A 72,089-nucleotide genomic window follows, 5' to 3' on the forward strand; every position below is an offset into this window, starting at 1 on the left:
TAAATGGAAACCCCTTGGTTAATAACCACGCCCTTTTTTATGATCATTAACTCCCTCCACTATCTCTTTCCAATCAGCATTTAATGCCTCTCTAACCTCCCTCCACTCACCCCACCCTTCGGCCTTCTCTTCAACCTCCATCTCCATCCATTTTCACTACCATGAAAAAGAAAACTGCTCCCCGAAAAAGCGAATGCATTCTCTTCTCTCAAAAACTGTCCACTCCACAATCTCATACTCACATTCATATCCACTCTACATCATCATCTTCTCTCTCACCTCCCTCAAAGCAAATCGACACCATGAGAAGGAAGGTTATTGCCACGAAAACCTCTTCAAGGAAGAAGAAAGAGAGAGTTCCCGTGGAGGAAGAGGAAGAGTCTCACACATCACCCATTCATCTCCACCACCATCTCCACAGAAGAAAGCCACACCCGGGAAGAGTGGCTAGAAGTATAAAGGATTTGCTCTGCACAACACCAAGGAACCTGCTAACCTGGAATCTTTGGACTTCAAGAACAAATTCAACAAGACACACTCTCACTATGACCCTACCCGGTTCAATTCCTGCGCTTCATATGAATTCCATAAAGAAGTCCTTGAGAAGCGTCATCTCTGTGCAACCTACCTTGTCAACTTGGATTCTCTCACCAGCAAAGGCATCAATATGTCTCCTCTTTTTGAATTGCTTCAATGGACTCCTCTGCTTCACATACAAAAGCCAGTTTACCCAGGTTTAGTTCGAGAGTTCTACGCCAACATGAGACTCATAGACGGTACCATACATTCATATGTGAAGAGAGTTCACATCACTCTTGATACTGTCACTATTGGAACGACCTTGGGATACAAGGAGGAAGGGCCGCGAGCATACATGGCCGAAAGGTGGGACTCACAAGTCGGCGTCACCTATAAGGTTGTTCTTCAACACATCTGTGAGAATCTCTCTGGTTTGGATGGCACTACTCCTACACACAAGGCTCTCGGACCAACCAACTCCTTGCTTCACAGGATCATCACACATATTCTGACTCCTCAAAGCGGCTCTCACAATAGAGTAACACTTTCTGATTCTCTAATCATCTTTGCACTTATTACATCTACTCCAATTTCTTTTGGTTATCTTATGATCCGTCATATGTGGGATTCGGTAAAGAGCACCAAAAAGGCAAATCTGCCCTATGGTATGTTCTTAACTAGCATCTTTGAATTTTTTAAAATTGACCTTCTGAATGAGGCTGTAGAGAACAAAGTGTCAATGATAAAAGGAGGCTACGCTGTTAAAAGGGGAAAGAAATCTGTGGCTTCTGATGATGATTTTGAAAGTCGGCCGGAATCCTCCAAGGCAACCAAATCTATCAGAGACATTCTCACTGAATTTTCAAACATGTCAGAACTCATGGTACAATTTCATAAGTCGGCACGCAAACTAGCCTATGAAAATGAGTCAGCTTGGAAGAAATGCAAAGATAGGGTCGGTTTGATGCTGGAAAGCCTTGAGAATGAAGTGGGTAGTGAGACAGGGGCTAAAGAATCTGATTTTCATCTCTCTGATGATTAAACTTCTGTTTAATGTTTGATATTGGCACACTTAGGCTCAATTTGATACTCTGTTTTGGCTTGTTACTGTTAAGTACTATAAATCTGTGATACTCTGTGGACACTTTTGGAAATATTTTGGATATTTTACTTGCTATGTCATACTCTTTTTACAGGTGCCCCTTGATGCTAAAAGGGGAGGAATAATTCTGAAAATTAAAACTGGAAAACAGGGGATGAAATTCTTTTGAGAATTCATGATCACCCTTGTTGAAATGATACACTTGATGCTTGTTAATAATGCAATTGCTTTGTCCTGTGAATGCTGCTGTTGCTTGATGTCTCTCTTAGTAAAAAGCTTAGTTGATTATAATTGTGATACATTTATCTTGGTATAATGATTACTGTCTTTTAACTTATTTTTGCCAGTTCCTTTAATTTGAGAAATATGAAGCATACTATTGTCTGAGATGATTATGCTTGATGAGAAAAATTTTCTTGCTATGGTTAACTTGCTCTGATTTATACATTGAGAAATTTTTCTTCAAAAAGCAGCTTCAGGAAACTTCAAAATTTGTTTGCATCAATTGTTTTGAGTTTGAGCAGAAAATCAATTTATGATAACAAATGAGTTTTGATTATCAATCCAACTCTGCTCATAAATAAAGCATTCAACATTTCAAAATTAATATGTTGAATAACATTGTTACTTTAAGCTTGATAAAAATTTGTTACAGGAAAGAGCTTCCCTTGGTAAAAATGGCATGTATTAAGGGGGAGCCATGTGACAATTTGAAAGGGGGAGAAATTCAAATATTCAAAGGGAGTACTCTATACTCTAATCTTTAATTTCTTTCCATTTCAATTTTAATAATGTTTGTCATCAAGGGGGAGATTGATGAGTTTGGAAAACTCTAAATTAATATTTGTGATGACTAAACATTATTAATTATATTAATTACAAAATTATTAAATTAATTTTCATTTAACATATGTTAATCAATAATTTTGTGATGCAGGTTTATTATTAGGCCGAAAAATAAAAGAAACGTTACAAGCCCAAAATCAAGATCTACATTCAGCCTGGTTGAAAGATTCCTATATTATATGGCTGAATTGATTATTATGTTGCTTGGGCCAAATTGATCCATTATTGTTACAAGTCTAAGTTAATCATTTTTTGCTATACACCCAATGCATGATCCGAAAACAATTAATCAGGAAAGCAAATGTTGTTATTGCTTTATGCCTTCAACGGATCACACACTTCATTCACCATGTGATTGAATTTAAATTTCATTAGAGTGAAGTTAATAAATGCATTGGAACTATGAGAGAGAAAGTTTCATTGATTTGATTGATGACCTTAATGAAAGGCACGCTACCAAGAAACAAAAGGGAAGTGGACATTTAATTTATCTTGTCTAAATCCTTTAGTTAATGTTCATACCTTCCCTTCTTCTCTCTCTGCTTCTAACCTTCGGTCATAACACAGAGAAACCATGGAAGCTAAGCATAGCCACCGAAGAGAAAAAGAAGCACGCTACAAGACCATCAAAATGATGGCACGAAAAAGAAAACATAAAGTATGCTGTGGCTGAGATTCTTATCACTTGTAGTAAGATTTTGTGATGAGATCTTGGCTTCTCCATACCAAAAATGGTTGAAGAAGATTCGGCCAGCAAGGAAAAGATCCTTGGAGGGATGGCTTGTCACTGCTTTTGGGTTCACACATCACAGAAGGTAGCTAGGGTGGCAACGTGAGGGAGGAAGCAAAAGTGGAGCAGAAGAAACCATCATCATCATGAAGCATCAAGGGCCAGAAATCTATCTTGGAGAGCAAGCCAAGGATGGAGCGCCCGGATTGATGAAAAGTGATGACCAAGGAAGGACTAGAGGTAATTGCATGTTGGGTTTTGCATGGGTTATCTCTTCTCTCTCTCTGGCCGAACCGGTTTTGTTCATGGAGAAGAAGAAGTTGGCTTGGTTTTTTAGCTTCAAAGGTGGAGGCTTCCCTCTTCTATAAAAAGAGAGAATAGCCATGGTTTGGAGTAAGGAGAAAGTGTGAGAGTTCAAGGCACAGAGTTCTCAGAGCTACCTGAGCTAACAAATTTTTTTTCTCCTTCAATGTATTCTGTTTTGTAATTTTCTGTTTAATTTTGTCATGTCTTGAGTCTCATGGAAAAAGGCAAACAGTGAGGTTTGTATGAAAAATCCATAGAGCGGAAAAAGGCAGAGAGTGCAAAATTAAAAGAAAAAAGCCATAGATGTCCTTAGAGTTCCTTTGTTCATCTATGTTGTGTTTCATGATTCTGTGGGAATTCCCTTGTAAGTTGGGTTAGCACTTTACAGTCTGTAATAAAAAAGATTATAGTGAAATTCCATCATGGTTGTGATGGACAGGCTGCACTGCACTTAGCAGCTGAACCAGGATATATCTGGGTGTAATTTTCTCTCTTCTCTACTCCATTTCTGTTTCTACTGCACAGGAGCTAAAACTGGAAAAATATCTCGTGCCAAGTGACGAGACAAAAAATAAAAGTCTCGTGCCAAATGACGAGACAAAAATAAAAGTTTCGTGGCTAGGGACGAGACAAAAATCAAAAAAGTCTCCTGAAGTTATTTCAAAGACCAGCAAGTGTTACTGAGCAAAAAAGGGGGCTAAGATTCAACGCCTCATTCTCTTAGCCACTGGAAACCATCAGTTTTTTATTTATATCTGTACCTGGCTCTGTGCATTTTCTGTCAAAAGAATTTCAGTATATATACATGGTATGCCAATAGAAAAAGTTCCAAGCTGATGTGTTTAGATGCATTTGTTCGTGTCAATTAGATTAATTTTTTGCCTGGTATAGTTTTCAATAGATACTGTTTTGAGATATTTGTGCCTGAAAACAATGAAAAGAAGATGCCTTTTACCGTATGCCCTGACTTAAACCAATATTTACGTTTAATTTATTTAATCACTGTAACTATAAACTTACTAATTTCTTAAAGTTCAAAATTTGTTGGCGGGGTAAGTAGTGTACCAAAAATGTGGTAATTTAGAAGTTGAAACTAGATCATTTGTATGGATTTATTTCCATAGTAATTGAGCCTAAGGTCTCCAAGCGTGGCATATATTTGGTTCTCTAATGCCTAGTTGATGCAATTACTTGGACTTTTATGGACATTTTGTTATTGTAAAAACTATGTAGGAGATATAGGAGATATTAAAGAACTGAAATAACTAATACATAGTTAATGCAAATACTTGAAATTTTGTGGACATTTTATCGTTGTGAAAGCTATGTAGGAGATATTAAGGAATTGAAATAACAAAGTAGCCTTGTTGCCGGCACGGACCCAGTAAGAGCCATGGGGGCCACTGAATTTTCATTTTTTTAAAATAATTATATATAATGAATCTCTATTTTAAATTTTAAATGACCCCTTATAACACCTTAACTTTTAGCACCTCATGATCGTACTAAAAGTTTAGGCATTGCTTACCTCTAACTCTTTTTATTTAATACTATCTTTATTTAATATTGAACCTTCGCAAATATGAATTGAAATTCTAATCAAGAAAACAAAGATCTTTACTTTAAAACTCTTAATTACAAATATATATATATATATATATATATATATATATATATATATATATATATATATATATATATATATATATATATAGACTTATTCCAAGATTCTCAAATACAAGCCCTACCCCTCTGAAATTCAAAGACAATAAATGGCAAGGAGAAAACCCAAGACTACACCAAATACAGGAGATACAAATACGTATGTACATAAAGCTCTGATGTTCAGTCGCGGCTCCGCGTCAAGGATTCCTAAACTTGTTGCTGAAAAGGAAATCTGTAGGGGGTGAGAACGTCGTCTTCGCATGTTCTCAGTAGGGATAGCGAATGCCGTAAAAATATACAAAATAATATACAAATAGTTAATTCATAACCCGAAAACAGTTTTCTTTATTAAACCCTTGAAATCCTTCTGAAGTCTTACCTAAAGCCGTGTAAAACCCTTTTTTAAATCACATTACTTGAACAAAATCTCCGTCACATTAACAATTCCTCATTTCTTAACAACATTCTTCAATTATCGCAATATCTAAATAAGCCAGTATCGCAAATAATATACTTAAACCCAATCCACAAACATCAGCTCCCACCACATTATTAAGTCCACAGCACAAGTAAAATGTCCAATCAAGTATACAAGCAAGTCACCAAGACAACAGCACAATTACAAATAAACAAGATAAACAACCACAATCAAATGAAAATGTGCAAACAATATGATGCATGCCTTTCCTATGCAGGCCATGAGCTCACCCGTCGGTTGTCTACCTGCAACTCGACGTTACTCGGAGTGAACCCCGAATATGGTTTCTTACTGTGTCAGTCAGGCACAATTATCATCATGGGCGAACCCATGTCAGTTAGGATATTTTGATATCACGGTAGAAACGGGCTATCAGTTAGGCGAACATTCCCGCATTAGCAATCTCAGGCTATCAGTTAGGCGGACACTTTCGCATTAGCAACCATAGGCTATCAGTCAGGCGGACATTCCCCCATTAGTAACCTTAGACTATCAGTTAGGCGGACATTTCCGCATTAGCACTTTGGCACAAGACCTATTTAACATACACTTTTCAAGTATCTATCTTATTCATTCTTTCTCATTCTTTTCCTCTTAAGAATCTATTTCCTTCACTAGTTCTCATTTCCTTTCTTTTTATTAAGCCTCCACATCACTAATTACATACCCACACCTCCGCATCACCTACATTATTAAACATACCTCTGCATCACCGCTTAATTACACATACCTCCGCATCACCAAATAATCAATTATACCTCCGCATCACCACCTATTCACTCATCTATTATAATCTTAAATCGATTAGTTTCTAAATAATCAAACTTCGTAACGTTTAATAAAAACTCTTTTTCTTAATAAATCGAACTCAAATTATAACTTAAAACAAAAATATTTTCTCAATAGAACAAACTTAAAACATAGTACTTTTCTTGATAATTCGAAAATAAACTATTATGAACCCTAAATCCAGCTTTCTTTTAAATAATGCTTTAAGCAAAGCCTCGAAATTTTGTAAAAACTTGTGCAGCATTTCCTCTAAAATTCGGGCTCTACCACCCTTCAAGGGTTCCAACCAAACCAATTCTCAACCTTTCTAAATGTCAAATAATTTCTCAGTAATTAAAATATTTTCTTTGAAGTTAAGCCACTTTCCATTTTAATAAAATTCAGCTCCTTTTCAATTCTTTTGCTATTGAATCAAACTAATATTTTCTCAAACTCTTTCCAACGATTTCAAACCTAAGTCACTCCTTAGTATAAATTTATAACTCAAACTTTGAATACAAAACATTTTTCTCAATATGAGAAAATACGTAAACCAAATATTTTTCTAACATAGAGTTATTTCTCAAAATAAGCTTGTAAATCAGGTTTCCAAAATAAAATCACTTTTTTGTATTTTTTTTTTGCAAGTATTCGGACAGAACCTCCTTTTAAAAATAGACTTCATTACCCTCACGACTCCCTCACTTCCATCATTCCTTAACTTATCTCAATCCAAACCAGTAGTTAATTCAGAATCAATCAAATTAATTACCAAAATCAATCAAAATCACAGCCAATCATTCACAGTAAAGAAATCTAATCTCAATAATATTATAATTACTAACATATTTGCAATTATTTACTATACTTTTGGGCATTCTTAAATTAAAAACTGTTAATTTTAAAATAAAATCTCCTACCTCTGTATGAAATCAAAATCAACGAAAGCTCCAAAGAAGCTTTCTGACCGAACTGCTTAAGAAGAAAGCGTCAGAAATTGTCTGTATCTCTTAGAACTCCAATTAATCGAACTTAAGAGAAAGAGGAGCTACATCACCGTCAACTTTTACCGAATGAAAGTAATACCAACATGTAGAGGAGGAAGATACAAACACTTTTACTGAATTAGATTTTTTATTAGAGTTACAAATTATAAAAAATCCAAGCCAAAATCTCGGAGGTTCCATGGAAATCTGTCTCTCACCCATGGTCATTTCTCTTTCTTTTCTCCAAAGAAAATAGTTCGGTCTTGCTTGGAAGAAGAAAAGTTAATGAAGGAAGAATGATTAATTGGTATTAATAAGGTGACACATGAGGGTTTATGTGTCATGATTATATATAAATATGTATATATGCTTACAAGTTAAGTTTCTTTTCTTTCTTTGTTCCCAAATGGCTTCGGCCAAATGAAATAATAATAATTTTTTATTTTTTTTAAAATTTTTTATTATAATAAAAATTATTTAAAAATTTTAATAAAATTTAAATTCAAAGTATCATAAAATTTAATTTAATTATTTTAAAAAAAAATTTTAAATAAAATAATAAATTATGAATAATTCATTATTTAATTTTTCAAAAATTCGGAGTGTTATACCCTTATAACTAAACTAAATTCAATTGGCTAAAGTTTTAAATTTATTTTTTTATTTTTTATTATTTTGACTATTATTTAACCTAATTAAATTTAATTTTTGTATCATCACTTTTTTATTCCCTTAAACTCTTTTTTTATTTTTATATTTTTAATATTTTTTTCTATTCCTTGTCTAGTAGTCATCTTCTGTTCATCAAAAAGTAAATTTTAAATTCTCCATTTTTTTGAGTAAATAGCCAAATTGGTCCCCGAAAGATAGCCCATTCTTCAAACGAGTCCCCGTAAGAAAAAGATAATAAAATTTGTCCCCGAAAAATTTAAAATTGGTAAAGTTAGTCCTTCCGTCAGTTGGATGATGACGTGTCACGTTAAGTGCCACGTGGCATATGATGACGTGGAGGGCTAATGCCACGTGTCACAATATGATTGGTTGACATGTCAGATCGGTGACACATGGCATGCCACGTGTCAGGTCAGTGACACGTGGCATGCCACGTGGCACTTGACATGTAAAAAAGTTATTTATAATCAAAATAGTCCTTGAAAGTTCAGACGTAAGTCATATTCATCCCTAAAATTTTAAAAATTAATCAAATTAGTCCTTATATATATATATATTTTTTTTCTTGATAATATTAAATTTAAAATATTTTTTGATACTACTAATTTTAATAGAAATGTAATTGACAATAAAAAAAATTAGTAATTGTATCTTTTCTTCTTAAAAATTTGTTCAATAAAATTATCTCTCTCCTCTAATTCTTGTCAAAATCTCTCTTATTCTTTTCTATTCTAAAACCTTTTTCTTACATTATTACATTTTGCTATTTTCAATTATAAATTTTAATTATAAATTATAGAACCTGTTTCTCTTTTTGATATTTTCAATTATAAATTTTAATTCAAACAATTATAGTTTAGGTATTAATCTAATATTTCTCTTCATGACTTTATATATTTTATTTTATTCTCAATTTATTCATCTTTATTACTTATTTTTTATCTTTTGTTCTATTATATGTACCTGTGTTGCATATAAAATTTTAAAATAAATAAATTAATTTACTAATTTAGAATATATTTTTTATTTTTAAAAATAATAAAGATAAAATATTTTAATTACAATACATAATTAAATAGATGAACAAAATCTTTTATTTAACATTATATCAAAATTAAATTAAAAAATATAACAAATTTAATTATTTTAAAAAGAAAGAAAGAAAAAAATTGTAAATTAAGGTTATATTATTTTATATAAACATACTTTTATATACATATTTTATTTTTTTATTATTTATATATAATTCTAATTTTAAATTATAAAGACTAGTGTGTCATTAGTTGCTAATGTGCCAATTGAGTTAGTCTTTTATTATTAAATGTGTATAAAAAAATTAGTTAAGATAACAAATTATCGATAATTTAATTAAAATGTTTTAAGTTCAAATTTTAGAAATAAAAAATATTTTTGATAAATTATATATAATGAATAGTATTTTAAGAATAAAACTGTTCATTAAATTTTTTTAATTTTTATATCTTTATATAATTAATAATATTTAATAAAATTTATTTTAATGTATATATTTTTGTCCCACTTCAAAAATTTTCTGAGTCCGTCACAGTTTGTTGGTATAAATAAATTAATAGTAGAGTACAAATTTTACTGTGCAGTATGAGTACTTTAAGTACAATGGAATTTAGGAATTAAAACAATCCAAGAAAAATTATGTATTATAAATTTGGTTATCTACTAGTTTAGTCTAAAGAAAAAAAAAATCAAAACAACCTAAGACCTTTTCTCCCTGGTATTTACCAATTTTTATCCGTATTAGTGTTGTGTTTTTCAAGTTTTTCATGTTTTTGTTGGCCTAGCACACAATCCACACCATAGGTTCAATTTTTGGTGCTCAAGTTTTCATTTTGCCCTCACAATAACATTTCATGAGTTATCATATTTTTATCATTCTCACCACTAATTAAGCAAGCTTTCTTTCATAATTTTTTAGCCAGGTGTCATATATTTATTGGTGGGTCAATAATTGGCCACTTCTAAGCACTATTTTTTGTGCCACCAGAGACCTGACCTTATTATTATTATTATTATTATTATTATTATTATTATTATTATTATTATTGTTATTGTTATTATATTTAGTGAATACATATAAAATTCACTTTAAAAGAGATTTCTTAAAGGAAAAGTTTCTGAAAAAAAATCTAGCACGATCCTTGCTAAAGAAAAGGAAATTAAAGAAGGATCGCCAACTCCTGGTAGAACCATAGGAATGCTTAGTACATGCAGCAATAAATGATATATTCATTGAGGATACATCTGATATATCAAATTTTTCAATAGATGATTCATCTGAAGAAGATCATATGTTATATCTGTCTGCTATTGTAATGGTTAACTCTGATTTGTTCCAGAAGAAGAAGACAGAAGAGAGGTCTCAGAGGTAGAAGAAGAAGAAGAAAACAATCCACCGTTACAACCTCAACAATCAGACCTGACCCAGATTAAAGCAAGCAACCATTATTTCATTTTTGACAACCTCCCTCCACAAATATAGAGGAAGGCTAAATGATTTTGGTGCGTAGATTGATACTAGAATGACAGTTTCAAACACAAGTATCCAGCAAGTTCTCTCTGAATTTGTCACTAGAATGACAGGCAATCTTAGAGAATGAATCAACACTCTTAGTGAGTATAAATGCATGCAGCTCATTAATGAAAATGCTGCTCAGTTCTTGGAAACATTACACAAAGAATTTTTAGGAGATATTACTATCATACAAAAAAAAATTCTCAAAAATACTTTGAGATGAGATGCTGCTCTCTCAACAGAAAAGATCCGGAGGCTCACTACAAGAAGATGGCGGCCAAGTACTACCCTCTTGGAGGACAAAGTAATCCATTTCTCAAGCAAGTATTTCTTGCCTTACTTCCAGAAGATCTCCAACCGAAAATTCAGAGAATGATGGTTACTCTAAGAAAGGAGATCTCCACAACAATTCTCAAAAAAATTTACCAACTGGCTTTAGCAACAAATGATCAAACAACTGACAAAAAATTCTCAAAAGCTGAAAGGAACCTGTAACAAATCCTATCTGAAGATCAAGTGCAAGGATGTTGATTCTTGTGATTGCCAAACAAAAAGAAGACACCACTTCAGGAGGACTTAACGGCAAACTTATGGCCAAAATCACTTTGGAAACAGAAGAAATTTAAGAAGAAAAAGACCATGTTATTTCAGAAGAAAGAACTTTAAAGATAAAAAATTCAATAAATATTTCCTTTTTGGTCAGACTGGGCATTTCTCAAAAACTTGTCCAAAAAAAAAACGAAAGAGAGATAAAAATGCTTTAATCTCTACAAGATGCTATCTCTTTATAAGATGATGAAGATCTTGAAACTATATATCCTTGAAGAGCAGTTAGAAAAGGATGAAGACACTCAATATGTCTTGCAAGTCTCTGACTCTGAAGGCAAATGGACTGAAGAAGATGATAATACCTACAGGCCAATCCAAAGCATAACAGCCCTGATGCCTCAACAATGGATAAAAAATGAGAAAGAGCTAGGATAGCTAGGAAGCCTAGGATTCAAGCAAATTGATAATACTCATCGGCCTCGCTTCAGTCTTAAAGTAAAGGCATCAAAATATGATGTACCCATAAGGACTATTACCTTACTGGACACAGGATCCTGCACCACGGTTATCAAACCTGACTTGCTTCCTCCAGAAGCATGAATCCCCTTCAACGACAAATTTACTGCAGCAAACCAACAGATCTTCACAATTGATCTCATTTCTAGAAAAAATGTCGAATTACAGATATTCCCAAGAACAACATAGCTAAGAGTCTTAGGAAGTTATCTTCCTAAACAAGACGTACTTTTCGAGTTTGATGCTTACTATCGGACACAGAGAATTTTTATATGGCCAAATGGATTAAAGTACAAGAAAATTTTTTTGCCATTTGTTACAACTACTAGTGTCTTTGAAATCAGTAAAGCCCCTTCAGAATATGAGGATGTTCAAAAAAGATTGCTGAAGACCTGTTGTGACAGCCATGACAAATTCATTCATCCTCTTTCTCTATGGAAGAATCAGGAATTCTACATTCGACTATCTTTCAAGAAGAATGAAGATATCAATTCCACAAAGGCAACTCATTCAAGAATGAATCCTGAAGATTTAAAGCTAGCCAAAGAAGAATGTGCCGCATTGCTGAACCAAAGATTAATTGAACCCACAACATTCAATTCGGCATGTCAAGCCTTTTACGTTGAGAAAAGATCAGAACAAATTTGAGGCAAAAAGAGATTAGTCATTGATTATAAACCTTTAAATACATTCCTGCAAGATGACAAATTTTCACTACCGAAGATCAATGCCATCACCTCCCGCCTCAGTGATGCTAAGGTTTTTAGCAAGTTTGATCTTAAAGCTAGATTTTGGCAGCTTGGTATTCATCCTGAAGATAGATACAAAATAGATTTTTGTATAGCTTATTAACAATATCAATGGACTGTCATGCCATTTGGATTGAAGGTGGCTCCATCATTATTCCAAAAGACCATGATTAAGATCTTTGACCCCATACTCCATTCAACTCTCATATACATAGATGACATTCTCCTGTCCTCAAAAGATGGTTCGACTCATCAATCTCTCTTGGACCAATTTGCTACCATCATTGAGAAATATGGAATTATGCTATCTGCAAAAAAAGTCACATTGGACAGGCCCAAGTTGAATTTTTGGGAATGACCTTTCGAGATAGATTTTTTCAACAAGGAGATCACATTTCCAAAGAACTGTTGAATTTTCCTGATGACAACCTGTCCACAAAACAAGTCCAACAGTTCTTCGGTATTGTGAACTATATCCGTGACTTTCTTCCAGATGTGACTAGGCACACAAGTCAGTTATCAAGAATGCTAAAAAAGCAACCCCCACCTTGGGGTCCTAAACAAACAATAGCTGTCAAGTACTTAAAAAGAGGTAGCTCAAAACCCTCCCCCATTAAAGATCCCTAGCAAAGGACAACGCATTCTGCAAACTGATGCTAGCAATAATTACTGGGGAGCTGCTCTACTTGAAGAGATTGACAGAACAAGACACTACTGTGCACATGCCAGTGGACAATTCAAAGAGTCAGAAAAGCATTACCATGCCACATACAAAGAGACTCTTGCAATCAAAAGAGGGATAGAGAAGTTCAGTTTTCATTTGAGTCCTTACCACTTTATCGTAGAAATGGACAATACATCATTTCCATCAATGCTGGATGTCAAAGGAAAGATACTTCCAGATTCACAACTCTTGAGATGGAAAGATTGATTTTTTACTATAAATTCACAGTTAAGCACATCAAGAGAAACCACAACATAATAGCTGATTATCTCTCTCGTCCTAATAAAGAACCTCACCAAAAATCCTCTACCTCTTAACAATGAACACCATCCATCCACCAACATTTCCTCTTCCAGACTATCCTCAAGACCATCATTTTTATAAAAGACCAGCAGAGCCATTTCCTTTCTCAGCCAAGTCAACAAATCCCACTAAAGTTAAAAACCTGGCCCGACAATGTCTGTTTTATTGGTTACACAAACTCTTCCTTGTTACACAGATAACAGCCAACCTTCGATATTTTGATATAGACTTTTTCTACTGCATCATTCCCATCATCAAGGGACCAATTCCAGAAAAAATGTTATGGTTCATATGGGCACTTTCTGCTCAATATGATTATGCCATAGTTGTTCTCGCTTTTGCCATGTATCACCTGCTTTATGACAGGCAATTGTCAAGATCACTCCTTGAGCAACTTCTGACTATGTTTGTCTCTATCTCATCTTGCCGAGGGAAACTTTACAATGTACTAGGACTCATGGAATATGGAATATCCCTCATAAAAAGAAGCAGAAATTCTATTGCCTTTTTGTCCTAAGGAGACAATTCCATTATAAGCAAGAAACCCTCTATACAAGATGCAACATCAACATAGTAGGGTACTCAAATATGTGGCCCACAGATGAAAAAATTTGTCACAATAATCTTGCCAAACATCTTACTTTTTGCAATAACCCTGATATCTATACGCTATCAGGAATTATTGAAGGGATTTCTCTCTGCCAAGAAGAGGATGGTTCGAGTTCCTCAAGAACGACCAGAACAATACAAGAAGAGTTAAGGCAATTTTAGACTGATTTCTTTACTGGATCCATCTCTTTTCCAATACCATCACTCGCTCAAGACTCAAACCCATGGGATAATCCACCACTTTCTCATAACACTTACAATTATGAAGAAGAACCAGATGCAAGAATTTATCCACTCCTATCTAGCCCAACACACGTGAATGCAGGAATTGATGATGACACTAAAGAACCAGCTGAAAAGCCGTTAACTACTTATGAATGACTTGGTGATTACCATTTTCATCAAGAAGATGCGACCATGTTTGCTCCACATATGGAACACATAGATGATATTACGGAGCATGAGTCCATCACTAAGTTTGGAGTATAAACCCATCACTAAGCTCTGGCCCGTAGTCAACAAATAATTATGAGTGTGCAGTAAATGTGTAATAATCGAGTTGATAGGATCCTTATCCTCATCCTCCACGTGTCTAAATCCTAGTAGTTTGTTTAAAGTTGTTTGTCCTTATGTAATGATGTAGCAGGAGTTAAGATTCCTTCTTATCTGTCGCATGTCTAGTTTTTATTGGTTGTGCAGATTTCAACCTTATCTGTAAGCCTCTATATATAGAGGCGTCCATCCTTGTAATAGACCAACTTAGTTTCCAATAAAAAGTCTATTGTGAAATGTTCATCATGAATACTTATTAAAATTCTCTCCCTCTCTGAAAACTTGATTCTTTAATATGCCTATCTTTGCTTCTTAGTTTCACATATACTCTAGGCTTGCCTCTTATCTGAGGATCCTGCCTATCAGAAATAAAACTGATCAGATTTATGAGATTTCTTAGTGTTGGAAAGGAAAAGAGTACCAGATTCCTAGGTTATTATGTTAAGACTTCCACTGACGACCTCTATGTTAAAATTATTATAGGTCTGTCTGGAAATAGTTACAAAACATCCATAAAATCTGACCTTCTCTTTTATGAGTACGCTTGGATCCATCCCAGTGGTATCAGAGCCTCATGTCTCATGCAAAGAGAAAGCATATTAAATATGATAGGAAGTAAGAGAGACTTTAAATAAATGTCTAGTTCTGAATCTAACCAATTTGTTTTCTATAATACAGCTCTTACCATCGAAAGATTATCCTCGACACTTAAGAAGACCTTGTCTAATAAAATTGAAAACCTTGTAGAAATTACTCATGTTCCAGAAGATTCAAAAATACTTGTAACCCAACAACCACTCATAAACCCATACACCTTTTACCACAGCCAGAAACGTTCAGCCATAATCAATATCTGCCATCTCATCACTAGAAACCCTACACCCCCTATCAAAGAAATTATCCAGACCTCTCATTTACAACAATGTGGCCTTCAAGCCACAACTGCTGAGCAGTATGTCACGATTGAGATTCCACAAGAACTTATTCGTGATTACCTGCAACAAGGGTATATTCATTTACATCTAGGGAAAATAAGTTTAATCTTGACCTTACATGACAGAAAAAGGTTTATCTGTGACAGCAAAGATTGCACTCCTAGATACCACAATCAAGGAATACCAACACACCCTCATCAGGGCACTTGTCACCACCCTGACAAATGGAAGCGTGATCCTCACGATCTCTCCAAATTTTACCATAACACTCACTGATCCAACACTTGCTCAAAGAATCAAGATACAGGTCCAACTGATTGGAGTAACACAAGATGCTAGTGTTGAGCAGGCTACACTCCAACATCAAGTCTTGTATAGAGTCCAAGATCATGCCTTGGATTTAAACCTACCAAAATTCACAAAAGATGCTCTCTTAATGTTCACTGACAAGAATCATGGGCCAGCCATAGTTAATATTCCAAGAATGATTACTACGGAGGAACTTTCCTCTATAGTACCTTTAGAATGGATTACTAACTATGAAAGAGCTTTTCCACAACACGTTCCTTATGTGCATACAACAATGCCTTCAGTTATCAGCCGAGCACCAGATGGAACTATTAGAACGGTCTTCCAAAAACTAGGAATAGAAGGACAATCATCCTTTTCCAGACAGTCATCATTCAGGAGAATTTGTACTATTTCTCCTCTTACCGTCCAACACACAAGTGATCAGGATGATTGACGATTGGATTTTTGATGGTTTAGAATTTCACAAATGAATTCTCGTTGCAAGTATAGTTCCTAAACCAAACAATAATCCTTTCATACAAAAGATTGTTTGTCACAAGTAACAAACCCCTAAAATTAATAACCGAAGTATTCAAACCTCGGGTCGTTCTCCCTAGGAATTACAATAAAGTGTCTTGTTATTGGTTATGAGTTATATTTGGGGTTTTTAAGCTTTTGGACAAGAAATATAAATGGCAAAGAAAATAAACTAACAACTAACAAAGCTCTTGGCAAGATATGAGAACTAGAAGTCCTATCCTAGTTATCCTTCTCAATTGTGATGAGAATTGTTCATTGCTACCACTTAGTTAACCCTTACTAAAGAAAGGAAAGTCAAGTGGATGAATTGACTTGAGCAACAAGTCCTAGCCAACTCCTAAGGAAAGACTAGCTTTAGTGCACTCCAAACCAATTAGCAATCTCTCCAATTATCAATCAACAAAGGAATTAGATAACTCAAGTGTCACTAATTACTCTACCTAGGCCAAGAGGAACAAAATCTAACTAATAGCTATAAGAGACATTTCATCAAAAACATAGAGTGCAATACAAGTGAACACATAAATTTGCAAGAATTAAAGAGAGATCTACTATAAAGGCAAGAGGTCCACAATAGAAGACTAAATCAATCATGAAACAACAAAGAACTTACCAATTGCATTGAAGGAGAAATGTAGATCTACAAAAGAGAATTCACAAACTACAAACAAAGGAATTACATTAGAAGAAGAATCCTACAAGTGCAATAGAGGAGAGGAACGAAAATTAGAAGAGAGAATAAGAAGAAATAGATCTAGATCTAAGAACTAATCTAATCCTAATCCTAGAGAGAAGAGAGAGCTTCTCTCTCTAGAAACTAACTACAGAGCTAAACTAAACTAATTGGTAACTAACACATGTTTCCCTCTTCACTCCTTGGGTTAAATAGCATCAGAAATGAGTTGGATTGGGCCCACAAGGCTTTAGAATTCGTTGGCCACGTTTTGCTTTAAGTGAACTAGGTGGCAGCAACGGCGCGTGCGCGTACTTTGCGCGTACGCGCCACCATACGTGTAGCAACTATGGCAAATCTTATATCGTTTCGAAGCCCCGGATGTTAGCTTTCCAACCCAACTGAAACCGCATCATTTGGACCTCTGTAGCTCAAGTTATGCTCGATTAAGTGCGAAGAGGTCGGCTTGACAGCTTTCCGGTTCTTCCATTTCTTCATGAGTTCTCCAACTTTTCATGCCTTCTTTCTTCATTCCCTTGATCCAATCTTTGCCTCCTAAACCTTAAATCACTTAACAAACATATCAAGGCATCTAATAGAATCAAGGTGAATTAAATTTAGCTATTTTGAGTCCTAAAAAGCATGTTTTCACATTCAAGCACAATTAAAGGAGAATATACAAAACCATGCTATTTCTTGAATAAATATAGGTAAAAGGTGATAAAATCCCCAAAAATCAATACAAAACAAACCGTCAAATTGGGGTTTGTCAATGATCCCCCAATTCATTACTTCCAAGAAGAAAAATCTGTTTATGCCTCACACATTAATGGCCATTTTATATGGGATATTGAACCAAGTATGTGTGATTCTGACTGTGACTGTGACTTATGGGGTGACTCTGAAGAAGAAGACTACTTGAAAAGGAAGTCAAGAAAAAAGAAAAAGAAACAGAGATGTACTGCTTCACCAAGATTCTATCCACCAGATGAACCTGATGAAACACCAAGATTCAATCCAAAAAAGAGATCCCAAAAAATCTTCAAAGATCATCTTTTGAGCAGTCCTATTGCTCTACTGTATGTGGCTACTAACCAACTTTATGACCAAGAGTTTCCTCCTCTTCAGGTTAGCACTAATGATCAGCGATCATTCGAAGACCATACATGACCCCTAAGAGAGTAACTCCACAAGGATACCAGTCAATCACACCACAAGATGAGGTCTTAAACTGGAAAACTGATAATGTTGTCAGTCAAAATAAAGTCCTACTGAGAATTGACCATACCTTAGAAACACTTATTGAAATGACTGACAAGTTGTCTACACAAGTGTATTTTGTACAAGCCCAAGTCAATGAATTGAAAGAACGCTTAACTAGGCAAGCTCAACAACTTGATCAAGACCTCAAGACGTACATCCAGATTCAGTACTTTGGTCCTAAGTTTCACGAAAAAGACCAAGAGTTGACACGCATAAAAGCACAGCTAAAGCAAATTGAGGAAGATAAGGCGAGGCAAACCAAACCACAAGCTTTGGCCATAAATCTACTATCGATGTATCCACCACCATATTCCACGTACTCTCCCATCGTTACCCCTCCACAACAATCTCCTGATATGCCTGATTATAATAGTATCTTTAAGACAAACTATTATCTTGCTCAAAGATTTAAAAAAAATCACATCATTCATACACTAATAATTATAAATATGTTTATAAATAATTTAATTTAAAAATATTTTTTAGACATAAATATAAACAATAAATATTTTTTATAGGTCGTACGAATACATACACTAATAGTTATAAAAGCTGATAATAGTCAATCGTGCGTGTCAAAACATTGAGACATTTGATTATTAGTTCAACAATCGATCAACAGTAACAGAACAATAGTTGATCCAACTATTGAACAGTGGTTGAAATATGTATATATATAATTCAATTGAGGTTCTAATATAATATATAAATGTGTATCTTTATATAAAAAAAATATAAAAATTAATAATTATTAAATAATAATTTAATCAAATATATTAAATTTATTTATTATTTTTATATAAAAATAACTTTATAGGAATGCTCTAAAAAGTTCACTAACACAACATACAAGTGAAACTTAAGGCTCTATGTTTCATAAAGCTTCTGGTTTCTCTAAAAATCTTGCTTACACGGTTTTAATAGTGTATCCAGGGACCAGTGCGAGCCAGTGATGGTGTATGAGCAGCTCAACGTGAATTGGTTAGTTCAGAATTGTTTAACCAATGGCGAATTTACGGGGACCTAAGGTGGCCATGGTCCTCCCAATTTTTTTTTAAAAAAAAAATTATTATTATTATTATTATTATTATTATTATTATTATTATTATTATTATTATATATTAGATTAAATATATTTTAGTATACTAACACACTAAAAAAAATTTACATATTAGTAATTTAATATGTATAAATTATAATGTGTATTATAATATATTAATAGCAATTAGAAAATATTTTTTAAAAAAAATAAAAAACGTATAAAAAAGTTATTAAAAAATATAGGTTTGTATTAATGTAAAAAAGTAACAACTATAAAAAAATTTATTTTGACTCTTTCTATGGTAATAGTAATAATTTAATAAACTTTTTAAACAATAAAATTATTAAAACAAGACTTTAAAACAAGATAAAAGATAAATTTTTAGCAAATTATATAATTGTATATGTTGAAGAAGAGAATGCTTCAAAATTTATTTCAAATGATAAATTGATAATTTTAGTTATATGAAATATCGCAGAACAAATCTAAAAATACCAAAATCCTAAAGTATGTAGTTGAATGTTAATTTATATATAATATAATTATTAATTTTGACCTATATACTATAAATTATATTTTGTTGATTTTTTGTTATATTATATTTTAATTTATTTTGTATTTAATTTGTCCCCTCTTATAAAATTTCTAGATTTGCCAATGGGTTCAACCATGTTGATTTGCTCTGATGCTTGATTTTGACGGCTCACAATATCATATTAGTTTTTCGGTAGATGCGGATGAAGCTTTTGTAATTAACTTTTTTGTTTTTAATTTTCTTCTTTTAATTATTATTTTTATATCAAATTCAGAATTTTATTATTAAATATAACTAAAATGCGTAAATTCACATTTTTATACTATTGCATTTGTATATCTTTTAAACTAGTAAACTAGGAAGAGCTCAAGCTGACATAAAATTTTCCTATAATTTAGATTTTTGGTAAAATTATTTTTAACAACATGCACAAGTTTCATCTCAGTTATATATCTATGTATGTAATTATGTATCTATTTGTATAATTGTAGTGTAGGTCCTAGGTTTCAATCACTACCAATTGTATTTATAAGTTTTAGTAGGGGTGGTAACTTTTTTAGGCTTTTATGTATAGTCAATAGTAATGGTATGACTTTTCATTATACTTGGCCCACACTTTATGTTTTTGTGCTTGTGTATATGGATAGAAAAGGTTAGATGCCCTCATTTCAGAAAAGTATGGTTACAAGTTTTTGAAAAAGAGATCAAATTCGGTTTAAAAAAATCAAAATAAAAACAATCCAATCTCTTATAAAGGTGAAGTAATAAAAATGAATATTTATACCAGAAGATAAAGTTGTATTGAGAAAGAGTGGGTAGGATAAATATTAGGAATGAAAAGGGTTACATAGGTGTATTTTTTTATGTAGAGATCTAAGGATTTAGAAGTTTAGGATAACATTTAGCTTAAATTTATTATGTATATACAAAACATGTTACTTAGGGCAAGCAATTGGCGTGGTTGTTGGATATGGAGACCGATGGCAACATAGTGACAGCCGTCATCTTCTTACTTTCATTACGGTAATCGATTCAAAGTAAGATTATGCTTTTCTTACTATTTAATTGTTTGTATTCATGTTTTTGTAATGAACCATAATACAGGTTTTGTTATGTCTAGAATTCGATTATTTGTTTATTTCTATCTTCTTCTTACTATTAAATTGTCTTTATCCATGTTTGTGTGAACTATGGATAATACATGTTTTGCTAAAATCTAAAATTAGATTATTTATGTATAATTATACTAATCTTGTCCCATTTTAGGGTTTATGGTCATTCATTGAATTGAATTTTGATGAATAGTGATGTTTCTAAATCTAGAACTGATGTCATAGTTTAGGTAGGAGATTGTGACGTGTAGTATGCATTTTTACTTTTTTTTTCCTTCTTGATGTCAGTTGAAATGCTGTTCATGTTATGTTAGTTGGTATATAATATTATAATATATTCTTCTTTTAGATAGATTACGACATTATCTTCATTGGTTCTTTCCATCTTTTTGCTCTTCTTTCTTCCTATAGAGCTAAACTAAAAACTAGAGCTACTAATAAAAGGTAAGGTTGATAACTGGGATGAAGGTGATGGTTGATTTGATGTTTAAGAGAAAGGGTGGAGTGGTTGATGTTATCATCCCTGGATATGAGGAAGATTTCAATCGGTAAACAATGTTGATTTCCCTCCACTATCGCAAAATTTTTGAATTCAAATGTTGAGTTGTTCTTTAGTTTTTGCCTATAAAAGGCTATTGCCTCTTCGATATCGTGCACATCATTCTCTACCCCCATCTCTTCTCTGTCTTTCTACTCTCTTTTCTGTTGTTTGTTCTTTGTTGAGTTTGTTCTGCCTTTCGTAAGTGTGATATTGTGAGATTTGATTGTTTGCAATGAGTCCTCCTTTTGATCCTATCAGTAAGATCATTCCTCCACGTGAGGCCTGGAGGATCAAAGTCAGGGTACTAAGGGCTTGGACTGTACTTAGCTTTGGTAATTCAGATGTTCCAAATTCAATTGAACTTATTCTGGTTGATGAAAATGTGAGCGGTTGATCTTTCCTTTTAATTTGTTGTGTTCATATACTCAGTTTCTTATTAACTTTTTCAATTATTTTTGTTGTGCTTTTGTTTTCGTTCTTGATGAGTTGTATGTTTTTGTTCTTTTGGCTATTCATAGTCTACCAAACTCCAGGCCACTATAAGGAAGCAACTAATACACAAGTTTAAAGATCATCTTCTTGAAGGCAGTTGTTATAAGATGAGTTATTTTGCTGTTGTTTCAAACCAAGGCTCTTATAGAGCTACAAAGCATGAGTTCAAACTCATTTTTCTGTTTCGTACAACAGTGACAATAATTCCTGATGATATAATACCCAAGTCTTGTTTTTCTATATATCCCTTTAAAGACATATTGCAAATGAGTTAGGATCATGACTATTTAGTTGGTGAGTCTTGGCCTTGTGTCTTTCAGTTTCTTCTTCAGTTTCTTTTCTTCTGAAAATTCTTTCTTACATATTTTTTACTCCTATTAACATATCAATGTAGATGTAATTGGTCTTTTGACATTGGTTGGGGAAGAGAAAAACTATGACAGGGATGGTAAAACGGTTAAGATGGTTGTTGTCGAACTTTCTTCACAAAAGTTTGTTGCTCTCATCCTTTGTTTCTGTTTCTATATTTATTTGTATTGGATTCCATTCTGAAAAAAGCTTCTATTGAGTTTTATATTTTTTCATGTGTAGGATGATGCTGCGATGCGCATTATTTGGAGAGTACGTGGACCAGTTAAATGATTTTCTTGCTTCTGGTTATGTTGAGCAATCGGTTGTCATTGTTCAACTTGCTAAGATTAAACCTTTTCGAGGTGTTGTAACTGAATGTTATCTTATTATATGTACGGTTATGTTATCCTGATCTTTAGATCTGTTGACATTCTTTTATTACCCATAGGTCAACCTGGTCTCCAGAATGTTATGAACGCAACGAAAATTTACTTTAATCTTGATTTATCAGAAGTTATTGATTTTCGAAAAAGGTTTGTGTTATCCCTTCCCAAATTATCTCTATGTTGCAGTCCTTTCTTTGTTTTTATTTTATTCTGTTGATGTGAAACTGAATGGTGTTTGTTAAATCTTAGCATGGTAGAACAAGGGATTAATGGCACTCAACCTTTATTCATTGCGAATGAGGGAAAATCTGTTTCATTGGAGGATGACTTTATGCGCTTAACTAGGTGATCCACAATAGATCAATTACATGATAACAAAGAGGTTTATAAATTTGTACTTTTTTCATTCTGCCCTCTGATGTTTATACATAATTCGTATGTTTGAATATACTTGAAGGTGGTTTTAACTAATTTTTTCTTCCTCGATTAGATTATTTTTTTTCCTTCACGTAGTGTTCTGTTGTGCATGGTATGCAAGATGGGAGTTTTGCTATTATGGGTATTATCACTGATATTGTTGAAGAGGGTTGTTGGTGGTATTGCACTTGTGTGTGTGAAAAGGCAGTTTATCCCGAGTCTAGGGTCTATTTCTGTGATGTTTGCATGCATCATGTGACAAATGTGATTCCAAGGTTTCTATCTTCATGATTTATAGCTTTTCAAATAATTACTTCTTGCTCTTTTTGTTTACTTAAATTCTAACAAGGTCTTTTATTAATTTTTCTATTTTATTGTGATGTTATAAGTTCAGACTTAAAGGTCTTTAGTGATGAAGTTGGCTCATTACTCAACTCAGGTGTTGAAGAAACTCAGGTCACACAGTCTGAATTTTCTATTGAATCAAATCTCTTATTCAATTTATTATTGCATTCCATTTTCTCTTTTTATTCATTGGTTTTGTGTTGTTTTCTATTTTTTTTATTTGTCTAGGACTTCCTATCTCATCTTCTGGATAATTCGGACAACATTGGTGTGCGTTCCAAAGTAAAAAAAAATCTTGAATAAGATTTTAGAAAGTCTTGGAGGAAACTGGTGGTCCTTCATCAAAGATGATCAAGGTTGAAGATAATTAGGATGGATAGGTATTTAGCTGAAGTTAGCAGCTTTATTAGGGTTATGTGACTTAAATTCCGAATTAGATTTCATATTTCTTATGCTGACTTATATTTGAAGTGTGTCCTTTTTTTAGATATGTCCAATTATTAGGAGAGTCACAACTTATCCCTTCATGTTTTGGTTGGTCTGTTGTAAGTATTGTTATGCTTTTTTGAATAAGAAAGGGTTTGTGTTAATTTCAAATGTACTCTGTTAAAGATTGGACATATTGTCATGTATTTTAGAAGGACATAGGTTATAGTCAGAGTGTGGAATTATAATGTCACTTTTGTGAATGTAAGCAAGCAAGTGTAATGAATTTTATAATATTAATAGAAGGAAATAGCTTCATTAGTCTTAATTCTTTTGTTTTTTTCGTATGTTGTCTTTTATTCTTTTGTGTTGTTCATGATTAGTTGTTGTTATGCTCCATAATTGCCTTTGAACATGTGTTTTAATTCAACATATCATATGGTTACAGTAAATTCCAATGTAATAGTCTCATTTGATTGTATTGTAATTGATCGAATGTTTGATTTCTATTGCAAGTTTGCTACTATCCTTTTGTATTTGTGCTTATATACTATCTTTTGTTCCTATCAATTTATATCTCAACTTTTTTGTGTTATGTATATAAGTATATAGAACAATATCCATGCGATGGTTAGTCATTACTTCTATTTGTGCTTATCAAAAAATCCAAGCGTGTGTGTGATTCAACAATCTTCTCGATTATGTATAAAGTGATGCGTAATTTTGTCTTTTTGTAGACTGCTGTCGTTTATTTCCTTTAAAATCATGTCTTCCAATCCTGCGACTTTGAGGTTGAAAAGAATTAACACTTTGAAAAGGAAGAAAGCATTAAATCTGGGAATATAAGAGGTGTGTTGCCCTTCTTTTTACTGGGTTAGAGTCGGTCATAGTTATTAATATAAGTTGATTGGTTTTACTTTCATTTCCTATTTATTTCCCATGGCTGGTTCGTTCTTAGTTGCTAAAATGAAATTTGGAGATAAAGCCACTGGAATTAATTATAGTAAATGTTTATACGTTCATTTCACAGAATGTGTTACTTTTAATGGAATATATGTTGTTTGTAATGCTCCTGTTTAATGGTTAACTTTATAGTTAATTCAATATAGATAAATTATTTAAAATATGCATGCAACATCAATCTGATCCGACCTCAATGCGTTAAAATGAAAATATGTTTTCAATTGTATTTTGTTCTTTTTAGATTTTGTCTTGGTTTCATGAATTTAAAGTAAAATTATCCAAGAATGAATTAATATGTATTTTCGTTATCTCTCATGTAGTAAAGACTATTATAATTGTATTAAGATGTTGGTGAACTTTGTATAAAATATTTTATTTTGATTAATATGTGTTTTAGTTGATTATATTTTAAATGAGTTATTATATAAATATCTTTAGAAATTGATTGTGTTAATGCCAAAATTTTAAATTAAACTGTTGAATGTGTTTAGAATTTTAATGTTATTATCTTTGTAATTTAAATATTTCTATTACATTAAAATTAAATATTTTTATATGTTTGATATACATAACCGTTTAAAGTTATACATATATAATTAAATTTAATAGAAAAATTATATTTAAGATCGTGTGAATGCACGGGTATCCTACTAGTACTATATAAAATAAGTAACATTAATGCACCCACGTTTTTCTTAGTTTTTTTGAGTTTATCTTTTTATTTCGGTTTTTTATATATAGTATTTTTTATGGGTAAGTCAATAATTAATCCGTCATATATCGAAATTTTATTTAAAAATTTATTGTTAACAATAAATTGTTACATACACAAAATGAGATTTAAATCTCCAAAACTTACTCAAACAAATTAGTGAACTTTTTTTGACTTATTATTTTTTATAATCATCCACTACAAGAGAACGGGAAATTTATAGCGGTTTATTTATGGATTTGCGGCGGTTTAAAATCGCCGCAAAATGACATATCAGCGTTTCCACAAATGCCGCGTATTAGGGGGTGGAGATTTGATTTTGCGACGGTTCTAATGAACCGTTGGTACAACCACCGCAAATCAGGTTGACAATTTTGCTTTGGTCAATGGATTTTAAAGAAATCTACAATGGTTTTGAAACGTGGGTTTTTTTTTAAAAATGGCGACAGTTCGAAACCGCCGCAATTTCATATACGAGTTTAAAAAAAATTGACTAACTATAATAGTTTATACCATTTTTTTTACTATAACCTATTTTCTTTACATTATATTTATTAAACTTGAGATATTAACATAAAAAAACACTAAATAAATAATATTAAACTCGTAAATAATTCCAAAATGTTAACAAATATCAGACGGTGCTCAATGCTGGCCCACTATTACCAGCACTGCTAACAAATATCATATGGTACTTGTTTACAGCCTAGATGTAAATGATTCAGAATATCCACAGCTTAGAGGATGAAAAATATCAGCAAAAAGATACAAAAGGCACAGTTAAAATCCTCATTAAAAGAACTCTTCAAGGGCATGGATGCCACTGGTGTCTATGTCAGTAACGGCTGCACAAAGAACACAAATTATAAGTTAGTTAATGCTTATAGAAAACTAACAAAAACTAAGGTAGAGAATAGAGACATTCATGTGACATTTCAACAATCAAAAACTGGATTCTTGTTTTGGTAGTCTCCTTTACCTTGTTCTTCTTCATCCATCAATCATCTTAGTATCCTGAAAGAGTGAGATCACATTACTTTCAAATCCTTTTGTAGATTAGAAGAGGGATATTAAACAATGTTTATGTAGAATATGTCAATTTGAAACAAAGAAGGAACACATCTTCTACCTTTCTTTGACATAATTGGAGTTGGAGAAATATATTGCAGAATCAACTCTCACAATAAGTACACCTGGAACCTTACTAGCTTCTGGGTATTGATGGATGTTTCTATACACAGCTGTTCTAGGAATCTTCCCCAAAATACAAGTTCTAGGCCTTGTAACTTCTAGTAGAATCTTTGCAAAGGATATAGAAACCTGCCATAAATATTGACCAGTAGAAACTACTTCACATTTTGAAAGCATAAGATAACTAAGCATACATTAGTTAATATTTAGTACTTACAACAATTAGAAGTCCTATTTCAACAGTGGCAAAAAAACAACACCAAAGAATGCTCCCACGCAGGCAACAAAATCAAATTTATCAATCTTCCAAATCAAAATAGCTGCCTAATAGTCCACAAGGTTGATGACAGCAGAAATGATGATTGAAGAAAGAATGGCATTTGGAGTGTAACGGAAAAGGGGAGTGATGAATTCCAGGGTTAAGACAACTACTTTACTACAGACATCACAATATTAGATACTGCAGTTTGACAACCAGCCATGAAATTCACTGTTGACCTAGAGAAAGAACCTGAAAGCAACAGAAAGATAGATTAGAATCTTGCACTTCAATGATGAACCACAAAACAATACCATAAGATGATTATAATCCTTATTCTCTTTTATATTCCAAAGTCCTTAAAGTCAACCGTGAAGAGTGATAGACTCATTTCTCCCCTATTTTGATTTATTAATAGAAGCAAATAGTGGATAGCTATTGCTTAGTTTTTCTTTCCTTTCGTTCATAATATTTATCACTTTAGTTATTTCATGAAGTTGAATTCAAGCTTACCAGTTGCAACATAATATGAAGTCATTGAACCTACAATATTCATAGCTCCTACTGCTACCATTTCTTTGTTTCCATCCAGTTGATAGTCTTTAACGGATGCAAATGTTCTTCCAATTGCTACAGCTTCCTGATAGCAGAAATGCAATGGTTTGATTGGAATATGGAGGAATATAAACTTTTCAAGAGAGGTATACATTAATGTCAACATTTATTACTTACAGTTAGTGCTATCATGCCTGCCATGACACCAATGCTAAAACCTTTCCCAAGGTAGTCACCAGTGAAATATATTTCTTTAACAAATGAAGGATTGATCCCTTTTTTAATGTTTCTAACCTTCACATATAAATAGACACATATTTAGTTCTGTGGCATTTATAGTCATTCTTGATTCTGACTCCAATCATATGAATAACACAGGGTTCTATCTATTTTACTTACAATTTCTACTCCATGCTTATCTGCACGTGTTATGAATACAAAAAAAAAAAGTAGAGAAGATAACACATATCAATGGGGCAATTGTTGGCACCCAGAAGAACTTTTTATTATTCTTTCCCTGATCCACATAACAGAAAATGATGAAAGGATCATTACAATCCTACTTATAGAATTAAAAGAACAAACAACCAAAATTAATAGGTTTAATTTCTTTACAATGAATTTCACAAATAGAAGAAAACCCAAGAATCTTGCTCCAATGAGTATATATAGTTTCCCAATTCCACTGCAAGATGTTAGATAAATCAATCAATTTCATGCATGCATAAGGAAAACATTAATTAGAAATTGTTGTTTAGGCGGGACTTATTTATATGGAACAGTGATAGATAGAATAACCCATTTTTTTCACTTGTATATCCTTATTACTCCACCACCATATAGGTGACTCAATATTCTTTATTTAGTAGGAGAAACACTCTATTATATGCTAACACAGTGATTAGTCTATGAATATACAATAAGTACGTCTTGACTAACTGTGGCATGATATTGCAAGAAATAAAATTTTCTCTAGCCAGAATAATACTACAACCAAGCCATATCTCATTAGGTTAGGTGCACTAAATGGATCAAACATTATCATCCATAGTATCCTTATCATAGATCATATCTGCATAGAATTTTAAAACATGTTCAAAATACTTGGCATATTGTCAAACACTTGGCATACAAAAGCATAAACAACACAAAATAGCACTAACAAGCATTCTTTGTAACACCAATTCAAAATTCAGCACTAATGACATGAAAAATCAGCAGCATTTCGCAGTGGCTCAGCAAAGTATCAGTCAATTAATCCAAACAAATTGAACTTCAAACTCAAGAAGCTCTTAACAGCATATTTAACTATGTATAAACTAACACTAATTCTAATCAGAAAATCCTAATTTTAACCTAAACTCAATTAACAGGAGCAAATAATCCTAACCAAATCAAATTAACACTAGAATCAACATATGACTAATCCTAAATTAACTAAAATAGAGAAGAAAAGGTGATTTGAGAACCTAAGTCGGAGAACAGAGCAAGAACACAAGAGAGAGGGATGCAGTGGCAGTGACCAGTCGTTGCTGCGTCTGAACTCGCTGGAACTAGAATGGCTCTGTTTTGATTCTGCGACTGAGAATGAGGGAGGCAAGGGCGAGCCAGAGAGCCATAGTGCGAGGTTGTAAGGAGGGGAAGAAGTTGATCGCAGCGGCGCTGGATGGTAGCCGGCGGTGAGACAAAGAAGGCAGGAGACAGGGGAAGAGAAAGAGAGAAAGGGTTTTCGTGGTGGTTGTTCGGCAAAGAAGAAGAAGAAGAAGAAGAAGAAGAAGAAGAAGAAGAAGAAGATGATGGTGGTGGTTTTGGGGTTCTGACGGAGACGCTGGGGGTGATGATCGATGGTGGCGCTGCGTTGGTGGTGGAAGAGAAGCTAGGGTTGGAGTGAGTGAGTGATGGGGGCACATAGGGCCGCTGGCTCTCTTCTTGATATGACTTGCGGGAGTTGGGGTTGGTTCCTTTCGTAGCAGAAGCTCAAACCGCTATCATAACCGCCTCTATCTTGTCAATTTATGGCGGTTTGATAAATAGCCGCCAATTAACCGTCGCTATCCTCCGTATTTGCTGTAGTGATCCTTCATCGATACAAGATGATTAAATATAAAAGTCTATAAATTTTTAAAAAAATAGAAACATTGCCTCTAAAACCGCTACTATAACAATATTCTATAAAGTTAAAATTTTGATTTTAGATTTTTAAATATTATCAGTAGTATATATAAAAGGGTTTTGTATTGATAATTAATTATATTATTATATTAATAAAAATAATTAATTTCTAAATATACTAATTAAAAAATCATCTAATTATATACATCTAGTTCAATAATGAATTTAATTTTGATGCATTAATAATGTAAAACATTTTACATAGCTATACAATTATATCTATTTTTTTAGATAATTATTCACGCAATCAATATAAAAACGGTTGTGCTACGTGTTCATTACTTTTCAGCCATTATTTTCAGCCATCGTATACAAATATGTATTCGAATATAAAATTCAAAAATTAAAAATCAAAACTCCACTCTCACTTAGGTCAACCGCACTGCACGTTCCTCTTTCCAATTTCAATTACACGCCCAAAACCCCTCATTCTCCCTCTCTTGCACGAAAAATCCATCCTCCTTCTTCCTCTCTCGATCGCATGAATCTCCTCTTCCCCCTCTTTACTGAGTTATCAATTTTTGATTTGTTGAATGATCAACCATAAGGCTTGTTCAACCTCGGTGAATCCTTTTTCGATAACGTTACGGAGCGCTTCTTCACTTTTTTTTGGACTTCGATCGTAGCTTCTTGTTACTCTTCTCTGAGATAAGTGGATCTGCTCTAGAAAACTAAAACTCAAAATAATTCTATGATTATGTGCTTTTGATTCTTCATTTTGAGCTTCTTCAACTTGATTACACGATAATGAGCAGGAATGGATGATTAATGTTTGTAGCGTTATTTTGATTTTTTTTTGGTTTTTGAATTCTACTCGACAAATTTCAACTTAGCTGATAGCTTTGTGTGTTCTAGTTCTCTGAAAATTTCAATGCATGTGGAGTTTACTTTTTGCATTATCTTGTTTTTTTCGGTTTTTGAATTCTACTCGAAGAATTTCAACTTAGCTGATAGCTTTGTGTGTTCTAGTTCTCTGAAATTTTTAATGCACATGGAGTTTACTTTCTCAAAGATGGATGTTGAAGTAGAATTAAAAATCTGTTTCTGCGAATATTGCAGCATTTTCATTTTTTTCTTTTTAATTTTCATAAGAGAAAAAAGGAGTTGGAATCTGTTTGCGATATGAGTTGGAGTCTCATTTTTCTAATTTTGTTTTTAATTGATTATAATTGAATTTTTGTGATATAATTTAGAGTCTGTTTGATTATTGTATTGAATGAGTTTGATTATGCCTTGTATTTAAAACATGATATTACAACATGTTTAATTATAACATAGTTGATGTTACTTTTGGCATGTTTGATTATAACTGAATTTTTGTGATATGATTTAGAATCTGTTTGATTATGCTCAGGTTTTAAAACATGATATAATAACATTGTAATCAGTTGAAATGTGTAAAGACATACTTTGTTGCTGGATTGAATCCTTGAAGATCTTTCTTCCAGCCTGCCGAATAAATCCTCTATTGTACATGTATGATTTTGGTAGTTCAACCAATTATAATGTATTCTTCTTAGAGTCATGTTTGTCTTAGAGCATGTAATTTAAGGGAAGAGTATGTAATATTAAACCAAATAGCTTTCATTCTTTTTTTTTTTTTAATTTGAAATTGGAGTTAATTTTATCTAGTTAAGTTGATCTAACTTATCTTGAAAATCCAATTATAATCAAGCATGTTCATAGTGTGATTTATTTAAAAACTCAAGAATAAAAAACAAAGTTCATTTTCGTATTATAATCATATTCAACCTTGCATGTTCTCCTTGTTAAATGTTAACTATTATGTGTGTTAGATTCATGAATATATGATAGTTTGAGTTGGTGATGAAGATGGAAGAAGCAACTGGCTCAAATGTGTAGAACTGATTATCTATAATATGCAGTATAGAACTTTTATATTTATATGTATTTAGGTGAATCTTTTTCTATCGTCTTATCAAAAGGCATTAGGTTTTAGAGATTTTTAAGTGTAATGTTCATATCATATGGATTTCATATATGCTGATATGTAATGATACAATCTTGATTAATATAAATTGTTAATTTATTTGTTTGGATTATATGGCTCTCAATTTTTAGTTGTGAATCCCTTAAATTTTAGTGGTCCACTCTCTTAGTGTTGTAGTCAAAATAGAAATAGGGGCAAAGCAATATAGACAGGAGTTTGAATTTTGGACTTTCTTTGGATTATAGAGTTTGATTATTAATTTAAATTTTATTTGATTATAATTAGATTTTGAATTATGATTTTGAGCGTATTTGATTATAATATAATTTTTTAACTATTTCAGATTTTTGAGTTTGATTACAACTTTGAGGGTGTTATTATAAATTAATTTTAATTTATGATTTGGGACGTATTTGATTATCAATTTTATGATATAATTAGATTAATAATAATCAAATACGCTCCAAACATATTATAAAATTTGGTTATAATCAAACGCGCTTAAGACAATAAAAATTCAAATCCAAATTCAAACTCATTCTTTAATCATATTATAATCAAGTTTGGAATTCATGTAAAACAAACATATCAATAATCAAACTCAAGAATTCAAATTAAAGTTTATTGTGATAACAATATTATAATAAAACACGTTTTAAATTGTAAACTAATCAACACACAAATACATATCAATTTTGTCAGTTCTTTAAATTTTTGTACAACCTCTACTTTAACAGCAATGCACATGATTGAAAATTTTTCTAGTAAATTATATTTCAGATTACATTCTAGATTTAATTATTCTGTTGATTCTTATAGTTTCGCAAAATTTTTAATTAGGTCTCTATACTTTTTTTTTCTTTTTAATTAAGTCTTTGCACCAAATTTTATTTTTAATTAGGCCCTATATTTTTTCTTTTTATTTGGATTCCTACACCAATTTTTTTAATTAGATTCTTATATAATAATTAAACTAATTACTATTAAAAGAGACTTAATTTAAAAAAAATTGATGTAAAAATTTAATTAAAAAATAAAAAATAAAAAAATTTAATTAAAAATTTTACAAAATTATAAAAATCAGCAGAATAATTAAATTTACATTCTATCTGTCAAAATATGTGAACTTGCAATTGACCATAATTTATCTACAAAAACGCTTTCCATTTTTCAAACCTTCTGTCACATCTATATCAATTACTCTTAGCGATGATATAGCTGGTAAAGATCTTGACAAACCAATATATTATGTGATAACAAGATTGAGTCTCATAGTTGTCCCAACTATTATGTATTTCATGTCCATCTTATGTAATTGACAAATCTCAAATTTTACTTTGGCAATCTGACAATTAAAAGGCAGAAAAATATTAATTAATCAAAAATTCAAACACGTATAGTGATGCAAAATTATAATGTTTTCATATTCTCATCATGAAATATTTTCTTTGATTAATCATCTATGCAACCAATTTAATTTTTTTTCCTTTTTTCTTTAAAAAGATAATTAAAAATAAACTTAATTAACAACTTATTATGAATAGACATATTTATCTCATACGATTTTAGTAATGTCATTTAAATATTTATCTACAACTGCAACTATGTACAACCACTACAACAAAATAGTATTTTGGCTACAGTTTTTTTAATGTTTAACTGTCACTAAATAGTCTTGCGACGGTTAAAAAAAATGTTACAGATTTGAGCGTCGCTAGCTGACATAGTGACGATTTTGGACCACCGTTGATACAGAGTGTGGCTAAATTGTTTATGACGGTTTTTAAAATATAAAACCGTCACTAATTTGTAACATTTGTAGAGGTATTATATTTCGCGATGTTTTGAAACTGTCGTTAAATTACTAAATCCTATGACGGTTTTTTCTTATATTTCATGACTATTTTAAACCGTCACAATTTAGCGACGATTTGAAACCGTCACTAAATTACTAGTTCTTATGATAGTTTTTAGACATATTTAATGACTATTTAAACTGTCATAATATTTTTAGTGACAGTTTTTCGATCTAAATATTTTAAATTTTAGATAACGAATGTTAAAATTAATTATTCATAAAAAATTATTTTTCATATAAAATAATAACTAAAAATCTTATTATTTGATTTTTTATCTGCAGATACTTTGGTCTTCTTAGTCAGAGACTTTTGTCAACCTACGACTTTTTTTTGTAAAAGTGATTTGATTTTATAAATCTTCTGTGTCATGCATAATCTATATTATCAGAACAAAGTAGACTGTAATTTTAAAAAATTTATATTCTCATGATGTTATTACCGATAAAAATACTAGTTAGATTCTAAATTCTATTTGAAAGAACAACAAAGCTTTTCCAATTCTGACTACAAACTTCACAATTAAAGAATCAAAATCCTAGAATTAAAAAAAATAAATCAAAAGAAAGGGAATGAAATTGAATTGATAAGTGATTGATGAGAGTAACTCACTTTTGATTAGATGAGAAAAGTGAAGGACACTGTAAAAAGGAGAGCAAAGAGTTTATAGATTCCATTGAATTCTAGATTTTACTCTTATAAACAACAAATTTTTTAATTTTGGCCAATAAAAATAAAATCAAAACACTAAGATAAGAAGAACCAAAACAAATCAACGTAATGCATTGATTGATTTGAGAAATTCACCTTCGATTAGAAGAGAAGAATGAAGCACGCCGAGAAGAAGAGAGTGAAGCGCACTGAGAAGAGAAGAGAAAACGACGTTGAGGTATATTGTGGTTATTTCTATAACACCGTGGAAAAGAGAAAAAACTGAGGAGCAATAGTGCTGCGCATCATGATTCTGTTTTGGTGCGTAGGTGTATTGTGGTTATTTTTATAACACCATATATATATACGACATTTTATCATATTTATATACAATGGTTAAAAGTGGTGACTGAAATTAGTGTACAAATAATATTTTTAATATAAAAAATAGTTATTTTGATAATGTGACATTATATCATTAAATGTTTATATAAAACTACTTTATGCATAAAAATTAAATTTTTAGATAATTACCTAAAATTTTCAAAATCAAATTAAAATTTTTGAACATATACCTTTTTCTTTATTTTTAATTTGTTTTCGAGAGCATTACTCATCAAGTAATAAAGGGACGTGTGGGCTTGTGGCCCATATTCGTATTCCTAATGAAATCAAAACTTTTGATTAAGATGGAGGGTAATTCTCCATTGTTCGGGAAAGATCTTCATCCTTCACCCACGTTCACGTCTATTCGGAAACAGAAAACCATCATTCCCAATTACAGAACCCTCTAAACCCTTCTCCACTCTTCCCCCTCCATAATCCTAATCTTGAACCATCTCGAAACATTTTCACACACACTATATATACACGCTCTCATTTCATTCCAATGCATTCTATCAGAAACGAAGTAAATACGCAGCTAAACCTTCATCTTTCTGTGACTATTTTTCTTCAAAACAAAACCAATAATGTCGCTGATTCCAAGCTTCTTCGGAACAGGGCGGAGGACCAACATCTTTGACCCATTCTCCCTCGACGTCTGGGACCCATTCCAGGACTTCCCCTCCGCCGCACTCTCCGCTCCTCGCTCCGACTTCGCCAACGAAACCACCGCCATCGCCAACACCCGCATCGACTGGAAGGAGACACCTGAGGCGCACGTGTTCAAGGCCGACCTTCCGGGACTCAAGAAGGAGGAAGTGAAGGTCGAGATCGAGGAAGGCAGGGTGCTTCAGATTAGCGGCGAGAGGAGCAAGGAGAAGGAGGATAAGGGTGACACGTGGCACCGCATGGAGCGAAGCAGCGGAAGGTTCCTGAGACGGTTTAGGCTGCCGGAGAATGCTAAGTTGGAGCAGGTGAAGGCTTCCATGGAGAACGGGGTGCTTACTGTTACGGTTCCCAAGGAGGAAGTTAAGAAGCCCGATGTCAAGCCCATTCAGATCACCGGCTGAAGAGCCTTAAAGTTAAAGCCCGATGTGAAAGCCCCTCCAGATGGCGGGCTAAGCAGTTTGCGAAATAAAATTAAATATATAGTATAATAATAAATATGTATCTATGGTTGTTGAGTGCAGATATGGACTCTGCTCCAGTGCTGCTAATTACATCAGTGTGGTTTTGATTTTCTGTGTGTATGTTTTTTATGTTAATGACTTTATGTAATTGCCTTATAATGTAATGCAAGAGCTTCTTTTTCTTTTAACAGTCTTGTGAGTATAATTGTGCTGTTTTGCTGTGTGCTTATTAGTGAATTAGTGTGTAGTTATTTGCTCTAAAGATTGTATGCAGTGTGATAAAAGAAAAATCGGGGCAAGTTTGGTGCAAACTGCAGAGAATACAGCTACGATGGTAAATAACAAAGTCGAAACTAAACTGACAATTCCGTTGTACAACTCTTTAATGCTACAACTCTTTACTCTTCTCCTTTGGTGGATGGAAAGCATTATAAGCTAAATATTAATTGGTGGATTAGGCCCAATCTCTTTCATATTCATACATAATTCTGGCATTTGTTTTGTCATGAATTTATTATGGCTTTTATAATTTGGTCTGGAATTTATTCTGGCATGAATTTATTTTTTTGTGACTGAGAAGAAGCCTACTAACGTCAAGGTTGGCTAGCCCAGGGCATCTAAATTGAGCCTCTATCAAATCAAGCCTCAGCAATTATAGACAATTAAATATATCTTTTCCAGACCAAAAAAATTGACATATCTTTTGAATTACCGAAAACAACAATAGACATCTCTTTTGCATTCTTTGATGTAATGTATATATATATATATATATATATATTGGGACTTTAAGTTTCACAACTAATTTCAATTATACAGATAAATATAGTTAGCTGAATTTGATTTAAGGCTATAAATAATACTCCAAGAAATTATATTTTCTACAAATTAATTTAAATATTATAAAACAAAACCTTGTCTTTTAGTGCTATAAATGGTTGGAAATGGTTTATTTTTACTTTTCAAAATAACTCTTAACGTCAATAACAAGAACTCTTTGATAAAAAAAAAAAGCATAGTAATTGAAGGATATAAAGTATTCTTTACGTTTTTCAAATCAAGCCTCAGCAATTATACGCATCTCGTGAAAATTATTTATTTTTTAAATTGATTTTTAAAAAAAATTTGTGATCAAGTTTATCTTTTAAAGATTTTTAGTTAGTTATATTAGTTCTTCGGTCATTTTTATTGTTGACAATATTAAATTTGTTGATATAGCACGTTAAGTGAATAAGTGACATCACATTGACCATAACATATATCTACTGAACTAGTTATCTTCTAAAAAGGTAATACTAAAAAGATAAAAAAAAAAAGTTAGAATATGTCTTATTTAACATTTATTTATTATTATAATAATTTATTATTATTAAATAAGATAAGTTTTGACTGTTTTTAGCTAATATTTTTTAGTTACTAAGTATTTCTGTTTATGAAATTATATCCTATGAAGCACAGACACTTCGTTGAGTTGTCGTGTCTGCATGTCGGACACATTTCGAACACAACACTCATTAACACTTGTCTGACACGCGTGTCTGCTGTGTCAAACCGTGTCTTAATAAAAAAAAATTTTCTCTGGACACGCCTGGACACACCTAAATGCCATTACATGTCAGCGTGTCCAGTCTTATTCTTAACATATGTTCTTAAAATAAATTTAAATATAGTATATATTATTATTTATTAAAATAAAAATATATTTTGTTATGAAATAACTAAATAAATAAATAAGGAAGAGGTAACAAATATAAAAATATAAAGAGAGAAGAGTGTGTCAATATAAGAGAGAGAGAGAGAATTTTATTGATTGTATTTATTTGCTTCATATCACACTCCTATTTATATGCACACAGGAGGTAACATTTTCAATTCTCATTAAGTTCATCTCTCTTGAAAATGTGAGCCGCCTATATTAAATGATAGTCATCCACCTCATTTGATCTTATCACAACACTCCCCCTTCGATGACCATTTAGGATTATCTCAAAAAAAAAAAAGATGAACTTAATGAGAGTTGAAAATGTTACCTCCTGTGTGCATTCTCTCTCTCTTTCTCTCTCTCTTTCTCTCTCTTTCTCTCTCTTGCTGACACACTCTTCTCTCTCTTTATATTTTTATATTTGTTACATCTTCCTTATTTATTTATCTAGTCATTTTATAACACGTTATCAGCACGAGACTCTAACCAAATTTTAGAAGACTTCAGGTAACAAATTTTTATTATGTCGAAACTCTCTCATCTTGAATTTAATGCTCTTGATATATCTAGAAACAATTATTTATCATGGATAATTGATGCTAAAATCCATCTTGATTCAATGGATCTTAGAGATACCATAAAAGCTGGAAATAATAGATCCCAGAAGGATAAAGCTAAAGCTATGATTTTTCTTCGTCGTCATCTTGACGTATGATTGAAAAATGAATATCTCACATTAAAAGATCCTGCAGATCTGTGAAAAGACCCTGAAGAAAGGTATAATTAGGGATGTTCATGGATCGGATCCGATCCACATATCCGCGGTATTTATCCGAATTTGATCCGAAAATTATGGATATGGATCCGATCCGCAAGGCTTTCGGATCGGATTGCGAATTTTGTGTTGGTATCTGCATATCCGCGTATCTGCAAAAATAAAGAAATAAATAAGTAAATATTCTTTTTATGTTTTATTTTAACCAATAATTATCATATATGTTGTATTATTTTAATTTATTATTTAAAAAAAGTATGTTTAATATTATTTTAAGAGTAAACATATTTAAAAGAATAGAAAAATAAATCTTATTGATATTTTTTAATAAAAATAAGCTTTTAAAAATATTTGTGTATTTTGCGGATATATCTGATATCCGATCCGATCCGATCCACAAATGTGCGAATCGAATCGGATCGGATCCAACCTTAAAAACTGCGGATATTGGATCCGATCCGATCCGATGATTTTAGTGAGGATCGGATCAAAATTTTGGCCATATCTGATCCGATCCGCGTGCACCTCTAGGTATAATCATCAAAAGACGGTGATACTTCCTCAAACCCGATATGTTAGAGAAAACTTTCTCGACCTTCCATGCCTCGAATGTGCTCCTGCAGCAGCAATATCGAGAAAAATGATTTAAAAAAATATTCTGAGCTAATTTCTTGCCTTCTTGTTGTTGAACGCAACAATGAGTTGCTTTTAAGAAATCATGAAGTGCGCCCAGCTGGCGCCGCCCCATTTCTTGAAGCAAATGCGGCAAATCATAACCCTAGAAGAGGTAAATGGCAAGATTTTTGTAATAAGAAAAATTATGGAAGAAATAAGAATTATATTCACAAGAAAGAATCTCACTAGAAGTGGGATAAAGAAAGAAATAATGGGCAAAGTAAATCAATTGAGGATAAATGCTTCCGTTATGGTGGAAAGGGCCATTGGTCACGTACCTGTCGTACCCCAAGGCACCTAGTTGATTTTTATCCAGCATTCTTGAAAAAGGATGACAAAGGAAAGAAAACAAATTTTGTTTCAAATGATGAAAATTTCACCACTCATTATGATGTATCTAATTTCTTTGAGAATCCTAAAGGAAATATTGCCTATTTGATCAATGTTGGAATAGTTTAATATGTGTGTTTGTTAAGTATTCATGTGAATAATTTTACTGTGCATGTACTTTTTCTCATTTTATTATTATTATTTGTCTTTTAAGAGAATGGCAATGACATAGAATGAAGATGTATGCCATGCGGATAGTGCAAGTTCGCACATAATTCTCAAAAGTGATATATATTTTACCCATCTTGTTTCAAATGAAGAATATATTAATACTATTATTGGCTCAGGCAATGTGATAGAAGGCTCTGGAAGAGCTATAATTTTGTTTCATGGAGGAACAAAATTTATAATAAATAATGCACTATTATCTACCAAGTCTCTGAGGAACTGGTTGAGTTTTAAAAATATTCGCCGAAATGGATATCATATTGAAATAATGAATGAGAAAAATCATGAGTATTTATGTATCATAACTCATGATTTAAATAAAAAGTTTATAATAGAAAAATTACCCTCACTTTCATCTGGGTTATATTATACCAAGATTAGTGCAATTGAATCACATGCCATTGGAAACCAGAAGTTTACTAACCCAAATGAATTTATAACTTGGCACGATCGATTGGGTCATCCGAGAACAACTATGATGTGAAGAATTATTGAAAACTCCCATGGACATTCACTAAAGAACCAGAAGATTTTTAAAACTAGTGAATTTTGTTGTGCTGCATGTTCTCAGAAAAATTTAATTTTAAGGCCATCACCAGTAAAGATTGGATTTGAGTCCCCTAAATTTCTAGAAAAGATTCAAGGTGATATATGTGGACCTATTCATCCACCATGTGGATCTTTTAGATATTTTATGGTCCTAATAGACGCATCTTCGAGATGGTCACATGTGTGCTTATTATCTTCTCGCAACTTGGCGTTTGCGAGATTACTTGCTCAAATTATTCGATTAAAAGCACAATTTCCAGAAAATCCAATCAAAGCAATTCGTCTTGATAATACTGGTGAATTTACTTCCCAAGCTTTTGATGCTTATTGTATGGCTAATGGAATAAGTGTTGAACATCCAATAGCTTATGTTCACACATAAAATGGGTTAGCAGAATCACTTATTATACGCCTCCAATTAATTGCTATACCCTTACTTATGAGAACAAATCTCCCAATCTCGGTTTGGGGGCATGCTATTTTACATGTCGCAGTACTTATTCGTTTGAGGCTAACGAGTTATCATAAGTTCTCTCCTATGCAATTAGCTTTTGGCCAGTAGCCAAATGTCTCCCATTTAAGGATATTTGGGTGTGCGATATATGTTCCCATTGCACCACCTTCTCGCACCAAAATGGGACCCCAAAGAAAATTGGGGATATATGTTGGATACGATTCTCCTTCTATAGTAAGGTATCTTGAGATACAAATTGGGGATATATTTAAAGCCTAATTTACGAATTGTTATTTTGATGAATCAAAATTTCCAACATTAGGGGGAGAGAATAAGCTTCCTGAAAAGGAACTTAATTGGAATGTATCATCTTTGATGCATTTGGATCCTCAATTAGGGCAATGTGAACTAGAAATTCAAAAGATTATACATTTGTAAAGAATAGCAAATGAATTGCCTAATGCATTTTTCAATACAAAGAAGATAACTAAATCTTATATACCAGCGAAAAATGCCCTAATTCGAATCGATGTCCCAGTAGAACAAGTAGCCACTGAAGCAAATTCACGCCAGAAGCGTGGCATGCCTGTCGGTTCCAAAGACAAAAATTCTCGGAAAAAAAAAGAGGTAAATACGATTCCTGTTGAAAAAGACATAGTAGAGACACCTGCAGTTGTCCAAAATTTTGATATAGTTTTAACGCCAGAAGACGTTTAGGTACCTGAAAATTGTGAAAATGACGAGATCTCGATAAATTATGTCTTTACACGAGAGAAATGGGACCGAAATAAGACAATTATCAATGAAATATTTGCTTATAATGTGGCATTGAATATCATGCATGAAAATAAGGATCTTGAGCCAAGATCAGTCGATGAATGTCAACAAATGAGTGATTGGCCAAAATGGGAAGAAGTCATGAAGGCTGAGCTTGACTCACTTATAAAACGTGAAGTCTTTGGACGTGTAGTCCGTACACCAGAAGATGTAAAATCTGTTGGATACCGATGGGTATTTGTGAGAAAATGAAATGAGAAAAATAAAGTTGTGCGCTACAAAGCCCGACTTGTGGTATAAGGTTTTCACAAATATCCGGTATAGATTATGAAGAAATGTATTTCCCGTAGTGGATGCGACAACATTGCGTTATTTAGTCAGTTTATCCGCATATCATAAACTACATATGCATTTAATGGATGTGGTAACAACCTACTTAAGAATGTGAGCCGCCCATATTGAATGATGGTCATCCACCTCATTTGATCTTATCACAACATATTTTAAATACTTGATATAATTAAAATAAGACATTAAAAATAATTAAAAATTTTACTTTATATTTTATATGTATGCGTGTTCCCGTGTCATGTAAGATTTTAAAATTCGTGTGTCGGTATGTCCTGTGTCTGTGTCAGTGTCCGTGCATCATAGATTATATCAAATCAATTCTAAATTAAGGAGAACCTTGAGGTATTTAAATTTCTAAATTTAGAATTGATTTGATTTATTTCATAAATTTATTATGTTAAAAGTTAATTAGAACCGTGAGATGTGTATTGTGGTGTCACTAAGTGACAGAAGAATCAATTACCAACTTAAAATCTTTAAATAGTGAATTTTATTAAAAAAAGTCTTTCTAAGATAAATTTAAAAAAGGAATGATTTTACAGAAATAAATTTAAGGTTTAATTATTCTGCTGGTCCCTATAGTTTTGCAAAATTTTCAATTAGGTTCCTATATTTTTTTTCTTTTAATTGAGTTCTTGTACCAATTTTTTTTTAATTGGGTCCCTACACTTTTTTCCTTTTATTTAGGTCCTTGTATCAATTCTTTTTTTTTTAGTTGGGTCCCTATAAAATTAAGCCAATTACTACTAATAGGGACTTAATTAAAAAAAAATTTGGTACAGGACCCAATTAAAAAAAATATAGAGACCTAATTAAAAATTTCACGAAACTATAAAGAACAACAGAATAATTAAACCTAAATTTAATCATTTATTTTTTGTATTATCATAATACGAAAATATCAAATATTCCTTTTTATGTATAGGAATAAAATTTTAAATTTTAGACACGGAATTATTCTTGAGAATAAATTATTCCTGGAAATTAAATTTTAAAACTTTAAACAAATATAAAAATAATATGTTTACATGAAAAATTTCCAATAATAATTAAAATTCTTTAAAACAAAAGTACATTAAACTTTTAAGTTAATTATTTTTCCCCCTAATTTGTTTACATATAAACCACTTTAATTTTAGTTTCATTATATCATTTTTGTCTTTTTGTTTAATATTTACAAATAATAGACCCAAATTCATTAAAAAAAATTTAGAATTTCTAAACTAAAACGAAAATGTTTAGAGAAGTAAAGACCAAAAACTAAAGCTTATCATAAAATTGGCAATTTTATTTTATATTCTGTGTGCATTAATAAGGAGAATTCACATGGGGAAGCTCAATGAGATAATTTTAATATGGCCAATTCTATGGTGCTTATGATTTGGTGTCTAAATTTTACCTAACTTTTTTTTTATAGTAGGTTTTGAATTTTTAAAAATTATTTATTTTTATATCTTTTAAATTAAATATTAATTTTTAACTCTTTTTAATATATAGGCACCATTTTAAACACCATAGCATTTACCTTTTAATATAAGCAGTGACATTTCATAAATTTTCATTCCCTTTAGTTTTTCTTTATTTTATTTTTTTTTTCACAATAGGCAATTTCACTGTTTAAGAGATCATCTAAAAAGGTGTAGTTTCTAAATTAACATTTCAAATTACTAGTAAAAGCTGTGTGTTCTAATTCTCCATTGTTCGGGAAAGATCTTCATCCTTCACCCACGTTCACGTCTATTCGGAAACAGAAAACCATCATTCCCAATTACAGAACCCTCTAAACCCTTCTCCACTCTTCCCCCTCCATAATCCTAATCTTGAACCATCTCGAAACATTTTCACACACACTATATATACACGCTCTCATTTCATTCCAATGCATTCTATCAGAAACGAAGTAAATACGCAGCTAAACCTTCATCTTTCTGTGACTATTTTTCTTCAAAACAAAACCAATAATGTCGCTGATTCCAAGCTTCTTCGGAACAGGGCGGAGGACCAACATCTTTGACCCATTCTCCCTCGACGTCTGGGACCCATTCCAGGACTTCCCCTCCGCCGCACTCTCCGCTCCTCGCTCCGACTTCGCCAACGAAACCACCGCCATCGCCAACACCCGCATCGACTGGAAGGAGACACCTGAGGCGCACGTGTTCAAGGCCGACCTTCCGGGACTCAAGAAGGAGGAAGTGAAGGTCGAGATCGAGGAAGGCAGGGTGCTTCAGATTAGCGGCGAGAGGAGCAAGGAGAAGGAGGATAAGGGTGACACGTGGCACCGCATGGAGCGAAGCAGCGGAAGGTTCCTGAGACGGTTTAGGCTGCCGGAGAATGCTAAGTTGGAGCAGGTGAAGGCTTCCATGGAGAACGGGGTGCTTACTGTTACGGTTCCCAAGGAGGAAGTTAAGAAGCCCGATGTCAAGCCCATTCAGATCACCGGCTGAAGAGCCTTAAAGTTAAAGCCCGATGTGAAAGCCCCTCCAGATGGCGGGCTAAGCAGTTTGCGAAATAAAATTAAATATATAGTATAATAATACATATGTATCTATGGTTGTTGAGTGCAGATGTGGACTCTGCTCCAGTGCTGCTAATTACATCAGTGTGGTTTTGATTTTCTTTGTGTGTATGTTTTTTATGTTAATGACTTTATGTAATTGCTTTATAATGTAATTCTGGCATTTGTTTTGTCATGAATTTATTATGGCTTTTGTTTTTTTGGTCTGGAATTTATTCTGGCTTTGATTAAGCAGAAAGAAAAGCTTTTTTTTTTTCTAACTGAGAATAAGCCTATTAACGTAGAGGTTGGCTAGCCCAGGGCATCTAAATTGGAATTGGGCCTATTTCAGATCAAGCCTCAGCAATTATACACAATTAAATATATCTTTTCAAACCAACTTGGGTTGGTCGAGTGGTCAGTTCATTCGTCTATTTAAACAAAAGTCGGGGGTTTGAATCCCGTCTTGTGCATGCAGCAATTCATTGGCCAGCGGCAAACCTTTAAATGGACCTTGACCATCGAAAATACTCGTGTTCTAGACACCAGTGTTTCTTGGTACACTTGAAATTTTTCCAATATATATATATATATATATATATATATATATATATATATATATATATATAGTGGGACTTTAAGTTTCGCAACTAATTTCAAATATAGAGATAAATATAGTTAGCTGAATTTGATTTAAGGCTATAAAAAATACTCCAAGAAATTATATTTTCTACAAATTATATTTAAATATTATAAAACAAAACCTTGTCTTTTAGTGCTATAAATGGTTGGAAATTGTTTATTTTTACTTTTCAACGTCAATAACAAGAACTCTTTGATTAAAAAAAAAAGCCTAGTAATTGAAGGATATAAAGTACTCTTTTTGTTTTTCAAATCAAGCCTTAGCAATTATAGGCATCTCTGAAAAATTATCTACTTTTCAAATTAATTTTTTTTTAAAAAAATTTGATCAAGTTTATCTTTTAAAGATTTTAAGTTAGTTATATTGGTTTTTCTATCATTTTTGTTGATAATATTAAATTTGTAAAAAAAAAAAACAGCCCCTAACAATTATCTCGAAAGACAACGAGATCCTTGACAAAACAAAAAAAAATTCAACCCAACCAACCCAACCTTGACAATTACTTCGAAAGGAGACCCTTGTGCCGAAAAAAAAAATCAATGTTATTTTTTTGGCACAGAAGCTAATCAGTCCAAAAAAAAATCAGAGCCAAATTGGATTTTTTTTTTCTTGGGGGTCTCATTGTCCTTTTGAAATAATTGTCAGGAGTAGGGTGGGGTAGGGGTGGCAAGCGGGGAAGCCCGCCCCGCCCCGCCCCGCCAGAAGCCCGCCCTGCCTAGTGAGGCGGTCCAAAAATCCCAGCCCGCCCCGCCTAATAGCCGGCTGGTGGGCCGGCGGACTAAGCCCGCCAAATATCTTTTTTTTTTTACTTTTAACTATTAAATAATATATATAAAAGTATAAAAAAATCTCTTCTATTTTTTACTTTTAACTATTATAATTTCTAAAAGTATAAACAAATTATAATTTTTATATTCACAAACATTAAAGTCTTTGTAATTATAAATATTATTCCCAAAGCAAAATAAACATCATCCAAAACATAATTATAAATAGTCTCTAAAACAAAATAAACATAATCCAAAACACTCAATTTTCATCTTCATTCTCTTGTAAGTTGGGTTGGGAGAAGTTGGGTTTTGGCAAACAAAATTGTAAAAATACTCCTTGAGAAAAAAATACTAAGCCCGCCCCGCCCCGCCAAAGCCCGCGGTTTAAGCGGTGCGGGTTAGGCGGGCTTTTGCTATTTGACAGTCCTAATTTCCCTGTCCAGCCCGCCTTTTTGGCGGGTTACGCGGGCCGGCCCAGCGGGTTTAGGCCCGTTTGCCACCCCTAGGGTGGGGTTAGGGCTGGAAGTGAGCCGAGCTAGACCAAGCTCAAGCTCGGCTCATGAAAATTGAGCTTGGCTCACGGCTCGACTCATTAACAATCGAGCTTATTTCTTAAGTTCAAGCTCCGCTCACCAAAAACTCACGAGCTGGCTCAAATAAGAAAAACATAGATACATAATCTATAATTTTATATCAATAAATTATAACTTATATATTTTTAAAAATATTTGAAAACATCAATTTTATATATTGTTTATCTATCAATAAATTATAAATTTTTTATTTATGTTCTATATTAAAATTATATGTAAAAAATAAATATAAATATTAAATAATTAAGATTGTTATAATATATATATATATATATATATATATATATATATATATATATATATATATATATATATATATATATATATATATATATATATATTCGAGCTAGCTCATGAGCTAATGAGCTGAGCTTATCCAAGCTCAAGCTCGGCTCATTTAATTTATGAGCTCAATTTCAGGCTCAAGCTTGGCTCACCAGCTCACGAGCTTAGCTTATCGAGCTGTTAACGAGTCGAGCTCGAGTTGGCTCATGAGCTGGCTTGACTCACTTCCAGCCCTAGGTGGGGTATTCACTCTAAATTTGTGGATGTAGAAGTGAATAAGTGACATTATATTGACCACAACATATATCTGACGGACTAGCTATCTTTTGAAACGATAATACTAGAAAGATAAAAAAAAGTCAGAACATGTCTTATTTAGCATTCATTCATTGTTACAATAATTGATTATTACTAAATAAGATAAATTTTGACTATTTTTTGCTAATATTTTTTATTTTATTTTTTTTTTACCAAAGATAGGAGACTCGAACCCGCAACCTCTTAATTGAGTATGGGGAGACTATGCCATTTGAGCTATTACTCATTGGCAAATAATTTTGGAAAGATAAGAGACTCGAACCCGCAACCTCTTAATTGAGTATGGGGAGTCTATGCCATTTGAGCTATTACTCATTGACAAAAATTGGAAAGATAGGAGACTGGAACATATATCTGACGGACTAGCTATCTTTTGAAACGTTAATACTAGAAAGATAAAAAAAAGTCAGAACATGTCTTATTTAGCATTCATTCATTGTTACAATAATTGATTATTACTAAATAAGATAAATTTTGACTATTTTTTGCTAATATTTTTTATTTTATTTTATTTTTTTACCAAAGATAAGAGACTCGAACCCGCAACCTCTTAATTGAGTATGGGGAGACTATGCCATTTGAGCTATTACTCATTGGCAAATAATTTTGGAAAGATAGGAGACTCGAACCTGCAACCTCTTAATTGAGTATGGGGAGTCTATGACATTTGAGCTATTACTCATTGGCAAAAATTGGAAAGATAACAGACTCGAACCCACAACCTCTTAATTGAGTATGGGGAGTCTATGCCATTTGAGTTATTACTCATTGGCAAAATTTGGGAAGATAGAAGACTCGAACCCGCAACCTCTTAATTGAGTATGGAGAGTCTATGCCATTTGAGCTATTACTCATTGGCTTTTGCTAATATTTTTTAGTAACTAAATATTCCTGTTTATAAAATTATATCAAATTAATTCTAAATTAAAGAGGATCTTGAGGTTTTTAAATTTTTAAATTGGAATTGATTTGATTTATTTTATAAATTTATTATGTTAAAAGTTAATTAAAATAGTGAGATGTATACTATAGTGTTACACTTAACCTGTCATATTAGTAAATTCTAATGTCATAAATAAAAAAAATGGTAAAAGAATCAATTAATATGACTAACAAAATCTTTGAATAGTGAATTTGATTAAAAAAAATCTTTCTAAGATAAATTTAAAAAATGAATGATTTTACAGGAATAAATTTAATTATTTATCTTTTTTATTATCATAATACGAGAATATCAAATATTTCTTTTTATGAATAGGAATAAAATTTTAAATTTTAGACACGGAATTATTCTTGAGAATAAATTATTCCTGGAATTAAATTTTAAAACTTTAAACAAATATAAAAATAATATGTTTACATGGAAAATTTCCAATAATAATTAAAATTCTTTAAAACAAACGTACATTAAACTTTTAAGTTAATTATTTTTCCCCTAATTTGTTTATATATAAACCACTTTAATTTTAGTTTCATTATATCATTTTTGTCTTTTTGTTTAATATCTACAAATAATAGACCCAAATTCATTAAAAAAAAAAGATTTAGAATTTCTAAACTAAAACGAAAATGTTTAGAGAAGTAAAGACCAAAAACTAAAGCTTATCATAAAATTGGCAATTTTATTTTATCTTGTGTGTGCATTAATAAGGAGAATTCACATGGGGAAGCTCGATGAGATAATTTCAATATAAGCAGTGACATTTCATGAATTTTCATTCCCTTTAGTTTTTCTTTATTTTCACTGTTTAAGAGATCATCTAAAAAGGTGTAGTTTCTAAATTAACATTTCAAATTACTAGTAAAAGCTGTGTGTTCTAAATCACTAGTAACGCTTGAAAGTTGATACTAAATCTAAAAAAGTCAATTTCGTCAGTAGTGAAGTGGTGAGAGGATGGTAGGAAACTAGGAATATATATATATATATATATATATATATATATATATATATATATATATATATATATATATATATATATATATATATATTAGTAGTTCAGCATTACTTAAAAAAAAAATTAATTCAAGGGATTTTTTTTGTTATTGTCTAATTTAAGGGATCTTAGTATAAGTCAAACAATTCAAGGGAAATTCGGTTGATGAATTTCGACAAATTTCAAGAGAAATAACTAATATTTGCCTTTAAAGAAAAAAGAAAAGAAAATTTGAAACAAATTATTGACATCTAGAAGCACTTTGGTTCTACTCTTCCTTCTCCATCTCTTTGGGAATCTTGGAGATTGTCTTTTCAATTATATTATTTATGAGGTCCAAGCATAAATAAATACCCAACCGTCTTCATGATAACTACAATTAACATCATTAGCATATTTTTAAATTTAAAAAAAAAAGAAAGAAAGATAAAATGTGATTACTTTATCTCTCTTTAACATGTTGGTAGCTGCAAATGATTGACTTAAGTGCACGCTAGTGATAAGGATCATGCAAGCATGCATGATAGACGGCATTAACAAATTGCAAACACTCATCGATGATGAAGCTTTTGATTTTTCATTTTTGTATATTGCTATGTGGGCCTTTGTGAATTATTATTAATTGTTTCGGACACTTAAACTTATTAGCTACATAATATGTCCCAACACTACACTAACTTGCAATACACGTCTTCATAGTTACTCTCATCAAATCCAAATCATAAGCCTGTTTTTAATTAATCATCTAAGCTCTAATGAGGTTGGAACAATTGTGCATGTTTTTACACTTTTCCATAAAATCCACAATAGCAAACTTTACCCAGAAGTTAAAAATATAAATATTACCCACTAGCATGTGATAGATCAAGATATGTATTGTCTATGATACGGGTTTTTTTTTTTTTTTTTTCTATTTTGGTATAAAATTTCTTTTTATTTTTCATGATGTGGCTTGTAGGTGGTGATTGGTATAAATAAAAGAAACATGTGAAAAAAGGGGATAAAAATAAAATGGAGAGTGGACCCATAACGTGATTGACGGCTAAATATGGGCAAAAAATGATGTAGGGTTAAACCCATATTCATGAAGAAGAGGCTAAAAGAAAAATAAATAAGAATAAAATAATAAAATAAAATAGAAAAAAGAATCATAGCCCATATTGTCACATCCACCGCTAATGAAACGTCCTTGTGACCCTCCACGTGTTCACAGCCCATCTCTCCTTGCATGTTACCTTAAATTATTTTGCAGGCTTTGCTTGGTATCTTTGTAGCAAAGCCAAGTCCACGATGGATAAAACTTGAACCAAAATTGAAAGAACACCAACAAATCAATATTGGTATATGTTGTATGTCCATCAACCCACAATATATATAAGTAATTAGAGAAAACTCTAAAGGGTCCCTGATAATTATTTCAGGGATAACGAGACTTTTGATAAAAAAAAATATTCAATTTAATTTTTGAGTTTTATTTTTATAGAATTGATTAATTTTTGTGCTAAAAAAGTTAATATTATTTGTTAACACAAGAATTAATCAGTCCCAAAGAAAAAATCAAAAGTCAAGTTTTTTTTTTTTTTGTTAAGGATTTTATAGTCCATTCGAAATAATTTTCAATGGTTGAATTAGGTATTTACTCAAATAATTAAAACAGTTAGTTTATATTTGTATATTTTATATATTAATTATGTTATTTAGATATCAAAATTTAGTAATTAATCAGTTACTATATATAAAAATATATATTTATATTTTATAAAAATTCTTAAGTTTCTTTTAAATAAATAAAAAATTATATTTATCACGTTATATCAAAAGATCTATATTTATTATTTTACATAATATCTCTTAATTTTGCATGCACTCAATTTCGCAGTTAATGCCTATAAAATAGAGAAAGAAAATTCAAGTTTACAATTTTGCAGGCATTACCAATAAAATTGGACCAATAAAAAATAAATTATTGATATTTTTTATTTTTAAGTTAATTATTAACTTTAAAACATAAATGTCAATAAATAAATATATTTATTTACATTTAAATAAAATATCACAAAAATTAAAATAAATAAAAATAGAAATTTAAATTTTATATTTTAGTTCAAATTTAAAAAAATATCCATTTTTACACATTTATAAATTTAAAACAAAATAACAAATAATTTCTTAAATTTCATTAAAATTATGATGACTCATTAACATTTAAAGAATTATTATCTACCGGAACTTTTGATATTGAAAAAGTTAATATACTTAAATGTTTAGAATTAGAAGTAACACATAACATCATCAAAGTATTTGTTCTACACTTAATTTTATAAATAAATGATAATTTACTTGATAATATATATATATATATATATATATATATATATATATATATATATATATATATATATATATATATATATATATAGTGCATATAGAGATATGATCATCGAACTGGCTTATTTTGATAATTTTTTAATGATTATAATATGCATATTTGTTAAAAAATATATTTATTACACTTTGATTTTGGACACCTAATACCATAGGATGTTAGTTGAATTGATATTGGGTATGATTTAAATACTTGTGGAATTAATAATTAGTCAATAAAAAATCTGTTCACTCTCGATAAAGAGTTTGAGCTCTATGATTATAATGATTGTAATAAATAAAACATTGGCCAATGGAATTGAATGAATGAAGCAATGAGTTTCTTAGATCATTCATGGTTCATTATAATAATGGTAATAAATTAGAGTTTGACAATTAAATCATACTCTAAGGGTTAATCAAAAGCTAAAAAGATGGAAGAAATTATACTTTGTTCATCTCGAATTCCTAGTAAAAATACATTACTTCAAACTATTGAGTCGTTGATGAGTGTTGTTAGACACCAACCTTGATTAGTAAATTTAGTATGACTAATTTACTACCATTTTAGTGTTAAACATATGGAGTCACACACTAACGAATATTCTAATTTTTAATAAATAATTATTTAATTATTATTGTGATTTGAACAAATAAATAATTATATTAATTCAAATAGAATATTATTACATCTTTGCTAGCACCAAGAATATAATAATCGTATGATAATTGAGAATATTAAATAAAAATAAAAATAATTAGTTATTCTATTTCTAAATTTGAATTCTAAGTTTTTCTTTTCGAGCTTTGTCCTTTTTTAATTTAGACAATTTGTACCTTAGCGATTAGATAATGATAATTCATCCTTTATCCTTTCTTTTCATTATATGCATGATTCCTTCAATTCTCTGAGAATCTCTAGCAGAAAGGGACGAAAAATGCTTACGTGTAACATTAACTTGTATAATTTGATCTTCACCTATCTTACATGGACGATAATTATTTGATTGGGACTGTTTATTATCCATTTAGTCATCAAAATGATATTGCAAAGAGATGATAACTATTTAATTAAAATATTGTTTTAATAATTATATAAGAACTAAACAGTCCAAACAAATAGTTATCATCCACGTAGGGCTAACGAAGACCAGATCGTGCAAATTACATGGATTGTAAGAGATTTTTCAAAATGAGTGCAAATTATGCAAAATTGAGTGCAAATTACATCACACGTAAGCATTTTCTGTCATCTTTTGCCAAAAAACTTTATATAAGAGCTCAATGTCTAATGAAAAGAATGATAAAAGATGAATTGTCATTTTTCAATCATTAAGGTATGAATTGTCTAAATTAAAAAAGGATAAAATGAGAAAAAAAAGGCTAAAAATCAAGAAGAAATTTTACTCATATATGTGCATACATAATTATATATAAATCTAATTCTTAGAGAAAAATTTTATAATAAGTAAAGAATTGTAAGAAATTTTTTAATTTAGATCAGATGTTTATTGATTAAATAGCAAAATTTAATCTCTGTGTAAATACGCAAAGCACCCTCATGCCATCGAAAGAGATAATTATTTTTATTAATGTACATATATTTATATTTAATTTAAGGGCAAATGACTTGGTTAAACCAAGTACATTTGAAATTTTCATGAATGTCCCAAACAAAAATTTGCAACGTCAAAGTTCCAATGTTGATTTCTATATAAATCGAATAAAGTGAATTCGATTTAGCCAAATACGAAGTAAATTGAATTTAAATGATTCGAATTAAGTGAGAGAATAATTTGAATGCAAATCAAATCAACTCAATTCGAATTACGTTCGTGGTAGGAAAACGAATAAATCGAAATTACTGAATTCTAAGAAACCATATAAATCGAATTAACTTAATTTGATTTAGCCAACGGAATCAAAACCAACATAAATCGAAACCACTTGTTTCGATTTAGGGCTTTTGTAAATCGAACTGACTTGCTTCGATTTACATGCAATTGGAACGAGTATAATTCGAATCAAATTGATTCAATTTACATGCTTTTTCGCTATTTAAACAAATCGAAGTTACTTGATTCGAACCCAGAAACTCATACCCCCACTCCCAACCCCACCATCCAGTTCCGAGATTCTCTGGAAGCAACCCGGTTTGGATCGACTTTGCATGCATGGAGGATGACCAGAATCGTCTGTATCGACTTGATGGAGTCGCGCATATTGCTGGAGTCGTCCACCTCGAGGTTAGTATTTTTTTAATATTTAATTTTTTTAAAATAAATTAGTCGTTAGTTAGAACTGTTAGTGTGGGATTTTTAAAATAAATCCAGAAATAGATATTTGAATTTAGTTCATGTCAGTCTTAGTGAGTCATTAACTATAGAATAGGGTTAGGTGTAAAGTAATGAACAAGGTTAACTACTGTTTTTGATGTTTGTTGATAAAAAGAACCTGTTTTTATCTCATATTAGTAACTGTTTTAGTAATACGAAAAATTGGATCGTGAGTAATGTAGTGCTTAGCATTTCTATCTATAAAGGATTGGTTGGGATTCATTGAGAGGTTTTTTTGTGACGAATGTGAAAACTTATGTTCTATTGTTATGCAGCCCCATCGATGCATCAGCAGCATGAGACGGCAGCATGGTATGAGGTTGGATGATAGGATCATTCCTTACTTGCATATGGTTGGTCTGTACCATCTTGCAAGATTGAACGAGAGTTGGTTTCGGTTGGATGAGCCGTTGGTCAGCGCCTTCGTAGAGAGATGGCGCCCTAACATGCATACATTTCACATGTCATTTGGGGAGTGCACCATAACCCTACAGGATGTAACGTTCCACCTTGGTCTCCCGATCGACGGTCAGTATGTTAGCGGCTACCTGACAGACTTTCCGCGGTTTATAGAGGGCGGCCGACCACCATGGGTGTGGTTTGAGGAGCTGCTCGGGGTGTTGCCTCATGCGAATTGCATCGACAAGTTCACAGTGAAGTGTACAAGGTTTGAGGAGACGTTTAGTGATCTTCCACGGGGGGCAGATGACGAGACGGTTAGGAGGTACGCCCGTGCATACATCATGATGCTCCTATCGACACAGCTGTTTGGGGACAAGTCAGGTACCCGCCTCCACATCCGATGGCTGCCGTATGTTGCTAGGTTGGAGGACATGGGTCAGTACAGTTGGGTTTCGCTACGTTGTCATGGCTATACAAGTGCATATGCCTGTGGCGAACAGAAATGTCGTCAAGTTGGCTGGTCCACTGCAGCTCCTCCAATCGTGGATCTTTTGGAGGTTCCCTGGATTCTGGCCGGAAAAATATGATATTTTCCATTGGCCGTTGGCCTCGAGGTAGTCTCCATTTAGTCATGCAAACTATTTTCCATTTATTTAGCATCTACATTTATTGTTAACTAAATGTTGTCATTTTCAGATGGGGAGGTTATTAGCCGAGCTTGAGCGACAAGGGGCCTCGTGTCGTGAATTAGAGGCTGAGAATTGATTTGCTCCAACCGGGGGATGTGAGTATTTTCATGTTCATGTTGTATTTTAATCCTTTTTAGTTTTGTGGACTAACAATTTGAACTTGAATGCGCAGTTTCTATGGATGCCATATAGCCTAGCGGAGGTGGTGCAGGTGGTACATCCCGAGATCTTGGAGCCACGCCATATGACTTTGTGGAGGACTGCGACAGCGTTGATCTATTTCGCTGTTATAGAGTGGCATCCGATAGACCGAGTTCTTCCTCAGTTTAGTGGGGTTCAGGGTCGGCCACGTGCTATCCTGAACATAGATTTTCTTATGTCAAAGGATGGGAGGGGCGGAGATCGTTGGTTTCTGTTGAGTTTGCAGAGTTGGCACATTCATTGGTCAGATAGGGAGTAGCACGTGCTACAGTTTGATATCGTACCTGATCCAGGACCTTTTCATGAGTACCTTGATTGGTAGTATCAGCATGGCAGGAGGTTTTTATCACCAGAGCTCATCCTAGGTGACCCTAGGACAGCTGCGATACCAGCTCAGGCGATTGAGTGAGGCCCCAGACAACGCCCGAATATGGACCAGCTACTTAATGTTTCGGACAACCGTAGGGTCGCTAAGAGGCAGCGTGTTGGTACTCGGTCTAGCCAGCGTGAGTGGATATGGCTGGAGGAGGCCATTGATGTCATGGAGGGGAGGGGACGTGGGAGGCGAGGTGGGAGGCCTCATGGATGAGGTGGAGTCAGAGGTCATGGACGAAGCCATGCCCGAGGTGGCGGTGGTGGATTGGATAGTGACGGCGGTGGGGGGGACGAGGGTTCAGGGGGAGTAGGGGGATCAGGGGGTGCTGACATTCCTGGTTGCAGATTCGGAGACTACTTCGCTGGGGTCCCTGCGTGTGACGATAGTTTGCAGGAGCATCAGCTGTATATTAGCCCTGGTCAGATGTTGTCGGACCACCATGATCATGCAGGAGGATGAGCTAGCCAGGCGCAGGTCTCCGCTTGCTGGATCCCAGGCATGGGTAGATGTCGACCTGAACGAGCCTCCCTCTGGACCGATCGACGACATGTTCGCGTTTGGTGGGACACCCCCGTCTGCTTTCTGGGGCGCAGTTCATCACAGGTCGTTCCGTCTACATCGCATGCTGTCATGCCAAATGCAGATCCCTAGGGAGGGGACGATGACTCGGACGGTGACGATGACGGGAGTGGTGATGAGGTCCCCTTTGCACATAGAGACCGGCGGGTCAGACGACTTCAGCGCTGCTTCACCGGATCACATCTCATATGAGGACTTCGTGGATCCGTTACATGTTTTATGTGTTTCTGTATTAGTTATGTATCTCCGCTTATTTATGTATTTCCGTATTAGTTATGTATGAACACTTATTTATGGAAAGTTAGGGAAACTTACATGTATTTTTATATTTCTGTATTAGTTATGTATCTTCGTTCTATTGTATTATGAAAAAGAAATCACTAATAACTTTTATTCAAATAAGGAATCACTAGAAAGCACGCGTAAACTCAACAATAAAAGCATAATGCCTGATAAATTTAAGTTAACATCAATAGTAGGTAGCTACTGCTTACAATAAACCATACAACAGAAATAAAATGCTAAACTGAAATATAACATGACATTACAATAATGAAAGACATCACACATCACTGGCAGGTGCAGATCCAACTGTCACTCCTCTCTGGAGACAACTCCTACTTGTGTGACCGGGTTGTAGGCATAGACCACACCTCTTGGGCCGGTTCGGGTCCGCCTTGTCCATCGAAGTCTGAATCCTAGTAGTCCTGGGGTGTCCTTCCATTGCCCGTCTCTTGGCCGGGTCCAGAACGACGGTCGGACCATCATATGGCGGCCAGAATCCCTTCGGAATAGGAGGAGTGAATCCCATCCGATAAACATCGAACACGGAGCTAAGTCGATACACCTCGTGAACATAGGTGGACCACGTTAGGTGTGCATATGCACAGCATGACAACGCATGTCGGCATGGATAATGTAGTGCCTGGAAATAGCCACAATCACATGTCTGATCCTTGAGGGAAACTCTGTATGAGCCAAGTGAAAATCCCCATGTCAGAGTGGTCTCAGCCATCGTAAACTCTGAGTTGTCCTTGTCGTATTGCATCACGGTGAAACACCTTGAAGCCTTCAGGTTGGCCTCGATCGCCCTAAGCATATGCTGACTGAACTGCTGCCCAGTGCCTAACTGTGCCTCGGCCTCTTTTCCCAGTCTCCGTAAATTTGTGCCACAGCCTTCTGTTTGGCCATCCACACCCTCCTATATGTCGGTCTGAACCCGAAGTGTGCCTCTGTAGCATTCTGAAGTACCTTAATCGACGTTGTAGCATCAGCTCTGATCAGGGGCATAATGAAAGCCGATATGACATGATAATCAAACTTTCTGTGGTCACTAGAGATCGATGTGGCTAGACAAGTATGAGGACCATTGTACCGTTTTACCTCCCAAATTCCTTTGCGCTGTCGGAGGCTGACCCGTATTAGCCATACACACCCGCTCCCGAACTCCTTGCACTTGCCATAGTACTTGCGATGATCCGACTCCAATACCTTGTACTCAACCCCGCGGCAAATGCTATAAGTCTTCACACTAAGCACAACTTCCTCCTTATCCTGAAACTGCTAGCCGACCTGAAACTCAGATACACCTCCTGCATTTTGCGAGTCTCTCGCCCCGAAGCCAACAGGTACAGACGGATCTTCCTGAGGCGCCATGGCATCCAAGTCCAGAGCAGAGAAGTGGGGGGGGGTACTGATTAGTACTTGGACTAGATGCTCCCCCACCGACAGGTAGAGTCATCCGTGGAGTCTTCTCCTCGCTATCATCCGCAGCAATCGTTGCGGGCTCACATCATCATCATCATCATCATCCTGCAATGCATCTTCAACCCCTTCGGGTGCTGCAACCTCTCCGATTATCGAAACACACGGAGGAGAGCTGGGAGCCGCGAAATCACCGTCTCCCAACGGTCCAGCCTCGCCAACTAATGCATCACAACTTCGATTCAGATTGACGGCAAACGATGGTGAAGCCACTAAGTCTGGCTCAGGTGCAAACACCGGTACTGCTGACGATGATCCAACAGGCAATGCACTAGAGCTGGCTACATGTCCTGTGGAGTGCATATTCCTGTTCAAGCCTTCAGAACTAGATGCCACATCCACAAGTTTCGCCAACAACTCCGGAGTCCTCACCTCAGGAAACTGGCGGCGACAATGAAATAGCACCTGCATATCTTCGTCACTGCCAATAATGAATGAATCATACTTCACATCATCGCATAACACGGAGATCGGAATACGATAGAACAACTTCTCCACCCGTTTCACACCATGCAGTCCTAGTCTCTAGAGTATAGTACTCTTAAACTCAGCGAAACTTGTCGAAGGTTTGAGAAAAACACTCAGCGGGTCCTTGTCAGTGAACTTAATTCCTGATCGCGTTTTCTTCTTAATGGACCCTCTATAGTGCACAAGAGCTACAAAACTCTCATCACTAGCCATTGTGAATCTCACTCTTCTACAAAATTTTGTATAGCATCTGGTTTTTATATACTTCCCTCCTTTGTAAATCGAAACAATTACATTCGATTTACTCTAACGCTGGTTGCATGTATAAATCGAATTAAATTCATTCGATTTACGTTCACATATAAATCGAATCTAAATATTAGGTTCGATTTAAGTTCATTTCTAAATCGAATTTATTTGATTAGATTTTCATTGAATTTCATTTAGTGGCTAATTCGAATCAATTAGATTTGATTTACTACCTGTTTTGCTAAATCGAATTTATTCAATTCGATTTATATAGAAACGTGGTTTGAGACTTTGACGTTGCAAATTTCTATTTGGACATTCAGGACATTTTTAAATGTACTTAGTTTAATCAAGTCATTTGTCCTTAATTTAAATTATTTAAATAAAATTTAAATACAAAATAGATTTTTAAAAATAATTTATTGCTTCCGCTTTGTTATAGTACATCATAATCCTTTAGAATAATAATAAATACATTTATCTAATTATCTTGTATAAATGTCTTTTGTTTAGTAACTCCGAAACCAACACCAAAGCCAAATGGAGATTGAAGAGTGAGCTTCTTTGCAATGCCAACAAACAAGAAAGGGGCCATTAATTAATTAATTAATTAATTAATTGAGAGCGATGCCAAAGATATATATGGTTTAGTTACTTAATATAGCATGGTGGTGTAGTATAACATAATTAAAGAATAGGATTAAATGTCAATAGTTGACTTTTAATAATGGAGACAGGAGTTGGGTGCTTTGTTTTGTTGCTCCATAGAGACAAATCCAACACACCTTCCCTTCGGTTTTATTAAGAAGAAAAAGTAACCAAACAAAAGAAACAAATTGATGCTGTTCAACTACTTCCACCGGTCCTATTTGTTGTTTTTCACTATTTTCATACTAACCTACAGAACATGAGTTAGTGTTTGAATATTCAAAAATAAAAAATATTTATTAACACCTAATTTAATTTAAAAGATCAACATCAATATTGGGTTAGTTGGTCAAATAACAGATAAATGTCTAATCTTTTTAGTAATTTCAAATTTTCACTTTGTGAAAGAAAAAACTTGTGTTAAATAAAACCAAATTAATCAAATTTGTGATTTTTATTAAGAAGTCTGAAAATAATTAGACTATAGTAATTTTATCCGAATCAAACTACATAGATCTAACTTCACAGTGTCCCATAGTTAATTTGAGCCACAGGTGAGTCCAATAAATCATTGACTAGTTCATCTAAAAAGACAACAGAAAGAGCCAATTAAGGAAAAACAGTGCACAACCAAACCCTAGAATATGAACTGTCAGCAACTAACAAAGTTCCTTTGGATCCTGAAAATACAGCTGTGCTAACTTATTCTCTGTTTATATTTTGAATATCACCAAATTAGTACCAGGAGATAATTTACTTATGATTTAGTTAACATGTAATCTAAAAGCATAACTAAATATTATAAATTAAAAAACATTTTTATAAAAAATATAAGAAATTTAAATTTTGAATATATTTATTAAAGTAAAAAACAACATATTAAAATATAGTTTTATTATGCGGCCTATATATATATAGCGAATATTAGTAAAACCATTTACCTATTAATAAGGTTCATAATCAATAATTAATAGTCAAAATATCTCAGTCTTCTAAATTCTACCAAGAATCAAAATTCCGTGAAAAAATGTCTGTATTATTAACTACTACTAAGTGTCCAAGTATTAAATGGCCAAGTTAGGTCCACATACCGTGACCTAGGTACACGTGACATAGACTATGGTATATATATATATTTTGGTTACAGCACATATAGAGTATAGGTTTTATTAAATGTATTTGAATTGATTTGATTGCATAAACCAAATATATGAAGTTGGACGGTACGGTTCCCGCCAAGAAAAAAATCACATGGATACTGAAGAACCCTAAACCAGTGCCAAGCCACCAACTCATATTAGTCTTTCGCCCTCATCTCTGCCCTCCAAAAAAGCTTTTTATAGCTGTTGTCCACCACGCTTCAATCACTATAAAGTTTTTTTTTTTAATTTATTTAAAATAATATATTTAAAGAAAAAATTAAATGCAATCATTTTTTTAATAAATCGAAAAATATAAGAGATAGTTATTACAGTTTATTATAACAACATAAGTTTAGTTAATACATACTTTTAAAGAGTGAAGCCGTAATCAGCCTTGTATTTAGCGACAGTTAGGAGTTAAGAGATGGATTGCAATCAACCTTGTATTTAGCGGCGGTTTTCTTTCAACTGCCGCAAAATGCGTATAACCACATATTTCAATATTTTCTTTAATAGTAACCATCTAGGTATAATTTAGTTAATACTACTATTTTAAACTACATATGTTTAAATCATTGTTACTTAAACTCGTAACACTTTTTCTAAATTCGTTTTACGTAAAAAGGTTTACAAGTTAAATAAGATACATATGTTAACTCATGTGAATAAATTTACCAATAAGATTTTTTTGTTTACTTTATTGTCATTTAAATTTGCATTCAAACATAAATATAAAAGAAGAAAATAAAGTCATAGTCTGAATTTATAAAGTTAAAATAAAGTTCTAACGAGCATAAATTAAAGTTACTCCTCTTTGAAGTTATATCTTACTAAACCTAAACCAAGAAACTCAAAGTATATAAACATGTAAAACTGCAACCCAAATCATTAAATTAAGGGAATCAACGTAACTCTTATAATAAAAGATCAAAATTTCTCTTCAACATCGTATTGACCTGGCGAAAAATACTTTATCAAGAATCTATGGGCTTCACATTTTACAAGATCTGATATTTTATCTCCATACCATGGCTTTTTATTCAGATTAAAGCACATTTTCTTAACATGTATATCATCTTTTTTTTGTTGGTCTTTTAAAGTTTCATTGTCTTCTTCCAAAACCTTATTGATATCAAACTGCATGGATCTGTCAATTCTAACAGAGGAGATATCATCTAAATTATTTTCTGAATCAGACTCTTCTCCATCAAGACTATCAAGAACTATTTCTCCGGAATATTCAAGTAATACTGAAAATATCAACATGCATACAACAAAATGAGTATACCCAAAAGAAACTGAGAACTCCCAAGTCATTAAATAATGACTTAGAAAAAAAATCAGACGACAATATGTTAAGACAATTTTAAAACTAAACGAAAATTTTTAACAATTACCATCTCCCTTGTTGGTAATTTGGGCAAATTTCTTAGACAGAAGCTCTGTAGTGAATGTTGTACCTGTAAAGGATGACAAAAAATCCTCAGTTTTCATTTGTCCTATTCCACCGTCATGTTATGTTTACTAATGTTTAAAAAACGTAACACTATTGGAATTGATATTGAATATTAGATATCAAGATTATCAAAACTGCAACAATAAGAAAAACAACTGAAACAACATTAAAAATTTAACGTAAACTAACTTTTGATGAAAAAAATCATTGAAAAAAATGAAAAATCTGCTTTTACTCATGAAAATTCACAATACAATAAATACTTAACTGCAAATAAAAAGTACACAATTTTTTTTTAACCAAAGAAAACAACGTATAACGATAAGTTTGTTTAACTTAGTTCATGACACAAAGATCCTTTTTAAGTTACGTTAAAATTCTTCATATAAGCATTATGCGACATCATCGAAATTCTCTGAAGCATTTTCTGTGGGGTCTTCTATATCATCCTCCCTTGTCAACAGTAAATCTCCAATGTCACCTTCTGCTGACATGTTCAATCCTGGCTATGGAGAAAAACCAACTTTAGCTTCTTCATTCTCTTCTCCCATGTCATACAAATCTCGTGGTTTCACATGAACCACAACACTCCATTCCTTAGCTACTTCATCATCCACATAGTATACAAGCTGAGCTTCTGATACCAATATGTATGGTTCATCTTCTTCTCGATCACCAGTGTGTATCGGACGAGAGAAATTAACGCTGGTAAGTCCCAAATGGTCTTGTTTGATGCCTCTACTAGTAGTGGTATCAGCCCAAACACATTTGAACAATACCACTGTGAAATGACAACTATAATTCAATTTAATTATGTCCATAATTTTTCCGTAATACGGAACACTACCAACAGCCACTCTATTATCACGCATGCTTGCATAACTTCTTGTATTAGATGATACATATACTCCACTATTTTGGATTTTCAGCCCGTCTTCTTTTGTAATAGTTCTAAACTTGTACCCGTTAACATTGTACGCCCTAAAGCGTCTTACCTGAATTATGGGACTGCTCGAAAGAAACTTCATTTCTTTCGAATGAAGCGTACTTTCCATTGGAACCTGGAACCACATAACATTCATTCTTTATATTAAAATCGAATTTTATAAAGTACTAATTCTAGGCTAAAAATATATCGGTCATGTTAATATTCTATCAACCTCATGCTTGAACCACCGAAAAAATTCTGCATGCACAACACTGTCTATCTTAGATTGCGACCTTGTTTGAGCCCGTAAGCTTCGCTTTGTCTTTTTCCTAAATGTACTTTATGAGAGAAAAGAAAATTAGTCCAAATAGTCACTGGGAGAAAAGAGTTATATGAGTGTTTTAAAAATACATGTGTATACTTACTCAACAAACGGAACCACGACATCGCAGTTGACTAGCACATAATGATCTGCTTGATGTTTTTTCATTTGAGTGAGTTCGAAATGCGAAATAGCCCTAAATGCCCTTTCATTAGCTTGGAACATAGTTTTTCCTGAATTATGTGTAACATCAACAGGTTGATCATCAACTCGCCCTGGTCGGTTGATTCTAATCTCAATATTATCCAAATATCTAAAACAGAAAGTCAAAATTTCCTCAAATAAATAGCCTTCTGCAATTGAACTTTCTAGTTGTGCCCTATTATGAATATATTGCTTCAAACGTCCTAAATACTTTTTATATAAATACAACATAACGTTTAGTATATACACAATTAATTCAACTGTTTGGCGGCGGTTGAAAATCGTCGCAATATGGTCCTAGAACCGCCGCAAAATGTCAGGATTGTTGTAGCGAGTAAATCGTAAAATATAAGATATAGTTATTACAATTTATTATAATAATATAAGTTTAGGTAATATGTATTCTTAAAATACATGATAAATTTATTATTAATAAAAAAATTAAAAAAATTAAAAAAAATTAATAAATACAAAATAAATATATTAAAAATTTAAATTTTTCGTATTTTTAATTTATAATTTTAATATATATTTTTAAGACATAAGATAGACATATTTAAAAATGTTATTATTACTATTAATCGAGTAAAATTTTTAAAATCAATTTATTAGTTATTACGTAATGGAACAGCTAGCAAGTAATCATTTATAATAATGTCATTAAATTTCATGGATTCATTGCAACAAGTACCATTTCGTCGTGTGCATGTATTATTAGTAATTTTGTCATCATCAAATCAAGTTCTTACAAGTCATTTTTTTTAAATGTTATTTTAATAATTAAAAATAACTTAATAATTAATGTAGAGATGTTTTCTAATTCTAAAACAAATAAAATCAGAATAACTCCTTAACTGTATAGTTTATTTAGTTGATGTGTTCTAAGTGTTAACGTGCCGTCCACAATTTATATTCTCCTAAAATACTACTATCAGAAAGTCATTTTCCAATTAGATAACTACTTCATGTAATTATTAATTAAGTTCCATTTTATTCAAACTAAAAAAAAAATATAAAACAAGTATCGGAGTACTCCAAAGTCTTCCTAATAATTCGCTTAGACATATTAATTAATGATAAATATTGACGATGAATTATTTATTTATCATATATTTAAACAAATATTAATTAATTTTCTATATATAACAAATAAGTCACACGTTTATTATCAGAATTGAGCGGATCTAACTTAATTCCAAAATTAGACGAAGAGATAATGGTTGTCTCAACTTTATAAATACCATCATAAAAGCCATTTATTTTTTTAAAGAAAAAAAATTAGGTGAACTTTCTCATATAATTCTCTCAAATCCAACAATGAACATTTAAAGCGCGAAATTTACAAGAATGAACATTTGTAAGTGGCTTAACTATATTATTAGATCGGATAAGCTATATAACAATAACATATTAGAATTAAGTGACCCTACATCAAAAGAAAAAGTAAGAACTATATCCTTGATATAGTTAAGCTTATAACGCACTCTCCCTAGAAACAAATATCTCGAGTATGAAATTTGTAAAAATCAACAAGACTGGTGATTGAACTACATTAGATGAATTGGGGTTAACAAATATGAAATTTCATATATTTTAATCATAAAAATTATGAAATTTAAAGTTTTTTTTTAAAGAATATTAGGAGATAATTAGTCTTGATATTTGAAAGATGGTTAAACAGACATTCTCTAGTATTGGTTCTTATTCCAAAGGTTGAATTGCTGGTATTTATGAAAAATTTCAGACCGATTAGTCTCTACAACGTAGTTTACAATATCATCACGAAAGTCCTTGTTAATAGGCTCCGTCCTCATCTTGCGGAGATTGTTGGCCCGCTTCAAGGAGAATTTATTTAAGGACGAAGAACTCCTGACAACATCATTATTGCTCAAGAGGCCCTCTACTTTATGAAGAAGACTAAATCAAAGAAAGGCACACTGGTCTTTAAGATTGATCTGGAGAAAATTTATGACAGAGTTGACTGGAGGTTTTTAACCTATATCCTTAAGAGCTTTGGTTTTCTCAGTCCTACAATTAATTTGATTATGAATTGTGTCACAGCTTCCTCCTTATCTATTATTTGGAATATGAATCATCTGAATGGTTTTACTCCTAACTGAAGTCTTAGACAAGGAGACTCTATGTCACCCTATCTTTTTGTGTTGTGTATGAAAAGATTAGCATGCTTTATTTGTCATCAGGTTGATTTGGGCTTGTGGGAGTCGGTTGCTGTTTCTAGAGGGGGACCAAGAATATCCCACTTAATGTTTGCGGATGACTTGTTTTTATTCTGTAAAGCTACAAAGAGGCAAGTGCAAAATGTGATGTTGGTTTTAGAGACTTTTTGTAAAGCATCTGGGATGAAGATTGATGTGGAGAAGTCTAAAGCGCTTTACTCCAAGAATGTCTCTGCAATAAGAAAAGAGATTTTCACTGGGGTGTCCTCTATCAGATTTTTTCAAGACTTGGACAAGTATCTTGGGGTTACCCTTAGCCATTCTAGGATGACCCGTTCATCTTTTAATGGTGTCTTGGATAAGATTCGAGATAGAGTAGCAAGCTGGAAAAGGAGTTTACTCAATCGGACAGGTAGACTCTATTTGGTTAATTCCATTGTAGCCATTATTCTCACGTACCAGATGCAGGTCTTTATTTTTTTCAAAGGGGTCATTAGCAACCTGGAGTCTGTGATGAAAATTTTTTTTGGAAAAGACAAGTTGATGGAAGAAGATTGAATCTTGTTAATTGGAAGGTACTTGTTACTCCAAAAAAATATGGAGGTTTGGGGATTAGAGATCCTTATTGTGTGAATATTGCTCTTCTTGGAAAGCTAGTTTGGACTTTTTTCCATCAGCCAAACAAGTTATGGGTCTAATTATTAGATGCCAAATACCGATCATCTCTATATGACTATTTTGGTTGTCCTAAGAACAAGGGCTCTCTTATTTGGAGGAATCTTTGCAAGGCTTGGAAAGTGTTGAAGGATGGGTTTGCTTGGTGTATTGGATATTTGAACCAAAATTTTTGGTTTTCTAATTGGAGGAGAGAATGGCAGTTATCTAATGAGATAGATTATGTCCACATTTCTGATTCGAACAGGATATCTGGTCGGTTGGTAGGTGGCATTTAGATACTCTTTATTCCACTTTATCTCAAAATCTGAAAAGTAATATTCTTTCTTACAATCCAGATGTGCAAGCAGGTCCGGAAGTGGATTGGTATTGGTTTGTGTCTGTTGTCAAAGTCTATGACTCACGCAAGGTCACTTGTGGTTGTGTAAGAAGCTGTTTGGTTGGGAAAAGCGAGAGAATTGACTTTGACTTTGGCTTTGGCTTTAGCGCCAACTTGTTTCGAAAAAGCACAAGTGTTTGGCTTGGCTGTGTCTTAAGGAGGCTCTTCCTACTACAAGTTTTCGCTTCAGAAGAGGGATGTCGTCATCGAATAGGTGCCTAAGATGCCTTTCTAGACAGGAATCGGTTTTACATTGTATTCGGGATTGTTCAAAAGCTCAGGCTGTATGGCATAGGTTGGATATTTTTTGTCATCATTGAATTTAAAGAACTGATTCTTGTATTATAGCAGAGAGTATATGTTTATGTTCTTTTCGAGACTTTGGTGGATATGGTGAGTAAGGAATAATGACATTTTTAATCTCCATGAGACTTAGCCTCTGAAAAAAGTATTTTGTCTGGAATTAGTTTCAGAAAAGGAGTTTATGAGTATTTTTGAATAACAACATATGTCCCTCCCCTCTATTCTAAATGGTTCTTGGAATCCTCATCCATTGGTACTTTCAAGATTAATTGTGATACTAGTTATCGTGATTCTGATGATTGTGTTGCTTTTGCTTGCATTATTAGATATTATAATGGGAGTTAGCAAAGGGGGCGTTTGGGAATACTTGGGAGTAATAGTATTCTTCTAGGGGAATTGTTTACTATTTGGAGAGGATATCTGTTAGTATGGGATGTGGGTCAACGAGATGTTATTTGTGTAGAAGCGTTTAATCTTGTTACTAGTCACCAAGATGATTTTGAGCTTATTGATCCGTTGGTGCTCAAAATAAGGGATATCATGTATTGAAATTGGCGTGTTGACTTTCGTTTGATTATGAGAGATGCAAACACGGTAGCAGACATCATGGCAAAGATAGCAATGAGGTTACAACTTTATCAAGTAAAGCTTCCTTTTTCTTGGGAGGAGTTTAAGAGTAGTTTTAAATAGAATTGTCCTTCTATTTAAACAGTTCCTTTGTTTTTCTTATTTTTTTTCTTTTATTTAGTTTATTTAAGTAACCAAAAAATCTAAGAAGATCAGAAGATAATATTTTTTTTTTAATGCAAGAAATCAAGTTAAGGTAGTTGGGAACATGTTTGGCTTCGGAAGGCTATGACAGGGATGGAGTTCCTCATCTTTGAAGACTCTTTAGTCCTTTAGAAGACTCTTTAAAGGAGAGGGTTATCATTTATGTTCGACGGACTGTGCAGAAATTTTTCAATCTCAACAACACTCTAAAATTCTTCTACATTCAGAACATAGATACAACTTGAAAACCTCCCCAGCATTGTTTTAATTGGTTTTTACCAAAAAGTATATACAAATTATTATAATATATATGTTTTATACACCAAATAAAAACAATAAAAAATTTATCTTACTTAAAAATTAAGTGATAGGTATGTTAATGCAAAATTCGACAGAATAAGCGATTTGATCATGATGAAAATAAAATATCGATGAACTCACGTAACAGATGAATCAAGTGATGTGTAGGTCAAATTGTTGTAAAAAATGGCACACGGATCAAATTATTTAAAATGTGATAAATAAAAAACATGAATAAAAAACCTTGGTAAGCAAGATAGGAAAAAGACGTGGGGTGTCTAACTTGAAGAGTGGTTTTTTGTGGTCAAGGTAAAGTTATGACACGAGAAAATAGGAGAAGCTAGATCGTGGGAGGAAAAAATAGTCTACAAATTCATCCTCATCCTTTTGGTCTATAAATAAAAAGAATTTAGAAGAAAAAAAGGACTTCAATTTGAACACTTTACCATGACACAAAATTCTGCAAAATCCGAGTCACACTAACTCCAAAAAGAACTATGGAGTGCAAGTGTATATAAGTATTTGGAGTCTACTTTTAATTTATTTCCTTTGTTTTTCTTTTTTCTTTTAATTTATTTTATTTTACTTTTCTTTGAGCATTTTTCTTCTTTTATTCAAGCATTTTGCTTTCTTTCAATTTCAATTTTACTTTCTTATCTATTTAAAGCTTTTATTTATTTTACTTATTTCTTTTTATTGTAATTCTTTATATTATTCGCCACAGTTTAATATTATTGGATATTTTATATACTTTTCGACACAAACACTAAGTAAATTCCAAGTCGAACTACTCTTTTATCTGCTCTCCAAACTAAAATCTTGATACAAGCTTGATTCGACACTCTGTTGAGGTTACCAAAAATCAAGTAAAACACATTGGCACGCCCGATAAATTCTGGGTAAGTTATCGTGTCAAACTTTGCATGAGAATATGTAGTGGCGAATTAATAATGTCTGACAGAGCTTCTACTTCGATTGATACATTTTAGGAGACGTTGTCTAAACACAGCAAAAGATTCGACCGTGTTAAAAGACATTGTTTCGACAGAAACTTGTCTCGATATTTTTAAAAATATAGAACCACGTCCTTCACCACCTGGCAATCTTACTGGGGTTACCCCTATGCCGTGTATCGAAAAGACGTTTGGCATCATCAAAGTACGTTGTGAAGATATGGGTATTGATACTAAATATGAGAGATTATTCATCAGATATTGATAAGCATTATAATTTGTCATATTAGGAATATAGTTATACAAAGGGTTGTTTCTTCTAGTAGTTGTACCTCCTATGTGTCTCATGTTGGGATTTTCTAATGGTGGAGAATAATTTGAAAGCAATCTATATGGAGGCCATTTAGTGGCCACAGTCAAAGGGATTCCTTTTGTGATTACAAGATTCAACCTTTGATTTGATATACTCACTGGTGGGGCGGCCTTTGTTTCTAGTCCTTTTGTAGGTTCTCCAGTATCATTAGTCGACGTATCAGTCGAAGTAGAAGCTCTATTAAAAATTATAAATTTGTCACTGCGTAATCGCATGCAAAGTTTGACACGTTAACTTAATCCAAGGTCTCACTAGATGTGCCAATTTATTTCACTTGATTTTTGATAACCTCGATAAGGTGTCGAATCAAGCTTGTATCAAGATCTCAGTTCGAGTAGTAGATACAACTCCTCTACAAAAGAGTAGGCTCGACTTGAAAATTACTTAGTATTTGTGTCGAAAAGTGCATAAAATGTTCAATGATATTAAACTGTGGAAAATAATGTAGAGAATTATAATAAAAGGAAATATAAAATAAATGAAAGTTTTAAATAAATAAGAAAGTAAAATTGGAATCGAAAGACAGAAAAGGGCTTAAAGAAAAGAAGTAAAAATAAAATATGTTAAGCAAATAAATGAAAAGAAATGAAAATAAATGGACTCTAGACACTCACATGCACTTGCACTCCATTATCTTCCGTTGCATCAGTGTGACTGAAAATTTAGCAAAGTTTGGTGTGGTGGTGGAGTGTTCAGATTGAAGTCCCTGAACTCTTCCAGGTAAGGGTGAACATGGATCGGGTCGGATCTAATATACGTATCTTTTTAGCCTAAGATCCGATCCGAACATTTTCGGATAAGATCGGATATTTGATATATCCGCAAAATCCAAAAATAACAAAAATTAACAAAGTTAATAGAAAATTAACAAAAATTATCAAACATTAACAAAATTAACAAGTGTCCAGAAATAGGGTTCTAACAAAATTAACAAACATTAACAAAAAAATTAGGAAAAAAATTAACAAAAACAACCAGAGAATAATTCTAAACGTGAATCAAAGCATGGACTCCAAAAATAAGGTTCTGATTCACAGCATTACGAAAAACACGAAGAGGAAAAACCAGAAAACAAAATGCAGGAACCGAAGCATAACCCAATAAAAAGTAAAACACCATCAGAGACGAGAATGGGATTCAGAGAATTGAGGCGGCGCCAACGAGGAACACAGGCAATGGAGAAGATGGGAAGCGAGGCAGCGTCAACCAGGAACACAAGTGACAGAGAATCAGGGACGTGAGTAGAGGGAATGAGGTGACCAGCGATTTCGGCAATTGAGGAGAAAGAAAGAGGTGAGCGGTAACTAAGAGGGGGTGAGGAGAGAATAGAGGCAGTGTAGCGGGGTAGAGGGAGCACGGCGGTGATGGGTCCCTGATGTGATGAGAAGATGAGCTGAGAATACGGAGTTGGGAAAAATAGGAGATGCGTCGTTTGTGGATTGAATTTTAGGGTTTTCTTCTAAAACACTAGCTTAACTATATATGTTTTTTATTATTTATTTATCTATTATGTGTGCGGATCTGCGGATTGGATCCGCGAATATAGGTATAACATTCGTGATCCGATCCTTTTAAAGTGCAGATTGGATTTATCCAATCCAAAAATAGTGTGGATCAGATCTTATCCGCAATTTGCGGATCAGATACGGATAAATATTGCGGATATGCGGATATTATTTGATCCATATTCACCTATACTTCCAAGCTTCTCCTATTTATGGATCATAAGGGTAGACTGCAGAATATTTCTCTCTTTCCACGATTTAACTTCTCCATTTTTCTCAAACTCTCACAACCCACGACCTTACCTTGACTGTAAAGGACCTTGTTCTCCAAGGTGGACACCCCATGTCCTTGTGTTTACCTTGTCTCCAAGACCCATGTTCTACTCTAGATAAAGCCACGTGCGGTTTATAAAATTTCGACCTAGGTCCTTTTCCATTCGATTCATCTCATAATCGACAATTTGTTTTTTCATGGTCAAATTCTTACTTTGTCAAAATTTAGATCACGTGTGATCAACCAGTTTTGAACCAGATCCTTTTCGACTCAATTTATATGAGGCAGTCGACACCTAGTCCTGTCATAGACGAATTTCGCAACAAGTCAAAATTTTGTATTAATAAATTGTCCCTTAAAATTTATCTTTTCAAAAAATAAAATGATAATATTTAATAATTAGATGTACATACTTCTTCTTATAAAATATGTTCATCATCTACACCAAATTCAGAATTACAGATAATAACTAATAAAACATACCGCAGGATAAAATTTATATTTTACTCCCACCTTATATATTTATGTGTAAAATATCTCTAAAATATTATCTTATCTTATTCCTTGCGAGTCCAATTATCAATTTTTTCGGATCAAATTGAAACAAATTGAGTATTTACATATACGAATAGTTTTGTCAATCCTATCCAAATTTCTTATTCTAAAAACATATCTTGTTGGTTTCTCTCTGTCCGAAAAATCCAAACTTTTCCTTCAGGGAGAATTTCCTGTTGGCCATTCTCAATAACTATCGAACATGATTTTTACCTAAAAATATACATAATTTATAAGTTATAACCATAATTTTCATATATCAAAATCTCACTGACTTGATGTTAAAATTCTTACATGTACGCTTACCAGTTACCATTGTCTTTCTAGCATTAAGTTAGCATACTAAAATGCCGCTTTTTAATTTACATATGGCGCTAGAGTACGTGCTGGACTTTATTATGGGGAAGGGGTGTGCTTAACATATTTGTGGTGTTAGGAGGGAACAACTCGGACCCTGCAAGTTGACACCACCCACACGGACAGTCCGATTTCATTCACCATGTGATTTCAGCTCTCAGTTCACCAAAATAATTTCTATCTGTACTCAAAACGGAGGGTCCGAGTTCTTTTCAAAATCAAAGCATGGAACTCGGACCATGCGACTTGTACTACATTGCATATTAAAAAACCACGTTAAGGTAACACGGAGGGTCCGATTTAGAGCATCCCAAATTTTATTTCTCATTAGCATACAAATCGGACCGTGCGATTTGATAGGCAAAATTTATAAACAAAGAAAACGCACGGTCCGAGTTCTTCTGTGTGACACTGACAAAAAGCTGTCCCACATATACCTCTAGTCCCCCATGCTTCCATATCCAAGAAAAGCACACGTATAGGTTCCATTTCGATAAAATTGAGCCCTAAAATGCACCATCTTACCCAAATATTTATCCAACTAAAAATCCAAATAGTGATCTCATTCGAAACACCCCTAAACACTTCTCACTTTCTCCTTTACCCATAAACTTATGTGGGTATGTATGCCATGGATGCATACATGTACATGCTCCTCGTTCTTCT

The 72,089-nt window shown here is 32.8% G+C and overlaps 2 protein-coding genes and 1 pseudogene across 2 annotated transcripts; 2 read left to right on the forward strand and 1 right to left on the reverse strand.

Annotated features, from left to right (window-relative positions):
• Window positions 1-26,438: 26,438 nt before the first annotated feature.
• LOC112762819 (sulfate transporter 1.3-like) lies at window positions 26,439-28,700 on the reverse strand (annotated as a pseudogene).
• Window positions 28,701-34,919: 6,219 nt separating this feature from the next.
• Window positions 34,920-35,983, forward strand: LOC112766702 (17.3 kDa class I heat shock protein). Its single transcript, XM_025812598.2, has one exon. It carries the CDS (start codon window positions 35,253-35,255, stop codon window positions 35,733-35,735), a length of 483 nt encoding a protein of 160 aa, XP_025668383.1. The 5' UTR covers window positions 34,920-35,252; the 3' UTR covers window positions 35,736-35,983.
• Window positions 35,984-43,289: 7,306 nt separating this feature from the next.
• Window positions 43,290-44,330, forward strand: LOC112766703 (17.3 kDa class I heat shock protein). The gene has a single exon (XM_025812599.2). The coding sequence runs from the start codon at window positions 43,598-43,600 to the stop codon at window positions 44,078-44,080; it is 483 nt and encodes a 160-aa protein (XP_025668384.1). The 5' UTR covers window positions 43,290-43,597; the 3' UTR covers window positions 44,081-44,330.
• Window positions 44,331-72,089: the final 27,759 nt, after the last annotated feature.

Source organism: Arachis hypogaea, chromosome 17 (genome assembly GCF_003086295.3).
Source record: "Arachis hypogaea cultivar Tifrunner chromosome 17, arahy.Tifrunner.gnm2.J5K5, whole genome shotgun sequence".
Classification (NCBI taxonomy): domain Eukaryota; kingdom Viridiplantae; phylum Streptophyta; class Magnoliopsida; order Fabales; family Fabaceae; genus Arachis; species Arachis hypogaea.

Coding starts and splice junctions, on each gene's coding strand:
- LOC112766703 (XM_025812599.2), top strand. CDS start 43,598: ATGTCGCTGATTCCAAGCTTCTTCGGAACAGGGCGGAGGACCAACATC.
- LOC112766702 (XM_025812598.2), top strand. CDS start 35,253: ATGTCGCTGATTCCAAGCTTCTTCGGAACAGGGCGGAGGACCAACATC.